The 72,089-nt window shown below is 38.4% G+C and overlaps 1 pseudogene; it reads right to left on the reverse strand.

Annotated features, from left to right (window-relative positions):
• Positions 1-22,793: 22,793 nt before the first annotated feature.
• LOC131926122 (small ribosomal subunit protein uS5-like) lies at positions 22,794-23,680 on the reverse strand (annotated as a pseudogene).
• Between the last annotated feature and the right edge of the window lie 48,409 nt (positions 23,681-72,089).

Genomic DNA, 72,089 nt, shown 5'->3' on the forward strand with positions numbered 1-72,089 from the left:
AAGGAAAAAAATACTGCTTAACAGGAAAACCTGATGACCTGGGTTTGCGCCACAGATCCTGTGTAAAATGCTGGATTTGGTAGTACATGTGGAATCCTAACATTCCTACAGGATGGGAGGTAGAGACAGAATTGTCGGGGAGTTGGCAGGCCAACTAGCCTGGAATATGTGGTGTAGCAGAGACAGGAGAAACATTGCTTCTAAAACAACGTGGGAGAAGAGAAACTGTCCCCTGAAAATTGTCCTCTGACCTACACAGGCACATGCACACCTACATTTACACATTCACACACATACACACACACACACACACATATACCATATACACACATATACACTAATGATAAATACAATTAAGACATCTTAAATCATAATTTAAAACTGAAAATCTTTTTGATTTGAGTTTTATTTACATAAAATATCTCACAACATTTGAGATTTTTGTAAGTTTTGCTAGGTGTAGTGAATAATATAACTTCATTGATGTGAAATTGAATTGTTAAATTTACTAGTCTGCTCAGACTGCAGAAAGGAAATGCATTTATTCACAATTCTGGAGGTCTGGTGACAGCTCTCCCACTGGCTGGGAACAGTTACCTTCTCACTGAGTTTATTTGTCCTCTGCCTTTTTCATTCTATGTGGCCACAATTTCGTTAGACCCTATGACTTTACTTATTGTATTTATTTATATATTGTATAATATAGTATTTACACTGAGTGACAAGGTCACAATTTATTAATCTTAGAGAGCAACATTTCTCTATTGCAGTCATATAAATCATAGTATTTCAACATAGTTCTAGTCCACCATAATATATGCATATAAACACAACTTCAGGCTATGCAAGGTACTGAGTTGGCTTCTGAAGTGTAAGCAAGGACCTGAATTCATTATATTTCTTGTGTGAAATAGCTTTTTAAACTGTATAGAGAATGTGATGATATTTGGTTAACAGCACAATACGTTGACCATCCATTCAATCTTTTACTAGTTCTAAGAAAATGGAACTCATCATGTTTTCAGCTTGGACACTTATTAGAAGATGTTTGATAGTCCTTCCTTCATTTAAGTGAAAACTTTTCTAATGTACACAATAGCTAATAAGCCGTTTATTAGTCATAACTATTCAATCAAATAAACATGCAACATTGGCACATTTCTGAAACCACTTTCGTGTGATTTTCATTCCTTGTCCTTATAAACCATGTTCCTTGGGACCCTTCCCCACTTTAACTGTAGTGAAAGGTGGAAAACACATCTCTTAGAAGGCAGCGGCCTTTAATCTCCAGGCTGCCACATACAGCTACTCTGGCTGTGACATGTCTAGTCAGGTTCCACTTATATAATAGGCGTTGTAGTTTTCATATGGATTTCCCACAAAAATGTTCCAGCAGAGGGCAGTCAAATGTCTCCTTCTACGGAAATCAGTGTAAGATAACAATTTTCTGATAGGTAGAAATAATGATTTGTAAGGGAAGACCATCGTTTTGTAATTTACAAAAAGATGTTGAACAGGCTAGCTCATTCTGGGTGTGCTTCCCGCAGCATGTGCATGTGTTAAGTCATCTGCAGTCATTCCTGGTTTAGTCACAGACTGAATGAAGATAAGTTACTAACACTTCTTCAACAGTTTCTAGTTCTGCCCACTCTCAGTATCCACAAGGGCAGGTTAAAGAGCCCACACATGGATAGAAATATCTTCAGGAAAGAGAGATGGTATGGAGTTCTTTCTTATAGAGAAATGAATTCTTTTGACAATATTATTTTAAAACATTTAATGTAAGACTTAAACATTACCTACAGTGAGTATTCAAGATTTGATTATATTAGATTAGATATCCAGACTGATATATTTAATTTTTCTCATAGAATATTGGGAAGTAAGGATCAATGTTTCTTAATAATACATTACTTTTAAGGTCATTCCCCCCTTATTGTGAGCAAAACGTGTCAGCTCCAGTCCTGTGAAAGGAGGGTTCTAAGACAAGACTGAAGAAGGAAAGCATGGGAATCCTTCAGACTATGTATAATGTAGGTCTTAAACCTGTGAAAGGAGAAACTGAAGGGAAGAATTGACAGGAATCTGAGAGAACATATCATATTTCTGTAAAAGCCTTGGTCGAACCAACATGACCATCTAAACCAAGGCTGTCCACAGAAGTCTCATATTGGACAGGAATAGCCAGTCTATACCAACTTTCCCAAGCTGTTATTAGTTGGAAAGAGCCTAAAGGAAGTACATTCTCCGACTTAACTCAATGGCAGATCCAAAGGCGTAACAGGTGGAGCTATCCATCTACCTTTTCCATAACACTTGAAGAAAGTTTTTACTGAGATGTGAATACATTTTCTGATCTTGCTTTATGTATTTTAAAGCATCATTATAACACACACACATACCTATTCACCCTTTAATACATGTAATAGTGTAACATCAGTATTTGCAGAATTGAAGGAAGAAGCATACAGAGCTTTAGCAGCAGTGAGATATTTCCAGTCCACATTTTCAATAAGAGATGGAGCAACAGAAAAATCAGTCATGATGGAGCTGACTGGGACAATGCTAATCAGATTTAGCAGGTACATGATGAACATTTTATGTGACAAGGGTAGGACAGGCATTTTTTTCAAGTGTACACAGAGAATTATCAAGAATATTTTTAGACCACAAAAAATTCTAATAAGTTTTAAAACATCGAAATAACGTAAGTTATTTTTTTATCACAATAGAGTGACGATAGAAATCAAGTAGGGAAGGAAAGCTGGGAAAATCCATGCAAATATGTGGAAATTAACAGCATACTCTTGAACAGTCAGAGAATGAATCAAAAGAGAAACATTTAGGCAAACACAAGTAAAAACACACTATAAAAATGTGAGTTGCAAAAAAATATAGTGCTAACTGCAAAATTATAGTCTGTAAATTCTCTCTTTAAAATGAAGAAATATCTCCAATCCATAACTGTACTTTGTAATTCATGAAAGTACAAAATGAGGGTCCAATTAAGCTTAAAGTTATCAGGAAGGAGAAAATAAAAATTGCTCCAAGGATAAAATAAAAAATAAAAAAACACTCAGAAAACTACAGAGAAAATGAATGAGGCTCAGAAATTGGTTTTGGGCTAGAAGACTCATCAAACACTAAGGATAGAGAACTCCTCCATGATGCTTTTACAGAAGAAGAATGGAATGAAAGAGCAGAGTGTATAATGTTGCACATCAGCAAACAGGATAACCTGGATGAAGCAAGTAAATTCCTAGCAACACATCACCAACCAAGAGTAGATTGTGAATTGAAAATATGAATAGACTTAGTAAAGTATCGGCTCAGTAATAAAAATGTCACAAAAACAAAAGCCCAAGACCCACTGACTTTTCTACTGAATTCCACCCAAGCATTCAAGGAAGAAATACCAATCTTCAAGTCTTCCAACAATCTGAGGAGAAAAGAACACATCCAATCTCATTCCACAAGGCTGACACCAAAGCTAGAGAAAGACGTAAAGAAAGAAATTGTACACCCTCTGCAACCTGCATGGCTTGGCTCTTGAAACTTCACTAGGGTAGAGAAGGAAGGAAGGAGAGACACCCGACAGACCTACAGAAAAGCTGGGGTCAGAGTTTGATGGAGTGGCAACAGCCATCACAACTAACCAGAAGCTCAGTGTATTTATCGTGTACAGCAAGTGGGGAGAATTTAGCTCAGTAGGAGGTTTCAATAGACAAGCAGTCTCAGGCTGTAAAAGTCCTAGAGGAGGAAGCTGCTGTTGCTAGTTTGGGTATACACTAGTCTACTTGAACCAGAGGAAAGCTTCTCCAGTTTTAGCCTCATGGGGTGGGGGCTTTGTTAGATTCTCATGGATCTGAGATATTGGTTCTTGACATGGCCATGGCCATCCCCATGTCATCAGTACACACTCTACAAAGACTTCATCTACTCTTTCCACACTCAGGGCTTCCTCACCTCCTCACAGGATCTATATTCTTGATAAATATTGGAGTGAAGTCCCAGTAAGATCCAGTCTACACAATTCAACAGCATAAGATTATACATTTTAAAAAGATGTTTAGGTCTTTTTGTTTTGTCTCTCTCTCTCTCTCTCTCTCTCTCTCTCTCTCTCTCTCTCTCTCTCTCTCTCTTTCTCTCTCTCTCTCTGTCTCTGTCTCTGTCTCTCTCTCACCATGTACATCAGTGCAAATGTCTGTGGAGGCATTAGATACCCAAGGAGCTGAAGTTATGGGAGGCTGAAAGCCACACAGCGTGGATGCTGGAAAAGAACTGAACTCTGGTTCACTGGAAGGGCAGCAAATGTTTTTAACCACTGAGCAATCTCTCCAGCCTCAAGGTTAAACTTTATAATCAAGTAATATTTATAACGAGCATATAAGAATTTTCTCACATAAAAAATTCAGTATTGTATGCCACACAAATAAAATGAAGAAGGAACACACACACACACACACACACACACACACACACACACACACACAAACACACACTGATTGATGAAGAAAAATATCAGAAAAAACTTGTTTTTATTTTCATTATAAAAACTCTCAACAAACTAGAGTTTGAAAGAAACTCTCTCAACACAATATCCATATATTCCAAAAATCCAGTTATCTTTGTATTTGGTGGTAAATGGCTGAAAGTTTTCATCCAATACAAGGGGTCAGGTTAGGGCCGACTTGTATTGGCTAGTTCTTACCCAGAGAATTGGGTGAGAACATAATACACAGAAGGATTCTGATAGCAGACTGACTCCCTTTTCCTTACTTCACTTGCTCTGTTTTGATCTCATCCTTGGCTCCCTCTCTCCTAGACTTCCTCCCTAGTAACTTTTCTGCTCCTTCCTTCTTCCTCTTCTCTTCTCTCCTGCCCCTCCCATCTCCTTGTCGCCTCTCCCCTTCAACATTTTCTCTCCGTCTGGCTTAGAGCAGATGAGTAAACAAAATGACATATATGCACAGAACAGAATATATTCGATTTTAAGAAGGAAAGAAACTGAGCTAGGAATTCTCAATGGGAGAATGTTTTTTAGCATACACAGGGCCCTGTGTTTGATCCTAGCCTTGTGAAAAAATAAGGAAAGAAATTCTGACAAAACGTACTGTAAGAGTGGTCCTTGAAGACTTAGGTTGATTGAAATAAACAATAAGAGCATAAGAACTAAATGACTTCACTTCTATGATGTACCCAAAGTAGTCAAACTCACTTATTTAAGGAAGTGGAATGTCTGCTGCCTGAAGCTTGAGGTTTATGCTTTAATAGCATAAAGTGTCCCTTTTAAGGATAAGGAAACGTCTGGAGTTGGATGTTCATGGTGGTTATATAACAACAAAATGTACTTAACACCACCAAAATGTACATTTAAACTGGTGAATTTTATTATATATATATCTTATTTTATTATATATTAATATTAGTTAATATATAGAATGTTAAACATATATTTATAACATATAATAATCTCTCAATACAAATCATGAGTAATTTAAGCAATGACGATCTGTGTCAAGAAAACTAGATTGGACTAAAAAATACCGATTTAGCCATTACCTTATCAAGGGGAAGAATGAACATTCAAATTTCTCTGAAGTATTCTGGATATAATTGTATTTCAATATTTATTTCAGATAAAGTTAAAAACATAGACAAAAAGCTTCTAAACTTAAAATGTGGAAATGTCCCATTGGTAAACTATTCCTGACATTTCCAAGGTATTTTGATGACAGAATCGAAGTGCTAAAATTTTGACCCTTTTCTAGACAAAAAATTGTTGTGGTATTTCTGTACATGCCCACTTAAGCTTGTAGCATATATAGTATTAAAGTTTTCTTATAGTATTTATTTAAACACTTCAGTGAATTGAAGGAAATAAACACAAGCTATACCATTGTTAGGTGATTGTGTGTCTTGGTCTTTGATGAAAAATTTACCAAACATCAAAAGATGTGAAATCAATATGTGGCTAAGGGAAACACAACATTATTGAAAAGTCACTAATCTCAGCAGTTGTCATTATTTAACAACCAGGTACAGCCACGTACCACATAACAGCATTTCATCAATGAGAGACCCCATTCCAACTGTTACTTGGCAGGATCATAATGCAGCTGAAACATTCCATCTTTGTCTTTGTTATTTTTCTATTGCTGTAAAGAAACACCATGGCCAAAGCAACTTATAAAAGAAAATATTTAATTGGTGGCTTACAGTTTCAGAGGGCTACAGTCCACTAACATCATGACAGGGAGCATTACAGCAGACAGGCAGGTGCCTGATACACATACAGGAAGCAGAGAGAGAGAGAGAGACAGAGAGAGAGAGGGAGATAGAGACAGATGCAGAGACAGAGGCAGAGAGACACAGAGACAGAGACAGTGAGAGAGACAGAGACAGAGGCAGAGAGACACAGAGACAGTGAAGAGAGGCAGAGAGACACAGAGACAGAGACAGTGAGAGAGACAGAGACAGAGGCAGAGGGAGAGAGAGCTAACAGAGAACGGCACCATCTTTTAAAAGTTCAAAGTTCAAAGTCTACCCCCCAGTGACACACTTGCTCCAACAAGGCCACATCTCCTAATCCTTCCCAGACATTTTCAATAACTGGGGACCAAGTATTCACACAAACATATGAGTCTATGGGGGCCATTCCCATTCAAACCACCACAAGCACTGGGTGATGCATGGCCATTGTCATGTTTAAACTTCATGTTATTCCTTTATGTCTGGTGGTACAAGTGTAAACAACCTCATAGTGTATTGTCAGTGATCGAAGTATAAAATTATATAATTATGCATTGAAATCATACTTGATAATAAAAATAGTTCTTATTTGGGTACTTACTATATTTCACTGTTTACTCCATATTCATATAATATATGTATAATTAAAATTTCAAGAGCCTCAGGAAGGTCTACCAGGAGACTTTACTGAAGAAGACATTGTTATCATAGAAGTTGACTTCCCTAAAGACCCTCAAATAAGGCAAGAAGAAGTCATCTAAAACTTTATGTGCTGATGGCTTGATCCTGAACTCAGCAATGTCCAGAAGTGAGCCTTTCAGAGTAACTGGAAAATGGGCATCTGGCTTCATCAGAGCATTAACCACTTGGGGAGTCTTAGCTTAATGGAGAATTGGTGTGTGGGGATGAGTTGCAGAAAACTGGTCACCAGGGGCATGCTTTTGAAAGATGAGTTTGTTTTCCTGCCTTACTTCCTCTTGCTTTCCCTTTGGTCCTCTGTGAAGCAAGCTGCTTTGCTCCAGTGCATCTCTCTCCATCACAATGTTCTGCTTCACCCAGGAGCCAGGCACCCTGGACAAATCCTCTGAACCATGGGCCCAGAGAAGTCTTCCTTCCATTTCCTTTTTTGTCTTTCTTTCTTCCTTCCTTCCTTCTTTTCTTCCTTCCTTTCTTTATTTTAATACAGGGTCTCACTCTGTGGCCTAGGCTGCCCTTAAATTAATGGAGACCCTCCTGCTTCAGTATCTTGACTCCTGGTATTACCAGTATGTATCATTATTCTGACTTTCTCAGATACTCTTCAAACAACAATCAGCTGATAACTGAATACTGATGATGTTGCTGACTGCCTGCAGGACTAAACTAATATATGTTTCTATCTGTAGTTTTGACAAAATCTTTAAATATACAAAAAACCAAAATGAAATCTATCATTTTTTAAAATAGAAAATGGTTTGTATAAGACATTTAGAATTTAAATTATTTCCATACAGTTATACAATGTGTTTATATTTGAAGTGATGAATTGTTACAGAGTTGAAAGTTAAAAAGATTGAATAATTTATTAAGTAAATAGTTATAGTAAATTTAGGTTAATTTATTGCTGGAAAAAAGTTTTAAACCGTATTTAGCGAATCTGGAGAGACTCAATGGTTAAGAGTACTGCTCTTACAGAGGACTTGAGTTCTATTTCCAGCATCTAGGTCAGTCAGCTCACAACCTGTAGCTCTGGCTCCAAGGGATCTGACATCCTCTTCTGGTCTCTGCAGGGTGCAGGCAAGTGTACACACACACACACACACACACACACACACACACAGACATACACACAGACACACACACACTCACACACACACACACACACACACACACACACACCACACTCACACACACACCCCACACACACTCACACACACACACATACACAGACAGGCAGATAAATAAATAAATAATAAAATACACCTATATCTACCTATCTATCTATCTATCTATCTATCTATCTATCTATCTATCCATATCAGTGTAGCACCCATGTATCAGAAGTACAGTCTTTAAAGTCTCAGTAACTGACAGTCCAATCCCTCATGTGCATGTCTCTCAGTCACTGATCCACATGGAGTAACTTCCAAACCTGTATACCCCATTCATAGAAAATGCTCAAATGGTGCACACATTTCCAGTTTTATACTCTGTTTTTAATGCTACTTTTCTACACTTAGAGGGTGTGCTTTACCATTGCATTTCAGTTGTCTGAGGTCGTCTGTATACTGATGTGCTGTACAAGCAAAGAGCCTGGGAGCAACAGGCTATGCCAGGGTGTTGCAGGTTTGTGGAAATTCTACCACTGATGTCTGAGTAACAAAAATGGCTGACAAGGCTTTTCTAAGAATGTTTCCCTTTGATAAGTGTTCTCATTGTGTTAATACCGAATAGTTTGAGAGTCTGTCAGACATGAGTTTTTTCTTTAATGTATATTGTGTTCAAATCATTAGATAATTTATACAGTTCTGTCACTTCTGCAAACTTCATGTCAATAAAGGGAAAATATTCTGAAAGTGTTATTTTCTTTCAATAAATAATTATCATTTTCTGATTTAAACGTTAGAAAATACAGGATGAATTGCGTATATACATGCACAAATAGGATTGATACCTCTTTGAGAAATTTCATTTAAATAACAATGACATCTTAAATTGTTTATGTAACAATGAGACTACTGAATGCATTAGAATCAGAGTCAAGTTAGCTCTGTGTCTATAAACTACACATCATCTCCCATAAAGTTAAAAAAACACAGCTGGTGAGACTGCAGGATGTTAAAGAGAATCACTCCCTCATTTGATTCAGAGGAAACAGAATCACATCCTTGTCAATCAATTGTATTTATATTGCTTGAATGTAAAATGCATGGTTGAAAGTGCTTGATGTATGTACCCATGCCCAGGATCCCATAAAAACCAAGTACACATTTTTTATACTTAAATTTTCTATTTATTTACTTCTTGATCCTGTGTCTCTCTGTGAGTTGATCACACTATATTCCTCCATGTCCCATTTTAGATAAAATGCTCCATCTGTACTGACCATTCTCCTATACCTCAATTCTTCTTTCTAGTAATCATAAAAATGAGCAAATAACTTGTGTTCTTCAGCCTCAGCTTCATCTAATAAAAGAGGAAAACCAGATATAGAAGTAATTTATAGGAATGTATGTAGGTATCCCTTGGGATGCACTCCCATTTAGATATAAGACTTCTACAACGTTAAGTTTGTGTGAAAATGTATCTATCAGAAGGGCCAGGGAGATGGTTCAGTTGGTAAAGGCAATTGTCACCTAGCCTGTTCGCTTGAGTTTGATCCCTAGGACCTACATAGCATTGGGAAAGAATCATCTCCTGCAGATTGTCTTTGACTTCTACGTATATGTTGTGGCCTGTGTGCATGTGTCCTAACAAGAATACAAAATTACATGTATTAGTTATTTACCACGTTATCATAGTAAACTACTCTGACAAAAGCAACTTTAAAGAGGGTTTATTTGGCTCCCATTTTGAGGGTACAGTTCACCATAGTGGGGATGTCATAGTGGCAGGAGCTTAAGGAGGCAACTGGCCACACAGCCCTCACAGTCAGGAAGCAGAGGGAAATGGATGCTGATGCATGACTTCCTTTTTCCTCTTTATTTAGTCCAAGACCCCAGCCCATGGAATAATGCCACCTGTGGTTAAGATTTATATTCCCACCTCATTTAACCTAATCTAGGTAACCCCTCATAGGCAAACCCAGAAGTCAACTTAATCTAGATAACCCCCCATAGGCACACCTGGAAGCTAATCTGACCTAGATAATTCCTCACAGGTCACACAGAAGCTTGTCTTCTAAGTGGTTATGGATCATGCCAGGTTGCTGTATGATAATAAGCACCATTATATAAAGAAGGTTGGCTTGGGAAAGGAGATGGATGGTGTGTGGAGAGGAGACAAGAGTGATGTAATGATGGAGAAAAAAGAAAGAAGATCAGCAAGAGAAAGAAGTGGGGAAAAAAGAAGGGGCGAGGTAGAGAGGGAGAAGGGAGGGGGAGAAAGGAAGAGGGAACAAGAAGAAGAAGAAGAAGAAGAAGAAGAAAGAGAGAGAGAGAGAGAGAGAGAGAGAGAGAGAGAGAGAGAGAGAGAGAGAGAGAGAGTTTCAGGTAATAATCAAAGGCAGAAAGCAGATCCCTACTAAAAGAAGCAAACTTGTTGGCAGCTTGGGAGAGTTAAACTGTGGAAACACGACAACCATCACCATTTAAGTAGAATACATGCATTGAACATACTGTGAAATTTGTTTTTCTGATATTTTTCCAAGGCTTGAGTTTCACTAATATATCTGCCAAAAACATATTTGGAGTTGGATTTTTGAACTATGGCAATATATAGAACTGACTACAAAGGTCACAGAAGGAGCCTCATTATGCTTGGGTTTCAATTACGTATATCTAGTTTAATGGTGTACAGGAAACTGAGAGCTAATTTTTGAAGAGTTAAAAAAAGAACATAGTCTTTAACATTGTTTTCCCACTTACTCAGATCTAGCAATATCTCTGAACTATTTAAAGCAACATAAGAATTTTGATTGTTTATTTATGTATATTAGTGGGTTCAGTTTAGACTTAATGTCTTCATTAACCCTACTATACCATCACTCTTACTCTAATAGATCCATCCTCTCTCAGCAAACTAGGAAAGCTTAAAGTCTCACAATTCTCTTCCTATATTATTAATAAAATCTTACATATATTTCCACAATCATGCAAATCTATAAGCAAGCCAGTTTAAAAAACATGGTTGCTTTAAGATACGTATATGGGCCATCTATGAAAGACAAAAATTTAAAAAGTGTGTGAGAGTAATGGTCTTGGAGCCAGACTGAAGGCCAAGAACTATCTCTGCTACAAATTAGTTATGAGACCTTGACTGCCCCATTTACACGCTCTGGGCTTCTGCTTTCTTATCTTTTATATGAGAAATTTTATCTCAATGACCTTTAAACCTCTTCCAACTCAAAACCTTTATGGGTGTTATAACGGTTGATTAGAAGTAAGTAGAGGTATTTATGGTCAGTTGTGATACTCAGCTGTAAAGTAAGTATCAACTGACATCAGCAATATAGCTTATTTGGCGACTTACTTTTAAGTCTCAATATACTATCACTCTCTTCGTATATTACTAAGTAGTTTTGGAAAGTTTCCCAAAATTTTTATGTTCATAAAGGTCTAAGCTTTGAAGGAAGGAGAAGAAACTCAGATCTATTTTTTCAAATTATGTTTTTTAGTTATTAGCAAATATATAATCATATATGTTGTAAGAAATAGTACAGATAGATCCTGTGTGCCCTTACCTGTTTTTTTGTTACTAGATTGTAACACTGTATTGTTAACATTTACGTGTATGTGTGTGTGTGTGTGTGTGTGTGTGTGTGTGTGTGTGTGTGATAGAGATGATAGATAGACAGATAGATAGACAGATAGATAGACAGATAGATAGAGCCTTGCTATAAAGAGTCCAGCTTAAAATCAATCACATGATCTTCCTGCGTCAACCTCCTAAATCTCCAAAGTGTTTGTTTCAGAGGTGTGCATCGCCATGATCAGCCAGATGATATCACCTTGTAGAAAATATGGTGAAATCACAACCAGGATTTTGACACTAATATACTCAAGGTATAAGTCAATGTCGCCACATAAAAATCCTTGATACTGCCTTTTATAGCCATATTGAAAGCTATAATGCCAATTGGCCTGGTTAAATATCCCCAAATGGGCAATAGTAGCGTGAATGTCGTGAGAGTAACCAACTAATTTCTTATTTGACTTAAGGCCTACTCTACAAGATGTAACTCATGCCTTCCATCATTAATTGTCAAAAATCCCCAAAAACATGGTTGACTAGGTTGGGGGCTCTAAGGGAGAATCTAATACTGTTATTCTTCTTAACAGATATAGTGTTAAATTTTCCCTCATTTCTCAACCCTCATCTGACAAGTTTCTTTTGGCAGTAGATGGTGATTAACACAGCTGGTCAATGTGCAGAGAATAAGAGACGGTAGAACAATCTGATATAATTGAGTCACCTACATCATTGTACTTATATTTGAGGATCAGTGGTTATTAAAGAAAGAGTGGAAAGATTATAAGAGCCAGAGATAATGGATATCTACAACAAATAAATATTTGTTGGAAAGACAAGACCATTGCACATATGAACCTCACAGTGGCTAGGGTTGCGTAAAGATCATGCTAGCCAAAATCCCAGCATGGATAAGCAAGGAGCTCATGAAACCTTCCTCTAGCTGAGGATCTTTGACAGTTGATTGCTTTGGAAGAGAGAGTCTGTTTTCTTCAGGGATGGGGAAGTACTAAGGTGACTCTGTCATTTAAAAACAAAACACAAAAAGTTAGGAGGGAAAAGTAGTGGAGTGGATAAGACATGAATTGGAGGGGAAAGACTGGAGAATGGAATGATCGAAACACATTATATTATATATTTATGTAATGAGATTCTCAAACAATGAAAAAAGTTTGTTTGAGCCATTCTTTTTAAAGTCTGTTGATGATAATTTCATATTTTCCCCAGTAAACCTTGCTTTTCCCTTCATTTATGAATAATGTTCTGTCTGGAGATAGTTTTAAAACTATTATTCCAGTGTGCATGAAACCCTTGATTTCTGATGAGAAATCTCTGCTGCCATCCACTATTCAAGTAGTTTTTTTTTCTTTAGACGTATGATTTCATTCCATAGGACTCTAGGTCTAATTTAAATCTTTTGACTTGGCCAAGAGGTCACCTCCATGGTCACAAGAGCAACACAATCAGTTACTGTTAAGTCTCATCTGCACCCTCAAGGTCCTGCAGAAGCAGTAATGAGTGCCTTAGCTCTCTGGATACAGAACTGGGAAGAAATGCCCTGTGTAACATTTGGTGTGAGGCCCATGCCAAGTGAAAGGCAATGAGGTTATGTGGAATGGGGTCGATTCTTGTCATTCTATGTGACATTACCTTCTGCCAGAGCTCCCAGAGAGAAGGAAGACTTCAACGGCATCAGAGACAACTGCCAAACACTGTGATTCAGTCATCAACGATGCCAAGAATGAAAACAAAACAAAAAAACAAAACCAACATCACAGCCTCTTCTATACCTGAAGACAGCTGTGGTCTCCAAAGTGTAAGGCTTTTGTCTTTTGTAAGGACACCAGACAGGACATCAGAAATGTGTGCATACAACAATAAGGATGCTAACAATTCTGTTCTTCCTCCGACATCACTCTAATGGGAATAAGGAAGATATCTGTCTCTTTAGTCAGCTTACAGTGGAAAACTAAGCCTTGCTTGTTGTTTTCTTGTTACCTGGGAGGAGGGTACAAGACCAAGCACTTCCTTAGTCTTTTCTGACACTATAAGAAGGAAGGATTAGGTGCTCCATGACAGCCACTTCAGGATTGAATATGGTCTTACTACTCATATTTGCTGCCATGGGTAAGGTGTTGGCATGTGTTTTCCCAGTATAAAATCAGCTGTTGTGTGGGAGGTTGCTGTTCTGCTGGGTTTCCCATTCTCTCCTCTTAGGCTCCAAATATCAGGCTTTGTTGCTGCTGCTTCATCTTCACTCAGGGATGTTTGTGGTTTTCCAGCTTTCTGTTCCCAACCTGGAATATATGGAGTGGGAAAACACAATACTCCCAAGCAAAAGCCCATGGAACTCATCCCTGCATTGCTGTCCTTCAGGTCCTGAAGTTTAACGAAGTCTGTGTTCTCTCTTTCATAGACTTTTCTTGTTCATTTGATATAAAATAGCTCCAGCTTTTCTGGAGGTGATAGGGAAAATGGGTCTGCTTCACTGCCCAGAAATGGAAGTCAAATGTCTTTCTGCATATGACTAAAGATCTAACTTAGAACTTCAAATAGTAACTTAACAGTGAGATGTCTGTGCCCCTATTCTAAGAAAAAACAAGAAGAAAGTATCTTCTTTTAAAATAATTAAGAATCTTCAATAAAATGTATTTACTATGCAGTTGTTCTAGAAACTGAGATGGGTACCACTATGTATCTTGTCATTATTTTTGAAATTCCTTTAGCGTTTTTCACTCCCAGATGGTACGGCCCCACAGGGTTAATGTTTACAGAGTCTTAACTCTGTAGCCCTCTGTGTGTGTGTGTGTGTGTGTGTGTGTGTGTGTGTGTGTGTGTGTGTTTTCTGCTTCACTTATCGACTAATGCATGTTTAGTTACTGCACTCTCAAGATTGAAAAATGTATTCCCTTATCTCTACTCGAACTAGTATTCTTTTATCTTGATTTTTTTTAAAGAAAATTTTGCTTAGTTGTAGAACCAATTGACTCTGATTAATAACAAAGCTTAAACAACCATAAGATAAAAAATAAGTGTTTCTGCTTTTGTTATATTTCAAACTGAATCATTATATGGTATCAGTTGTTTTTGTTTTGTTATTTGTTTTGTCTTCTTTTTTCCATGTGGTTTTCCAGATGACTGGAAGATTCATAAAATATACGTAAATTAGCTCAGTTAAACAAGGGGGACCTAATACCACCTCACTTACTTACAAATGGGAGAAGAAACTCAGAAACCTTAAGTAGATTGCTCAAGTTTATACCGTGACTAATTTCTGTTGGTGAACACTGAATATTGTCACTCTTACTGAGGCTCAGGTGAGACCAAAGACGAAGGAGCCAGTCCTCCACTAAGCTCCTGGACTGGTTAGGTTATTGTTGTTTGTTTGGTTTGATTTTGTTAACTTGGCAAACAGTGGTCATCAGGGAAGAGGGAACCTCAACTGAGAAAGTGTCCCCATCAGATCAGCCTGTAGACAAATCTCTGGTGGACATGTTATTGACTAATGATTGATATGGGAGAGCCCAACCCACTAAGGGTCATGCCACCCCTGGGCAGGTGATCTTGGGTTGTGTAGAAAGCAAGCTGAGCAAGACATGAGGATCAAGCCTGCAAGCAGTTTCTCTGTGGTTTCCACTTTAGTTCCTGCTTCCAATACCTGCCCTTGTAGTCTTTCCATTGGCTTCCCTCAGCAATAGACTGAGATTACAAAGTGTAAGCCAAATAAACCCTTTCCTCCCCAATTTGCTTCTGGCCATGATCTTTATCACAGCATCAGGAAGCAAACTAGAACAGCCACTATTGTGTCCAGAATAGAGTCCTATGTTGTAAGTAGATATGTGCCCAGGAACATGGTACCAGCAAGCAGTACTCTTCAATGAAGAACTTTTTCCCTCTTACCTGTGCATTCATGCTTTATTACTAAAACTTTCTATGGATATTTCCAGATGTATAAATGGACCCAGTGCAAAATAAAAATGTGAATCCTCTCTTCAAAAACCACGGCAGAAGGTACTGAAATTTAAAAGGTTTTGTTGTTGTTGTTTGCTTTTTGTCCAATGGCTCTTAGTGTCTCTACTTTCTTTTTTCCTGCTTTAATATTATTCTTTGTGGAGAGAAATTACACATTCAAATTGTCAGTGTAAATTTCTACATTCATTCTTATATTCATGATGGCTTTGATGCAGTATGATACTTGACTATTTAAAGATTTATTTATTTATTATGTATACAGTATTCTGCCTGCATGTGTCCCTGCAGGCCAGAAGAGGGCACCAGATCTCATTACAAGTGGTTGTGAGCCACCATGTGGTTGCAGGGAATTGAACTCAAGACCTTTGGAAGAGCAGTTGATGCTCTTAACCACTGAGCCATCTCTCCAGCCCCTGATACTTGACTATTTAGAATGGTCAAGCACACGAACATGCACGTGTGTGGGTTCTGTTCCTGCAGAACAGTGGCAAAGCCTGCTCAACCCTGGCACTAGGATTCACCTTCAGGTATGTGCTCATGCCCCCCACATGTTTCTGTCTCACTGCTGAGCGTGAGGAACAGAACTGCATCTTCCTCTCTGTCCCTTCTGCAGTATCATTTTTAGCTTCATTGGCTAGCTAATGCAGGGAAATAGCATGAGTGAGAGAGGATAGGATTGTGTTCCCTGAGTGTTATGTTTTCAGGACATCATTGCTTTGTTTTTGCACTTCAAGCAAATGGTTTGTTAAAATGGAAAGCTGGTGCCTGCTCTCTGAACCATTTCTGTTTGGAGTTTCAAGACAGAGTAATTTAATCAAAATCATCATTAATAAAAAGCTATTTTCAGATTTGCTGTTTCTTTTATGTAACAAATCAAGGTTAATATTCTAGACAAAGGTTTTTGGATCAACTCTGGGTTGAACATTTTGCATATAAATTGGAGGAAACACTTTATGAGAAAGGCTATTCTCTTTTTGGCTGTCTTGCTAGTTACAGCATAAGCTTGGGAAACCTGGAGTGTGGTTGTCTCCCTTGCATCCTGTCATGCTGCCCAGACACAAATATAAGAGGCTTGAAATGTTGCTAGAGTGCTATTCTTAGTAGAAAGCATTCTAAAATTTCTCTAGAAACAGGCACTGTCTTCCCTAATGATAGACTTTATGCTGTTTATTAAGTGTCTTTTCTACATGTGACTCAAATGATGTCACACACTAATTACAAGAGTCATTTCCCTTTTGCGTGTGCTCAGCAGATGCCTCTCAGGTCTGCATATTTTCCTGCATGAGTTTTAAGGATCAAAACTAGCTCAGGAGATAAAGAACATAAGTTACAGCATATGTGCTATGACATCAGACCTCACTCAGAAAGCTTTTATGAGTCTCCTCATTTTAAACTGATAGACTAGTATTCATCATGGTGGAGGTGGCTTGAGAATTTTCTGTTGCAAGATTGAGAAAAATGTGAACCTTCTATGATAATATATCTACTGTCCTGATAGGGCTTAAGACAACTATTGCTGGGGTAGGTGTGAGGGATAACCAGAACAAGAAAATTTTGTAAGATTAGAAAAATCCATAGATCTAATTGTAAGAATAAGCTTATAAAAACATTTTTTAATAAGAATATATGCAAGTGAAAAAGGAACTAGAATTGGAAGGTCAGTTGGAAGGAAATCAGGAAATCTCTTCATGTCTAAATAAAGCTGAGACCCAGGAATATCTTGCTGTTAGTTTTTAAGTATTATAGTATATTTATGTTAATATAATAATAATGCCTGGCACACAGACTATGCTCATGTGCTAACAGACTCTATTATTACCATAGTTGTCATGATTTTTATTTGAATGGAGAAAGTTGGATAATGTTTGACAAATATGTAAATCCTAAAATGGTTTCTTGTATCTTTTTTTTTCAGATGCGAATAGATACTTAGTGCATGCTATTCAACCTTAATGCCACTGAAGTCCATGTCACAGGCTCTTTCATTTTCATTTGGTGTTGTAGAAGAACACAAGCTCTCCTATCTACTCACGGTGAGCTCAGTGATTTGGAAGTCAAACCCCGAAGCTCCATTACCTATTCAGCTGCTGAATTGTGACACAGTTTCATTAGTCATATCAGGTTGTTTGGGAAATACATCTCATCAACCTATAAATTATGGAGCTGTTGTTATAAATTCATAACACAACTGTATGGAAGTGTGATATTAAGTTCATAGCTCTTTGCCTGAATTAAAATATGAATGAGCTACTCTGCATCCCAGACTGTGGTTCCCTCAAAGTCTGAAGTGGGAGGACAATGCTAGAAAAAAAAATTATGAGAACACAGTATTATTTGAAGTCTGAATCTAGGCTGTCACTTTGACAGATGCATGTTCTGGGCTTATTTTAATGCTTAGTTTGAGAGAAAAATGTAAGAATTCTAGTTCAGTTTTCTTATGGATTTTCAAATCTATAAATTTTTTTTTTACTCCCACAGGAAAGAGATCATGAGCTACTTTAAAAAGAGAGAAAGTTTTATGTCTGGTGTTGATTATCAATCCAGGAGTCTGTTTACAGTTCAGCTAGAACTTTGTGTCATTTTACCATGTTTTTAATTCACTCAAGAAAATCTGTGTACTGAGTTGTAGTTCATACGCAATTAACAGGCTTAATACCCACCTTCACAAAGCATGCAGTAAGCACAGTGGGCCATGATGCAGATACACAAAATGAAAACAGTGGTAGAGAGTCTACTGTGTTGTTGAGAATAACACTGTGGGCAAGTGCCACCAGTCTTCAGAAATCTGACCCATGCTCTAAACTGCTATAGAGAATTCACTATAAGGGAGAGCAGTTAGTACCATTTTGCAGAGAGTTGCAGCCTGTTATCCAGCTTTGATATCATTACTAACCCGAGGTTTCTCACTGTCTCTAAAGCTAGCCCACAATAAGATTTGCTTAGGGCACAGAAAGAATTATAAAGTGGTCCATACATTATGGTGTCCTTAAATTTATTGTCAGATGATGTCAATTTTTATTTATTGTCCTTGTCTGTTGTGATGGTTCTTAACAGGAGCACATAATATGGGGTATGCAATCAAACACATATAAAGTTGTTTTAATACATATCTGGCTGTCACAACTTACAAATTTTTAAAATACCACTTCAACATAAATGAACTGGACTTTCAGAGATGCAACAACCATATATTATATTTCTATCACAACCAGATCTTCTAACAATATTTAAACATACCTCCCAAGTGCTAGCCCACCCAGAAAGAGCTTTTGTTTATACTTTATGCATTATTCTCTGCATGTTTTCCTTCAATCTGCATGTGTATTGAGTATCTGTATCTATATTATTGCTCTAATTGTAATACCAGGAATACAGAACTGAACAAGACATGTGAGATCCACCTCTTGCCTTCTACTTGGAAGATGACAATGAACAAGTAGGTGTGAACTTTATCAATAATTAGAGGTGCAGGAAGAAAAGTGGGAGTAAAATAATACAGAAAGAGAAGGATTGGAGAGGAGGAGTGTGTCAGCACAGCGCCCTTCCTAAAGGTTTTTATCTGAATGAGGTGAAGAAGTAAGTCAAAGATAAGGGTATAAAAAGACAAAACGTCAGGGTGGGAGGCTCGAGTGCAGCTGGTCACTCAGGACAGACCTGAGGAGCTGTTTGGGACTTTCAAGGGCCAACAGTAATACAAAAAGAATTTCAGAGGGGCTCAGGTTTTATTGGAAAGAACTTTAAAACTGCCAAGAAGACTTTGGTTTTGCTCTATTCAAGGTAAGAAAAGACAAGATCTAGCTTGGCTATAATAGGAAAACTCTGATGTGTTTCTGGCAAGTCAAGCCGGAAAAAGGGAGAACCAGAGAGGAAGTTCTTGTGCTAGACTGACAAGATGGGAAACGGAAGTTTGAGCAGCAGTATAGCTGTCATGTGAGAGAGGTGACATGCATGAGAAAGGAAGACATACATGATTGGTTAATAGGTTATGAAGGAAGTGAAGGCTGATGCCAATATTTTTGGAAGCATAAGGTTCCAATTTCTGTGTACATGGGCTGTTGATAGAGGGTGAGTTAAGTTTGTACTTAGAAGCCAAAAAATCTTTGGACTGGGAACAGTGATTTGGGGACAGCCATCAGACACAAAAGTGTCGACCTTGAGCCTAGAGTGGAAGAAGCAGAGACCTGAAATAGGACACAGTCTTTAGTGTGTATATGGCGCCCGGTGCATGGGCCAAATAACATCAACAGTGTTTGTGCTTGCAGAAAAGGACAGAGGTTAGAGGGCTGTCTTTGGGGTATGCCAAAACATGAAGATAATGGAGATGGAGTAGAATTATTTATAGTCCTAGGAGAAGGAACACGTGAAGAAAATTGCTGAGGCCGAGATAAAAATCCAACATGTTTCAGGAAGATAGAAATTTATAAGACATATAACATGCTGCTTATAGAGCATATGAGAATAGCTGATTGACCAAAACACTTCACAATAGAAAGATTATGTAACCTGTCTTTGAAAATTCCCTTTCCCCTACTTTTTATGTAGCTGATTACACTCACACATTTCATTTCCCAGTGGTGGGGGAGAAAGGAGAGTGGAAGGGAGGGAAAGAATGTTAAGAATAACCTTCACAGAGGGAGGAAGGATTTTTATGAGCCAGAGAGGTCAAGGACATCACAAGAAAACCACCAGAAACACTAACCTGGGCTCATAAGAGCTCAGAGTCTGAATAGCCAGGGAGTCTGCATGGGACCAACCTAAGTCCTCTACATATTTGTGACAGCTGTGTAGCTTGGTCTGGTTGTGGGACTTCTAACAGTGGGAACAGCGGCTGTCCCTAATGCTTTCACTGGCTTTTGGGAACCTATTGTCCATAGTAGCTTGCCTTGCCCAGCCTTAATACAAGGAGAGGTGCTTAGTCTTAATGCAACTTGATATGCCATGCTTTGTTGATACCTATGGGAGGCCTGTCCCTTTCTGAATAGAAACAGAGGAGTGGATTGGGGAGAGGGGAGGAGGAGGGTTTGGATGGAGGGGAGGGAGGGGAAACTGCAGTCTGGATGTAAAGTAAATATAATTTAAAAATAACCTTCACATGTCTTTTACATGTAAAATAAGCATGTATTGAGCTCTAGAACAAGATCTAGGCTAATTGATGACACCGTCAGATGTTGTTCTGTTGTGTAGCTGTGTCATTGGCTCTGAACTCCCTATAACAGAGCATGTGCTAACCAGTGGGAAGGGTTCTGACCACTACACTCCTTGCAGCATCCATTAGTCTGAGGACAGAGGAGAGCCAACATTTAGACATCTGCCATTGTTTTCCTGAGAAAACAAACTGTTGATACCATTCTGTAAGGCAGTTGTTTTTCATAAATGTTTGAGAGTTTCTGGAAGTACAATACAGATGTATTTTGAATTAGGAAATAAAAATATTTGAGATGCATTATTACCTCCCTAAAATAATCTTTAATAAGAAAAGTAGCACTAACGTGTGGATTAAGGATAATACAGTTACCAGTGGACAGTATGACTGTCTACTTAAAAGAATCATGCAACAGATTAAAATAAACTTTTGGACAGTTGTTTTCTTAAGTCTTCCTATTTAGGAGAGAACAGAACTGAGATTAAAATGTTCTTTTTTTTAACTTCAATGTAAAGCTACAAACAGGCGGCTGTATCAGTTATATTAGAAAACTACAGGATACAAGAAAAAGCAAGACTAACAGAGCCAGATCATTTAAAAATTGTCTCGTTCTAACAGCTTTACCTTTTCAGGCGCTGCCATCGGCATTTCTCCAAGTGGAGGAAGATGACTGTGCCATACCAAGAGGATTTATTTTCTATCATTAGTATCAGTGGAAGTTTATAGAGCTGATATGATGAACGAAAAAGTGGATAGTTTGGGTGTGGTCCAATGCTTCTCGAGTCTCATGTTCAGAGAGATTGCCAAGAAGGCCTGGTTCATTCGAATTCTAGCTCCTTAAGGCTAGAACGAGATTATGAATTTTGAACCAAGCCCCAAGTGATGTCAGGGCTGTTGACTGACACGTGAATCTTTGAATAGGGAAATACAGAGGGATTTTTACTGGGCTGACCTGGAGTTGTGTTTGATTATATTTCAGAGCTGACTCTATATCCCTTATTAGCATCATTTGAATCTTCATCATTTCTTATAGATGAAGCTCATGTTCTTGAGGGGTATCCGGGGCATGCTCTTAGAAGAAGTGATGGGTTTACAGTGTTGGTTCCTGCTCATTAGGCATGTTTCTTTACTGCTAAGAGGATTGCTCTGGGCACAGGGGAATGAATGTTTTGTGGCTATCAGACAATGAAATAAGTAGACTATTATAAAATCATAAATGTGATCTGATTAACATTATGTTTTAAAACAAAACTCTGTCTTTATTAATGTGTGTGTGTGCATTCACGTATTTGTGTGTGTGTGTGTGTGTGTGTGTGTGTGTGTGTGTGTGTGTGTGTGTGTGATGAGATTAAAAATCAGGTCAAAGGCTTTTACCCTTTCCTATGACCACAGCACTGTCCTAAACCAAGCAAGCTTCTTGAAACATCTGGGCCATTGTGTGAAAAGGAAGTATATTCATTAGATAGAAACAAATACAAGACTGACTAAAGTATAAAACAAACACTGCAATCAGTTATCTGAATGAATAACTTGCAACTTCCAACTACTCCAGCCTCTGAGGAGCAACTCCACACTGCCTGCCCATTAGTAGCATTGCACACAAACTTTGAAAAATCTAAAGCCTTGTCCATAAAATGCCTGTAATCTTTATTATTAAATATTAATTATTATTATTATTATTAATTTCTAAGATGATTTGTCAATTCCCTTTCTTTGGCATTTTTCAAAAAAATTTAAGGTTATTTTAATGTATAACTAAGGTTAAAAATAAATGTTTCCAGAGCTGGAAGAAGAGGAAATTTATAGACATCTCTTTTTGTAGAAAAGCGTATAAGCCACATACCAAGTTACTGAAAAATAGTAAGTATTCAGAAACATTTATTTAAATAAATTATATTTAACTATGACCAATGGATGTTTATTTCTCTACAAAAGATACAGGAGTATGATTGAAGACAGCTCTAATATTTCACATTGATTTCTTTGCTTCATCTTTAAGAAACAATTGTGATTTTTTTTTTAACAGATTTGATTCACTTTATTTTTCTTGTATAAAAACCCTTATGTGGGGGGCCACAGCTGGAGCCTGGGTCCTCTGAACAGACACTCTGGTGTGGGTTTTCACAAGATGGTCAGTGAATTCCTGGTAAGGAGACTTGGTGAACACAGTCTCTTTCCAGAGGTTGGGGGTCGGTAGCTGTAGGTCTTGGAGATGGCATCAAAGGTGGCCTTGGCAAACTTGCCCAAACGTGGCAGTACAGCCCCTGGCTGATGTGTAGCAGTCATCAATACCGCCATCATCAGTAGCTTCTTAGGCACAGGAGCAGAGACGATGCCAGTGCCTCTGGGGGAGGGGATGAGATGCACCAACACAGAGTCACAGAGGCCTGTCACTTTGCACGAACAGTGTGGGGCTTGCCAATCTTGTTCCCCCAGTAGCCTCTCCACACAGGGACAATGGACAGCTTGGCCAAGATGATGGCCCCTCAGATGGCAGTGGCTACTTCCTTGGAGCACTTAACACCAAGACCAACATGACCATTGTAGTCCCCAATAGCGACAAAAGCCTTGAACCTGGTTCACAGGCCAGCCCAAGTCTGCTTCTGCACTGGCATGATCTTTAGAACCTCATCCTTTAGGGATGTGCCCAGGAAAAAGTCAATGATCTCGGATTCCTTAATGGGAAGGGAGAACAGGTGGATCTCCTCCAGGGACTTGATCTTCATGTCCTTAACCAGGCGGCCCAGCTTGGTGACGGGGATCCACTCCTTGTCTTCAGCTTTACCTCCACGAGCCCTGAGGCCTTGACCACGACCGAGGCCCTGAAGACCGCTGCCCAAATCCTCCGTCAAAGCTGCTGTGGCCTCCTAGTCCTGGGCCCCCTGGTCCTCCGGGCCCTCCCGCTGCACCGGCGTCGTCTGCCATTTGATGTTTTCTTGAAGAAGTACAATTATGATTTTCACTAAATTGGTAAACATTTCCATAGTACCTGTCTTAGTCAATGTTCTATTATTATAAAGAGTTGCAATAAACACATCACCTCTTATAAAGGAAAGCATTTAGTTGGGACTGACTTAGAGTTTCAGAGGTTTTATCTATTATCATCATAGAGGGAAGCATGGAAGTGAGCAGGCAGACATGGTGCTGGACAGGTAGCTGACAATTCTGCATCTGAATCAGCAGGTGAGAGAGAGAGAGAGAGAGAGAGAGAGAGAGAGAGAGAGAGAGAGAGAGAGAGAGAGAGAGAGACTGGGCTAGGCTTGACCATTTGAAAGCCCAAGGCCCACTCCCAGTGACACACTTCCTCCAACAAGGCCACACCTCCTAATCCTTTCACATAATGTCACTCCCTATGAACCTATGGGGGCCATTTTCCTTCAAACCGTACCTAACAATGTGCTAACATCTCTCTATCTGGAGTTGTCAAACAAAATGGAGTTTAGACAAATTACTACCTTCTTGTAATATTAATAATCAATCCCATTTCTCCCTCTTCCCTTTTTCTCTCTCTCCTTTTCTCTGCCCCTCTTCCTCCTCTCTCCCCTCAATCAACTCTACAGGCAGTGACTAGTCAAAATTCCCAATACATTCTCTTGCCTATTTCTCTTTGCTGAATCTGGGAATTCCTGCTCTCACATCTTCAAAGTCAAAAACATGGGCATCCTACTAATTTTCAAGGTTGTCCTGAAATGCTGTTTCATAAAGCCTCCCTTCCTTTCCTGGGTAAATTTAATTTTCCTTTCCTACATGAGACATTTAATAATGATGGAGAGATAATTATGGATTACCTTTAATAACATTCATTATCTAGCAGTCATTTATATATATATATATTATTATTCCCTTAACCTATAAGCAATTTGAAAGGTAGGACATGAAATTAGAGATTTTTTTCATGTCTAAGTATTATATATCTAATAATAATTAATCCAATAAAATTCCTTTACATCATCCCTCTCCACATTTCAAGTCATTTATTTAATAGATGTTACTCAAATTATGATGGGGTTATGACCCAATAAGCCCCTTATACATTGAAAATATCAATAAATCAAAACTTGTTTTAATCTATTGAGCATCATAGTTTAGTCATGGGTATCTAATATGTGCTTACCAGACCTATGTGGCTTTAGGTTTTGGCAAATCATGTAACACAAGGCCTGCTTTACTCCAGTGTAGAATAGGTCAGGTAGGTGTACTCTAGACTACCATTTGTTTACCCTGCATGGCTGACTGGGAGCTGAAGTTCACTGCAGATGCCCAGAGTTCAGAGGAATCAGGTATTGAGCATCTTGCCTTGAGAGAAACTCAGAATTCAGATCTGAACAGAGATTCCTCTAAGAGTTTTTCCCCAAGGCAAAAGTAAGGAATTGTGGTTAACAACAGCCTAACCAGCATCATACAGACATGTACACGCAATGCAAACAGCACATACAGAGTTTTTCATTGTGTTTCATTGAACTGAAACTAATATTCAGTATTATGTGTTTGTTCTTACGCATTTTAAATTCAGAAGGATTCTCCCTGGTTTGCTTATCATATTCTAGGCCATCAAGATTTTCCTCCTATGGACAACACAGTTTGCTTTATAAGAAGCATGGACTGGTGCTCAGAAAAAATAGTCCATATTTTTAAAAAAGTCCAGGCAAGAACTAGGTTAGGAAAAGGAGAAGGTTATGTGTGAGCTTCAACAACCTTGAGAAACAGACCTCCATACATTCTACAATACAAGATGTGACCAACATTTGTCATAGGATTCTAATAGGTAAATAACAAATGACAAGACAAAACATTTCACCAGACTATGAATCTTAGACGAACCACCTCCTTGTTCTTCAGATCTCACACTGTGGCAAAGCAGTCCAGACACTCAAGAAAATAAAAAAGAATTCAGTGAATAATTCTTTCTAGGAGGTAGAGAAGAGATTGAAGAAAAGTATTTTAAGATCCTATATTGATCAAACTAGGATTCTGGTGCTAGGCTTGTGGATAAAGACCTCAGAATTCAAGACAAGTGTAAAATGCAAGTTTTATAGGTGAGCACCACTGTGGAAAACCATACATTCCTGAACTTCTCAGAGTGAAATAATTTTCCAAATCAAGGTTAGCCTTCAAAAGTAAACAGAAATGAACTGGGTTACTTTTCTGGATATATATCGCTAACGGCAGAGGAAAGAGCTCTTGAGACAGGAATGCAAACTCCTCTGGCTGTTTTCTTAAACACTGAGGTCTTCACATCTATCTATCTATCTATCTATCTATCTATCTATCTATCTATCTATCTATCTATCTATTTATTTATTGTGTGTGTGTGTGTGTGTGTGTGTGTGTGTGTGTGTGTGTGTGTGTGTATGTGTGTGTGTGTGTGTTTCTGCAGATGCCCATGTGCCACAAGGAGTGTTAAAAACTTCCAGGAATCCATTCTCTCACTCTACCTTGCTGAGGCAGCGTATCTCTTGTTTCTTCTGTTCTGCACATCTCAGGCCAGCTGGCATTGGGTTCTGGACAGTTCTTCCCTCTGGTCTTCCATGTCCTCCCATCTCATTATAGGAATGCTGGGTTTACATATACATGCTACTGCATGTGACTCATGTTGTCAGGCTTGTTCAGCAACACCTGCTTTAATGTGTTTTGTTTTTAATTTTTGAGATTATAATGTAATTATATCATCTCCCCTTTCCTCCTTCCAAATCTTCCCATTCTCTTCCATGCTCTCTTTCATATCCATGTCCTCTCTTTTAATTAATTTTTATTGCATTCATATATATATATATATATATATATATATATATATATATATATATATATAAATATATTCCTAAACACAATCTGCTCAGTCTGTATATTATTACTTTTATGTACAACTTTAGGCTGACCATATGATATTAAATAGTCAATTGCTGTGCTTTGGCCTGGGTAAGACTTATTTCTTCCACTCCCGGCATTCTTTAGTTGTCTGTAGTTCTTTGTGTAGAGCTAAAGCCTCATGATATTTCCACTGTCCACATTCGCAAGTCTACTGTTGTTGTTTGTGTTCAGTTCATGTTTAGGCAGTCATGGTGGTGAGACTTTATGGGTAGAGCTCTTGGCATCAATTTGGAGACGCAATCTTACATAAAACTCTCTGATCTCCTGGCTCTTACAATCTTCCCACCCCCTCTTCCTCATTGTTCCCTGAGCCTTATGTGCAGGAGTGCTTTGTAGACATATGCTTTGTGACTGAGCTCTACAACTCTGCCTTTTGATTGGTGGTTATTTTCTGTAATGGTCTCTATCTGTTGCAAAGAGAAGTTTCCTTGATGAGGGATGTGAACAAATACTTAAAATGTATTATTTATTTTGTTTTAGTAAAGTGGTGGTTGTAGAGTCTTAAAGATCCACAATTTCATTGACTCCCAATAGTTGGCTACATTTCCAGTACCAGGCACCATTTCCCCCTTGTTGAGTGGACATATGCACCATAGCAACTCCCAGCATAACACAATAAGCTAAGCATGCAGCAGTGGGATGCTTACCTTGAAAGCAGCCAATAGCTCTCTAATTGGACTTAAAAGCTTCTCAGCAGCACTTTCACCTGCAGGGCTGTCTTACAGACTTACCGTGGCTTTTGTCATTTCTCGTGTAGAAACGTTACCCTAAGACTTCAAACCAAACAACAAACAAATAAACAATCCAGTGCTTGGGATTTGAAGCATACTTTTGAGGAAGTTATACATTATGTAAAAGAGAAGAAAAGCTATAGGTAGCATTGCACCTAATGTTGAAATAAATATTTTTCCTAAGAATTAGGACAAGACAAGAATCTCTACTTCTAGTCCTTATTTGGTATTATACTGGAAGCGCTAGTGCAAGAAAGCAAGAAAAATAAATAATAGGCATCCTATTTGCCTGCTGATTTACATCAAAAGTAGGATGTATCATACAGAAAAAACACTATTAGTAACATATGAGTTTAGAACAGTTGCAGGATTTATTATCCATGTACATGTTTCTCAATTTCTGGTAGTGTTACATCTGGATAAATCCATTAGAAATTGAAAATATAATTAAATTGAAAATGCATTTAATGTCCTCCACCTTCCACTATTATAGCTTAGCCTGAGCCCCCTTTTACATGCTTTGGAAATATTGATATTGGCTTTAGTTGTGCCAGACCATCTAAAAAGTCTATTTCATAGTAGCATGTTGAAGAGCTCTTATAATTTCTTGAATAGCTATATTGAAGAAGTGATAGCAAGACAGCACACAAGAAAAATAGAACTTTTTATCTTCATGGTTATTGACTGACTGAAAGCTGAGGCATGCTGCTACCACCCAAGAGTGAAAGATAATCATACTAAAAGTATATTGTTAAGATGAGAAAAACAGTACACATAAAAAGTCAAAATATGAGCCGGGCAGTGGTGGCGCACACCTTTAATCCCAGCACTCGGGAGGCAGAGCCAGGCGGATCTCTGTGAGTTCGAGGCCAGCCTGGGCTACCAAGTGAGTTCCAGGAAAGGCGCAAAGCTACACAAAGAAACCTTGTCTTGAAAAACCACACACACACACAAAAAAGTCAAAATATGATATCTATTGCTTGTGCATCTTTTTAAAAGTCATTATAAAGTGAAGAAATCATAAGTTCAACTATTTTAAGTTTATAATCATCTTTATACAGAAACAAACTGCTAAACTATGTGGTGGTAAATTCATGCTCTCTCAATACTCATATAACCAAGGCAGGAGGATTGAGAGCTGAAGGTCAGTTTTGGTTATGTATGAGTGCTTGCCTCAAATCAAATCAAATCAAATAACAATATGAATTGGTTGTTTATATACTAGCAACAAACAATGGACAAGTGAAATTATAAAATAATTCCATGGGGACTGAATTATGGGCCATTCTGATGAAATCTGTTATTGACAACTATGAGTATTTTCTCTAATGGACATTTTGAGGCAAGTGAAAATTTGTGTTCAGGTCAGCCAATTAGGTAATAGTATATCAATATTGATGTTCTGTTCTTGATAGCTTGGCCATGATTATGTGGAGGACTAAATTTTTTATGAAATGCACACTAAAATATTTAAATATTAAGGTTCATCTGAAATAGGCATAATGCATAATACACAAATGCATGAGAAAGAATAAAGCAAGTTTTGGCAACATAAAAATTAGTGAATCTTACTAGATCTCTCTGCACTGTTCTTATGTCTTCTCTAAAAGTAATCCTGAAATTATTTGGAAATTAAATATTAGAAAACAGAACACGAGGAAGGCTGATTCACCTGGAGTCATGCTAAGGAGATAGGAGGAATAGTTATCTCCTAAATGAGATAGATAATGGCCATGTAGTGGTTTGAAAAAAAATAGCCCCCAAAGGGAGTGGCACTATTTGGAGATCTGACCTTGTTGGAATAGGTGTGGTCTTGTTGGAGGAAGTGTCTCACAGTGGGATGGGCTTTGAGGTCTCTTTTCTCAAGCTTCACTCAGGGTGACAGTCAGTCGACTCCCTGCTGCCTGCAAGATGTAGCACTCTCAGCTCCAGCACCACATCTGCCTGTACACTGCCATGCTCCTTGTCATGATCATAATAGACTGAACCTCTGAAACTGTAAATGAGCCATGCCAATGAAATGTTTTCTTCGTTGCTGTGGTCATGATGTTTCTTCATAGCAATAAAAACCCTAACTAAGACCAACCATCAAGCTCTTTTGCTATGGTGAAAGTAGAGAACTGACCCCTTCAACTCACCCTCTGACCTTTATGTATGGGTTGCATGCAGACATAAAATAAATTAAATAAATAAATGTTAAAAAGAAAAGAAATGAAGTGTGGCCAATACAATAGAAAGCATTGAGTATGAACTGCTTGAGAAATTTTGCTGAGGATGAATGATAGCTCGGTGGTCAGGTCAAGGTGTAAGAAAAGTTAGGCTAGTGGGATAACAGTCCAGTGCTGAGTTGTCTGGGTCTCCACAGCATGGCCAACATTCACTCTTCCCCATTTTCTCTTCTCTATGACTCGTACAGCTATGTCTGTGTAAGTTAAGTGCGCCCAGTAAATTATTCTTTTAGCTCTCATGTGTCAGACCAGAATTTTCAATGGATAGCCATATGATTTTAAATATCAAACATTAAAAACTGTACCAGAAGAATTTTTACAAAAACTTCATAGAACTCCCAACAGGAGTGAGGCAGTCAGTCACCATCAGACTGTATTATTTGACACTCAGAGAAAGGGGAAAAAATGGATCTGTTATGAGCGTGTGCTCCAACTCCATTGTAAAAATAGAGGGAGGAATGAAAGTAAAATGGAATCTCTCATGGAAAGGACCCTGATACTTAACAGGTGGCAGTATCCCTTAAATGCTTTCAGAGCATTCATGGGAACATGGTCTATGGGGTCTAATATTCCTTCCTTTTGCTGTGCAAGGAAGTTAATCAGAGATGTGAAGAGTGATGGGAATTCTTGCTCATGAGTACTGCAATCAAGATTTCAATTAAAGGTATATGACTAGGAGAGATGTACTCTATATGATAATTTCCTCAATTTAAGGCAGATTATTGCCTTTCATAACACATGTTTACCTTTCATATTTTAGAATATTTCTCACTGGATGGCAGATATTTCAAGTTTCTTTCATAACAAGATTCTGGAGAATTTGTAGTTCCATCAACAACCACATCAAACAACTACTCTTTGAAGTCTTTTCTTTGTCTTCAGTGGATGAAATTCTATGATTGGTTATGATTGTATATTTCAATATTGTAGGATGACTGGTGTCTAGGAGAACCTCACTATACTCCACTGCCACAGGGCTCAGAATTCATACTTGGGCTCCTATCGATGGAATAATGACAAAGTAAGATAAAATGAAAATTCTTTGTAGTCTCCACACTGTGTGTGTGTGTGTGTGCATTGTGTGTGTTATCAACAGGATTAGGAAATGGTTCTTAAGGCTCAAAGTAACAAGGAAATCAAACACAGAATTGAAATGAGAGCTAACTAAGATGGCAGATCTGAAAAATAACTATCGAAATTAAAGGGCATCTTGTAAATATTGGATACACTTACTATAAAAAGGGGAAAAACATTTATCAATAACAGCATGGAGACTGCCAATTGTTGGTGGATATTTGATCACACTGTGACTCTCCAAGACTGTTAATACAGTTAACCTTAAAACAAAGGGCAGAGTTGGTGACTAGCTGATCAGAATTAGCCATAGAGAAATCAGGAATATGGATAGAGAAGATACACAGGAAACAGAAGGGAGGGACTTGGAGATTCCATGCTCTCTTTGATCTGGGAAATATAGAGAGAAGGTAAGCTGATCACTTCTCTGCTGCTTCTGTGATCTATCATGTTTTCACCCTAATATTTGACTCTTGAGTTTTTATTGGTAATAGGACAACTTAGATAAACATGGGCCAATATTCATTTTATTCTGTATTTTTGTTTTTACAGAATGTTTATCCTGTAAAATTAGCTTAAATTGTCCACTTATGTTTATGTAAGTTATGTAAAACTGTGACCTGGTAAAAGATGTGTGGTAATGCAAAGCAAGACAAAAATACAGGAGAGAAACCCAAACACAATGCAAGGAGTGTTAAGTAATTTGAAGGATAAAAATTTCAAAACCCTATTGGTAGGTAGTAAAGATAATCTAGACAGTAGATGTCTGTTAAAAACCAAATTAGAATGGCAATATATAGTCAATGTGATATTAACTGAAATTTCACACTGGAAATAAGAAGGAAATGTGATTTCCTATGTTTGTCTGGTCAGACCTTTCTTAGTAAATGGAAGTCTTCTGACTATCGTTGTGATAGCCAGCAGCAAGAAAATTTCAGAATTTCAAACAAGCAAGCTAGAAACCAAAAAATTTGACTTCCAGTAATAATATAGAAAAAAAAATTCAGTTTACAAAGCTTGGCCAAATTGAAATAACCCCAGACAAGAATCTGTAGGGTATAAAGGAAGAAGAAAAATTGTTTAGAATGTAGTAATGGGATGCAATTAGGGAAAAGAAAATGCAGGCTGAATATGAGAAGCAAGTTCCTAACAGTCTATTAGACTGTGCATTAGTGTCCTAGGGGAAGAAAGGGAAGCCTCATTGCCTCAGTCATTTAGAGCCAGACTGATCCCCAGAGGGTGTGGCAACTGAGAAGGAATGAAAAATAGAAAGCCAGGCAAGTCAGTCCAAGTTAATTTTATAGCACAATAAAATTCTGCTCGAGGTGTTAGAAGGGGCCTGAGTCTCTGCAATAGGCATATGTGATCACTTCAAAATGAAGAGTTCACACCTATCCACGTTTCCAGACAGATTGGTTCTCTAGCACTCTGGGCTAGGACAAAACAAAACCATAACATGAGGCATTCTACAAATAACCACCCAGAAAGAAACAGCACAGACTTGGGTCACCCAACTCCTTTCTTTCTTTTTCTTTTTTAAGTTTATTTACTTATTTTACATCCAGACTGAAGTTTCCCCTCCCTTCTCTCTCCTCCTAGTCCCTCCCCCAACCTCCCCTCTGCCTGATCTCCTCCTCTGTTCCTATTCACAAAAGGACAGGCCTCCTATGGATATCAATAACACATGGTATATCAAGTTGCAGTAAGACTAAGCACCTCTCCTTGTACTAAGGCTGGGAAAGGCAATGTAATATGAGGAATAGAATCCTCAAAACCAGTAAAAGAGTCAGAGGCAGCCCCTGCTTCCACTGTTAGGAGTCACACAAGAAGACTAAGCTACACAACTGTAGCATATATGCAGAGGGCCTAGGTCAGTCCCATCTACGCTCCCCGGTTGTCAGTTCAGTCTCTGTGAGCCTCTAGGAGCCTAGGTTAGTTGAAAAACTTGTGGATTTTCTTGTGGTGTCCTTGACCCCTCTGGCTCCGAAAATCCTTCCTCCCTCTCTTCAGCAGGATTCCCTGAGCTCAGCCTAATGTTTGGCTGTGGATCTCTGCATCTGTTTCCATCAATTGCTAGAAGAAGCCTTTCTGATGACATTTGGGCTAGGCACCAATCTATGAGTCTAACAGAATATGGTTAGGCATCATGACATTGACATTTTTCTCTCTCCAGTCATGTTTGGTTGTATCCTAGGTCTCTGGGCCATCCAGCCTCTAGGTCCTGGAGCTCCAGGCAGTTTCAGGGGTGGACTCACTCTTGTGGCATGGGCCTGAGGTTGGAACAGTCATTAGTTGGGCACTCCCACAATCTCTGCACCACCCTTAACCCAGCACATCCCAAAGGCAGGACAGAGTGTCAGCAGAAAGTTCCATGGCTAAGTTGGTGTCCCAGTCCCTCCATCTGAAGTTTTGCCTGGTCACCTGGCTCCTCTCATGTGCTGCACTTCTGCTTGTCACAGATGTTGCTCCACAGCTCCATGGGAAGAGACTGTGTCACAGGAAATGCTGTTTCCATTTGGGACCTACTTCCCAGATAGAAAACACTTAAAAGTGCTTTCAGAACTAGTGTGTTCTGTTCACGTGGGCTATTTCAGGGACTCTTAGTGTTTTTTAATTTATGCACCTTCTCACCACAGAGACTAGATTTTGTGTGCTCACCTCCCTTCTAAGACTTCTCAGATACTTCAAGTTCTGACCAGCATTAATATAAAATAGACTCTAAGGGAGATTAATGCAAGACATCAGCATCGTATATCACAAAGATGAAAAATACCGTGCTGACCATAAACATGTGGTGTGACAGTTAATCATTTAAAATTTTTATTTTATACTTATTTAAAGAAATTTTACCCCATATTTTTATAGATTATCCCAATGTCAGTGTGGGTTTTAAACTGATGAAGTAAGTTACTGAACAGAACCCAAACAACGGTATAGCTTTTCTTCATCAGAGGAGCTGGGTGTTGGCTTAAATCTTTCCTTCTTCCTCTGAATCATAGGTGTGTGTCTTCCTGATGGAACCTGAGGGAACCAGCCCCAGCTGCCCAGGTACTTGGGTAAAGGAGTCTTTACTTTCTGCCTACAGCATATAAGGCAGAGGATCTCAATTCCTGATCCTTAGAGTAGAAACATCAGCATGCCCAGGAAGTTGTAAAAAATGAACAACTATATCCACTTTTAAACTCAGGGTTGTTACTATCAACATGTAGTTTTGCTACACAATACCTTCTTCTATGCCATGTGTAGTGGTATTTGCTCTACCCATGAACTTGGGCTATAGGTCCTGAAGGATGTACGTGACCTCTTAAAAGAAAAGGGAACAGGGTCATGTGGGTCTTTTTTTTTTTTTTTTTATTCTGGTGTGATCAGACACCTGACAGCCTGGGAATTGAACTTGGGTCCTCTGGAACATCAGTCAGTGCTCTTAACTGTAGCATGAATCTCTAAGGGTCTTATTAATAAAATCAAACCTAGATCCAGGTATTGGGGTGAATGCTGGAAAACCAGAGAAGCAGAACATGCCACAGCCACCTCATATTGCCAGTTCCTCAGCTGATCCTGTTTCCTCAGACTGGAAGCCTCTGAGTCCTCATCTGAATGAATCTCAGCTGAACTGCTTCTCAAAAGCCTGAAAGCTTAACCAGACTAGTTCCTGGTTTTTATGCCTTATATACCTCTCTGCTTTCTGCCATCACTTCCTGGGATTAAAGGCTCACTTCCTGGGATTAAAGGCATGAATCACCATGCCTGGCTGTTTCCAGTATGGCCTTAAACTCACAGAGATCCAAATGGATCTCTGCCTCCCAAGTGATAGGATTAAAGGCATGTGTGCCACCATTTTCTGGCCTCTATATTTACTGGCTGTTCTGTTCTCTGACCCCAGATAAGTTTATTAGGGTACACAAATTTTGGGGAACATAATACCACTACACTTAATCACTGAGCCATCTCTCTTTCTCACATGATCCCTCTCTCTTTCCTTTTAAGAGGTCACATACAAGGGCAAGAAGCACCACCTCTTTCAGGCCCTATAGCCCAAGGTCATGGGCAGAGCAAATACCACCACTACATTATTGGATTAGTTACTTTCCTGCTGCTCTGATTAAACCCCACAGCAAAGGGTGACTTACAGAAGAAAGAGTTTATTTTTGCTTACAGTTTCAGAGGGATTGGAGCCGATCACGTTGGGAACTATGGCAGCAACTAGCAAGTACAGTGGCAGGAACAGGAAGCAGAGAATTCACGTCTTCACCCATAGAATTATAGGTGGCATGAGACTTTCAATATCAAAGTCCCTCCCCAGTGACATACTTCCCCCAGTAGGACAGTACAACCTAAACCTCCTCAAACTGTCACCAACTGGGGACCAAGTGTTCCAGTATCTCTGAGCCTATGGAGGACACTCTCCTTCAAACCGCCATAGCCATCCAAGACCATTAAGCATACAACATTGATTTAAAACATTCTTGTGGAGATGGTTGAGTTTCCTCACAGTCTGCTGACCCCAGCTCTGTAAAATCTGTTGCCAGCACTTTCTTGCTTGGCACATAATAAGCAAAAGTAAGATACTACGCATTTCCTATGGTACATGCCTTCCTGCACTCCAACAAATCACTTTGTTTCTGCTTTCCAAGTAAATATATATTTATGTTTATGATCTTGAGGATGGGTACTTGTTTGTATATGATTTAAGTGTGTGCCCCATTCTATGACCTCTGAGGAACCTTTTTAAAAACAGCAATTTTCATTTTAGTGCAGAATCGTAATTCAGTCCTTGAAGACATTTTAAATGGCAATTAAATGTAACACAGCACAAATATAATTTAATTAAATGTCAATATAAACAGTTAGGAAACCTTGCTTGTGTGCAAATAATTGCATCTGCATTATAACTGTCACCTGGCTGATAATGACAGGGAGATGTGAAAAAAATGTATTTTCTGGAAATATCTCAAATCCCTAGTTTTTATAATTTCTTCAGGCCTTGTTTACCCATATGGAAGATTTCAACTATTCCTGAGTTAAACTAAAGTTACTGAGAAGATCACTGGGGTCTTTTGTAGAGACCTTTCTTTTCTACTCCACATGGCAAATACTCCATCTGATGAAAGGGCGTGATCTTGAGGGAGAGCTTTTTTTCTTACGCTTTAGCCCGGGTTGTCTGGAATTCACTATGTAGACCCAGGTGGCCTCTGATTTCTAGTGATCTTCCAGCTTGAGCCTGCAGAGTGGTGGAATTACAGGCATTAGACACAATACCTGGATGAGAAGATCTGTCTTACAGGGTGACAAGCCTTGCTGGACATCAGAACTTTTTATTGCTTCTTCTAAGAGGGGCTGTGTCTTGCCCCAATCACTTATAAAACTACTTCTTTGTATAATGACCTTTGAGTACTTTCTTGAGAGTCTTTAGGAGGTATCTTAGTTACATTTCTATTGCTGTAAAAAAAGCCACCATGATGAGGGCAATTTATAGAAGGAAGAGTTTATTTGGCCCTTACAGTTCCAGAAAGAGAGTCCATGGCTATCACACCAGGGAAGCAAGGCAGCTGTCAGGCATGGTGGCTGGACCTGGAAGCTGAAAGCTGAATGCTCATATCTTATAACACTGAGGGAACAAACTCAAAAATGCCATGAGTCTTCTGAAACCCTCCAAACCCACCCACAGTGACAAACTATCTTCAACAAGGTCATACCTCCTAAGCCTCACCAAAGAGCTAACAAGTGAGGACTAAATAGTCAAATACCCTAACTATGGTGACATCTTATTCAAACGACCATAGAAGGAAAGAGCTTTCAATTCTTTCAGGTCTTCTCATGCACTTCAACAAATATCATTAACTGTAAAATGAATTCCTGTTTCAGAGATATGTATTTTACAGCTGATACAAACAATTATAGGGCATTGTATAGTCTTTTTGTGCTGTTTGTTTTTCCTTGGCTAAAGCCAGGTATGGCATATATTCTCATAATCTATCATCATATCATGAACCATAATCTAGGTTTCACATCCCTGTTAGGGACAATCCCCAACTTCAAGGGACTAATGCAACACACCATGTGTCTAATTGGTAACATGAATCCACACTCACTCTCATTGAAAAAAACAATGATTAAAATCAAGTGGTTGGAAAATAAATTTATTTGGGAAACTAGAAAGCCAAGGAAGGTGGAGGTTATCACAAAGACTATCTAGGCTGCAGGCATAAGAGTTCAATAAGGAGTTTGGGGGAGACTCATCAGATGGGTGGGTACCATGGAAGTCACAAATCTCAGGCAATCTGCTTCTCTGATTCAAGGCTGCTGTTATTATGTATAGGTCACCAAATGCTCTGGGTTTCACAAATCTAACAAGGGTATCGACTAGAAATCCTTATAACTCATGTTATTTTAGCTTATTTTTCCTAAGAATAGTTAATTGTTCAGTTAATTACCAGGATACAAACTTTACCCAGAAAACAGGGGAAAAGAACAGATAACTATTTTTTTTCCAGAAGACCAGGGAGTTAGAGAAAAGTAATTTCCTCGGAGGACATTCAGAAATAATATTTGCTGTTAGATGGCTTTAGTCCAAAGTGTTTTCTATAGCAAAGCCAATGGGAAACTAGGAATAAATTACTTGATGCTATATAATGCCCAAATTAATAACTTTTAACGTCAATTAAAAACAAGTCTACAGATGTAGCTAAGTGTATAGCATTTGATTTTCATGTACAAAGGCCTGGGTTCAATCCTTAGCATTATCAAAAAGGGAAGTAAATAAATAAATAAATAGAATAATTAATTAATGAAAAGCCAGTGGAGCTGGAAGGTTTACTTGAGTCTTCCCTTGGTAACATGACTGCTACATCCCTTATTCCTGAGAGGCTCTTTAAGGGATACCAACATTGCTACAAAACTCATGTACCTACTCCTAACTCTGTAAATCTGTACTCCCTTTTCCCAAAGAACAAGCAATTACTGAACATGTAGCAAGTATCATTTTTAGTGTCAGGCTCTAGAGAGAAAGGTGTGTTAGATAGGTGTGGCTTCTAATCTAAGTCTGAAGACTTGCATAGAAGTGTCTGTCAGGGATGCTGAGGAGCTGCTGTAGGATCCAAACAGCTCAGTGTCCCAGCTGCAGAGGACATGAACTGTGCCAAAGCAAATGGTCCAACTGTGAGCTGCATCACAATAGCTTTTGATTTGTATGTATGTTTGACCATGTTAGAGTGCATAATTACACCAGAGTTCTGTGAAGGGCAGACAACTTTCAGGATAAAAAGAAATCTGTGGTTATGTAGGAGCTCTTCTAAATTCTGTGCTAATCTTGGAAGAAGCAAATTTTAAGGTCACTAGAAGAATTTTTCAGGATTCTGCGCACTTTAAAGGAATTAAATGGAGAGAATAGAATAGCTATATAAATTTACCAGAAGAGAGCTTTTAAGAGACACAAATAATCTCCTTCAAGCCATTCTAGGTTTCAAAAGGCAAGTGAATCGTTAATTGAATATTTAATTAGCATTTATTGCTTAGCATATTCGTTTGGCATGACTCACATTTACTACTACAATGGAGCCGTTCTTTGCCTACCACTTGTACACTTTATAACATATTCAGCCCCGTGTATAATCAACACATGGTTCATTTATACTCATTTTGTAATAGTGGAATATAATTTCCACTTTTCAAAGGATTATAAGAGTTTATGGTTCTATCATTACTTCCACCGGATTCACTAAGAATTTACAGAGGAAACTAAGTGTAAGGTACTTTTCAAAGGACACTGTGAGAGGCATAAAGACAAAACAAGTATCAACGTCTATACTTAGAGAATGTGGTACTTGAAGAAGAGTCTGGACATGATTATCTGTCAATCTGTATCTTCTGTTGAGGTAAAAATTGGAGATACAGGGAGGAATAGAGATGTATCCTTCCTTTCTACAGAAAGAATTAGATTAGAAAAAAGAAAGTAGTTGCTTTTGCAAAAGTGTGAGAAAATTTCTTGAAAAAATAAAGGAAGAAAAAGTTCTTTAGGCTCATGTTTTGGAGAGCTCAGTCTATGACTATTTGGCAAATGTGTTTGAATGAAACATTGTAAAGGAAGGAATATGTGGTTGAGGACAGTTGTTATATCACAGCAGAAAGGGAGCAGATAGTAAGCCAGGAAGTGGCCAGGGTTAATACCTTCCTATGCTCTGCTTCCATGACTTCTTCCAGCTGGATTCTACTTCCCACAGTCTCTGCCACCTCCCCAAATAGCATTACCAAATGGAGACCGAGCATTCAAACACATGACCCTGTGGGGGATAATTTGTATTGAAACTACAACAAAATCCAGAAAACATAAGGGATATTGGAAAAGAATAGAAGAATGCTCAAGGCCCATGGTCAAAAGAGATGAGGAAAGTTTGCAGAAATAGAAATGGGTTCAACATGCATTTAAACATGAATATACAAGGTGTGGGGAATAGTGAAAGAGGAAGGCCTGGCAGTCACTAACATCACATGTTATGGCACGTAGTGAAGAATTGTGGGTAGTTTTCAGCAGACCTTAACATGGGGATGATATGAGTATCCTTTTGTTTTAGAATAATTATGCTGGGAAGGGAAAGAAAGAGATTTGAAGAGCTTAAGCCATATTTGTTTACTTAATAATGGACATAAAAGGGGAGGACAATGGAGAGGACTGTGAAGTCTTTTTAGTAGCTTGTGAACCCTGTCCTCCTCTTGTACATGACCCCCTACATTCCTAGCCCAGATGTTGTCCTCATTACTTCTCTGTATAAGTGTGTTTCATTATTCCTTCATTATAACAAAACCATCCTTTTACTCTGCCATACTTTGCAGCTCAAATCATGGAGGAAACTGGTATACCTACCACATTGGTAAGTTCTGTAGCACTGTATTTCAGCTACTTGTCTGGATATTCAAAATGAGGTCTGAAATTTAAAATAATCAAATACTAATCCATATTTTTGTATATTCCGACCAGAGTGCTAAGCAACTGACACTCATTACATCATTAAATGGCCATGTTGAGTCACAAGTAAGTATAGTGGGGACTACTATATCACTATTGTAATCTGGAAACTGCTTTCTCTTAAGTTGAGACCACAGTTCATTTTCTTTACCAGCGTCAGTGGTCTCCAATATCCAATAGTTTAACTAAACATTAATACAGTTAATTAATGTCTCTGTTGATATCCTGCAGACACTAAAATATACATACACTCAACTGACTTTAAATAAGCAGATTAACTCTGATGACTTATGCGGAAGTCTTCAGTTATTTAAACCCTTAAAAACAAAGATTAGGCTTTCCTGAAGGAAAAAAAAAAGAAGAATTATGACTCAAGATTTTAACTTAGAAATATTGCCCAAGTTTCCAGTTATACAAACTTTGAATTCAAAAGGCCAACAACAGCTTTATACCTGTGTTTCCAGCCTGTGGCTCTTCTCCATAGAGTTAGCTTGCAAGCCTAGTCCCTGGGCAAATACATGAGCAGATTCTTTCAAATTAAATCTCTCTCTCTCTCTCTCTCTCTCTCTCTCTCTCTCTCTCTCTCTCTCACACACACACACACACACACACACACACACACACACTCACACACTCACACACACACACACACACTCACATATACAAACACTTTTTTTGTGATTTGTTCAGTTTCTCTAGAGAACCCTGACAATTGCTCAGTTGTTGGCTTGGTTTTGTTGCTGACTAGAAGAGTAGAAATGAAAGATGGAGGAGACATTCCACCTAATCCAAGCGAGAATGACATGAGAGGCAAACAATGAAAACTTTAGGAATTAATTTACCTTGCCTGTGGCTCCAATTCTTTGCTGTTCCTTGGTCTTATTATTTTTGTTATGGGGCCTATCTCATGTCCTCTAATTAGATGTAACCTTTCACAGGAAATAGCAATCATTTTTAGGTCCTAATTATGCTATCTACTGTTGGGTGTTGACTGTCATTAGCTCTATGAACAATAAAAGAAGTAGCTATGGTTTAATATTAATATAAAAAAATAAATAGCTTTTTCACCTCTGGCATTCATGCTTATGTTCATGAGGCAATAAATGGTGGCTATTAATTGCTGTCATTTCCATGAAGAACATTCTTAGTATTTTATTTGTAAGGGAAGATGTTCAAACCATCCTGATTCTAAAGCACAGAGGTATATTTTTGCCCTTATGATTTCCACCCAGTGCGGCTTTCAGAAACCATGGCAAATCTTTTATATTCATTGAAACATTGTGGGTAATGAGCCTGAAAGTTTTTAGCCATTCCCTCTAATTAGAGCCTCCCCAGGGAGGCGGTGGTGACAGTGGGAAGGAAATAAACTATTTGGGCCATGTATTGATTAATATTTCTACAAGAGGAATAGATAAGAAAATAATTTTTAAATTATTACATTAATTCAGTGGAAACCAATGAATTGACCAATACTTCAGTCAAAGACAACTCAATGCTGTTCTTTATAAATGCCTTAGAAGAGGTTTTAGTTAGGTAGAAACTCAGACTGGGATGGTAGGAAGCGAAGACTTGCAACAAAATAGCCTAAGAAATACATTCGGTCTCACAGAGAGGGAGCAAGATACCGAGAAAAATGCTGGGACCCCTTGCCAGTGCTTGGAGTTCACATTGGGCTGAGGGAAGTTAGTAGCTGGTCCCTAAAAGTCATCTGCAGGTGGTTGTAGGAATGGTTCCAGGGAAGGGTACCCAGAGCAGTTGTAGGATTAACCCCAATTATCTGTAGGGGTGTTGACTTTTCTCATTTGTCCCTTATCTGACTCAGTAGACAGATGTCACAGGACTTTTCCACTTAGCAAGTATCCAAAAGAAAGACACAGCGAAAGTGAAGAAACCATTCTTGAGTCAGCAGCCATTCTGTTTGGTTCTTTCAGTCACTATGTGAGAGTTCCAAGTTGTACAATGTGTATCAGTTATAAAAAGCATAATGAGAAGACATGGATTTTGAGTTCTATCCTGATCTTAACATGAGTAAGAACACTGATTTCACCCATATTTCAGAAAAGTAGGAGGCAAAACACAATTTACAAACTTGTTAGCCACTACTATTGAGGAAGCACAAAGTCTTTGAACTGGAAGATTTTGTGGTATTGGGATCAGAAGTGAGCCATGTTCTCTTACCTTCCCCACCATTTTGGGGGAAAATATAACTTTTCTTAGAAAGCATATATAAGTCTGCATATACTAGAGCAAGAGCTTTGTAAAATCACGTCAATGGGTGGGGGACAGCACTTGTATAAGGCCTTAACTAGCCATCTTCATTTTGGTTAAAAATCTTTACTTCAGAGGATTTTTACTAAAACTCAGTATTCTATTCTCTTGTGCCATTTTTCCTCCTAAGATTCACAAGAATTTTCTTGGGAACATTTTGGATTAGTCTGACAAATCCTTAAGGTAGTGATCTTAGTCCCATGTTCAGTCACTACTTAATTATATTATGAAGTATAGTCTCTCAGTTTTCCAGCATGCCTCAGCCTATGGCGTTGATACTGAAAGAGAATAATATGGTTGTTCCTACTTCAGTCGACTGCATAAAAACACCTCCAGCACCATTTCCGAATACTGTTTATACAGTGTGTGTATGTGCCTCCACAGTGGAAGTGGATATTGGCCACTGGCTGTTGGAGTGTCACTGATGTCTCTTCATGGTTTCCACACTTGGTTTTACTTACAAAAAAAAAAAAAAGGTAAACTGTATCTCTGTATTTATATACATATTTATAATTATAAAATTATAATATATTATTTTCTCCACAAAGGAGAAGTGTTTTAGTGAGGAAGCACCTCTTGATGAACTTGCATAGGTGAGGTTTTCTCCAGTTCTCCCCACAGATACTGTATCCATTTCTTTCCCATTGCTGGGGCAACATACTTGACAGAGCAACTTCAGGAAAGAAGAACTTAGTTTTGTCTGATGGTTAAGAGGGGATACAGATGCTGGTCACACTGCCTCCTCAGTCAGCAGTCTCATGGTTAAGAAGGGATACAAATACTGGTCACACTGCCTCTTCAGTCAGCAGGCAGGGAGACATAAGGGCTGGTCTTCAGCTGGCTTTCTTCTCCCCATCCCCCTTTTCAGTCTGGGACCCTAGCGGGTAGGACACTGTCATGCATATTCAGGGTATGTGGTCTCTGCTTAGTTAATCCTTGATGGAATCTCCCTCTCAGACATACCCAAGAGGTGTGTCTCCTGGGCCGTTCTAAATCCAGTCAAGTTGACAATGAAAATTAACCGCCACAGATTCCAAAATTCATGGCACCTCTTACATGAAATAGTTCAGTATTTGTATATCACTCACATACCCTCCTCTAAACTCTAAGTCGTCTCTAGATTATCTGTAATATCAAACACATGGTAAATGTTATGCAAATACTTGTGCTGTATTTTTAAAGGGACAATGACAGAAGGAAGTAAGATCACACTTGTTATGTGACAAAACATTTTCTGGGGAGATGATGCACATACCATATGTCTACACACACCAGGTAGGAATCCACAACATACCAAAGCACAGATACCACCAAAGTCCAAGTTGATGAACCACGAGTTTTATTGGGGTTACTTACAGGAATATGGGTAAGGAGTTACTTATAGGAGCAGAAATTACTGAAAAACAGAGCTGCATCACCAAGGCCCACCGTAGCATGGGTGACAGCTCATGAATCTGGGAATCTGGAGCATACTGCATAGCCTGCAGGCAGCTCAACAGGTTATAGAGGGTATTTCCTAAGTGCCTCAGTTGGTCTAAACCACTTCCAGGCTGTTCCTCTGGTTTTTGCTTCTTTGAGGCAACTGGTCTGGTCTCAGAGTTGATTTTCAGCTTGGCATGTCTGAGAGTCTTCCCTGTATCTTAACTCCACTTGTCTGAGAGAAGTTCAGCTTTTATTGCTTACTCTGCCAGGGAGGGGGGTCTAGTCAATCTAGTCAGTTTCAGGGACTTCCTAAAGCTGTTTTGAGTTGTTTACTTCCTTGTTTAAAAAGCTTTCCTGCAGGATGGAATGTTTCAATTTCAGAGGAAGCTGTTATACAACAATGTTCACTAAGGGGATATTATTTTTAAATATCTTTGATCCATAATTGGTTAAATCTCTGGAAGCCACCCAAAACAATAGATTGATCACAGTACTTTGCAAAAATAAATTTTGCTTCATAGACATTGAAAGAATCCCCCACCAAACAAATAAACAAACAAACAAACAAATAAATAAATAACCAACTGGGTAATTCTCATTTGTAAAACAAAGTTAATATTCTTACAGTACATAAATTTTTGTTAGAGGCAGGCCTTCATACCATAACCACTTAGAAACCATGTAATATCATCATTATCATGAGTTTTGTCTTTGGTATCATGTATAGTAGATCCTGCAAATGGTTTGTCCTTTCTATGCAGCTGATCAAAGTTAGATCTTGCACTGAAGTCTTGCTCTGTTTCTTTGGAATCTTAGGTTCTATTAATAATTTCCTTTCTTATTCTCCTAGTTTACAAATATTTCTTTCATGGAGATAAGAGTCCTAACAGAGGATTTGTGCCAGGCCAATAAGATCTAAGGCAAAGTTTTTAAAATAAAGCTTATTTCCCTTAAAAACAGGAATATACAGACCTGGCATAACCCCTTGCTTCTTCCCTGTTTCTGTCTTTGAATGTGGGTTGATGCAGTGGACATCTTTTGAAGACCTGAGGGTCAAAGTCTGAACCTTCTTGGTGATAAACAAGCATAGAAAGTTCCATCACACCTAAAAACATTATTTATCTTTGATACAAATTTTGGTGTATGCTTTCTGTCTGCCAAATAACAGAGACTGACATTGTATTTACTAATTTGGATTGTTCTAATAACTTAGATTCATGATTTTTAGCTATATATCTTTCTTCTCAGTGTATAATAGAAATAGCATATAGGAAATGGGAAACAGAGTCTTAAGGGGAAAATAAACTAAGACTGGAAGAACTTATATGATTTTCCTGAAATTTTTAATAAATGTAACACTTTAAAAATTTCAAATTCCCTGGCTATTTTGTTCTTATTGCCCACCTTTTTAGCATTATTTAAATTTTTCAAGTAATTATACATTACTTTAAAAAAATCTATTTTTTTGTGGGGGTATCTTTGTGGATTTCTGTGGGCCTTTCTAGCACTGACCTACTCTGGTGATAGGGTGGCCAAACACCCTAATTGTCATGCTAGAAACCCCATCCAATGACTGAGGGAACCAGATGCAGAGATCTATGGCCAGGCCCCAGGTGGAGCTCCAGGAGTCCAATTGGCAAGAAAGAGGGAGGTTTGTATGAGCGAGAATTGTTGAGACCAAGGTTGGAAAAAGCACAGGGACAAATAGCCAAACGAATGGAAACACATGAACTATGAACCAATAGCTGAGGAGCTCCCAACTGGAGCAGGCCCTCTGGATAAGTGAGACAGTTGATTAGTTTGATCTGTTTGGGAGGCATCCAGGCAGTGGGACTGGGTCCTGTGCTCATTGCATGAGTTGGCTGTTTGAAACCTAGGGCTTATACAGGGACACTTGGCTCAGCCTGGGAGGAGGGGACTGGACCTGCCTGGACTGCATCTACCAGGTTGAACTCAATCCTCAGGGGAGTCTTTGCCCTGGAGGAGATGGGAATGGGGGGTGGGGGTGGCGGGAGGGGGGAGAACAAGGGAATCTGTGGCTGATATGTAAAATTAAATTAAATTATAAAATAAAATAAAAAACCTACTGTTTTTAAACCCAGAAGGGAGTATATTTTAACTGAAGAGACTCTTGTAGTTTTTAGTGTCTGGGAATATTTTAGTTACCATTCCATTGCCTTGACAAACACCATGATCAAGGCATTTATTTGTGGCATTTATTTACTTACAGTTTCAGAGGGTGAGTCCATGGTTAACATGATGGGGAGTATGGCGACAGGCAGGCATGGTGCTGGAGCAGTAGCTGAGAGCTCATATCTGATCCAAAAGCATAAGTCAGGGTGGGGGGAATTGGCATGGCATAGGGAATTGAAACCTGAAAGTCCATTCCCAGTGGCACACTTCCTCCAACAAGCTCACACCTCTTAATCCTTCTCAAACATTTCTACCAACTAGGGACCAAAAATTCAAACATATGAGCCTATGAGAACCATTCTCATTCCGACTACCAGAATATTTTGGGTTGTCAAACTGAAGGAATACTTCTTGTGTCTAGTATGTCAGGGTAAACGATGTTTCCAAACATCTTCTAATGTAAAGGATCTAATGCAAGACACAGGATTCCACCAACTCACCAAAAAATCATCAGCTCAACGTCAAGTGCTGAGTGCATGTAAAGAATTTGGTGCCCACTGTTAGGGAACTTCTTTAAGAGGACTGAACCAATTAAGGCTGTTTATCATTAGTCATATATGATAGACAGATTCCGGTTTTGGTAAAACTAGTGCTGAAGTTCAGGTATACTGAAAGCTGGGTTTTATGTGTGTGTTTGTTTTTTGTGTTTTTGTTTTTAAACTAGGAATGCTTTCCATGTGCAGGATTTGATTATAAAACTGCATAGAGGACAGTTGACTTACAACTATATACAATGAAAGTCTGTGTAACAAAAGCTGAGACCATCCCAAGGTTGTAACATTTCTACTCTGTTGACTAGTGATAACAGTGATTGTCATTACTGGAAAGACTTAAAATCACTAGGAATAAAAGCTGAGTTGAATTACTATCATCTTTTACTGAAATAAATGCCATATAGATCAAATAGTAACGTACAAAATCTTGCCATAAACCAAAAAGTAGAGTGAGAAAAATCTCACACATTAGAAGGTTACAATAACATTAGTGTAGTTTCTATAAACAATACATAAAATGAACCATGTATAAAAGTGAGCAAATGAAGTTGATAGAAAAATATAAATATGAACAATAAATGTTGTTCTGTTCTATTCACTAATAATTCAATTATTATTCACCAATTATCACTAATAATCAAAGAAATTTAAATAAAAGACAATTTCATATATATATGAAATTATATATAATTATAAATCATTTTAATTTTATATATAATTATATATCATTTTACCCAGGAAATTGCCAGGATGCATGAATGGTGCAGGAACTGGCAGTGGGAGTACTCACACCCTGTTAGGAGGAACAGGTTCCATTCTTCAAAGAGCACTTTATGACAGATGTGATAATTATTAAGGGTACACAATCTTAGACAAGTAAGTACAGCCCTAGAAAATAGTCTAAAGTAACACACAGTGATTTAGAAACAAAGGTGCTCATTCTTGGCTGATTTCAAAAATAGAAAAATACTCTATTTCAGCTTTTCTAAAAACAAAATTATGGCGCAGCTTTTTAATGGGGAAATGGGTTACATTTACTATTCATTATTTTATGAGCCTAAAGTCACTGTCAATGTTTTGTATAAAAGAGACTACAGTAAGGATTACATAAAATTATGCAGAGAAAAAAAATGTATTTCTTCCCCTACCTAGCACAGAATATGATTATCAATTATATTAAGGTGATTTCCCTTTTTCCAGATTGGTAATCTTGGTCCAACAAAAGTTTTTGCCATGATTCACGGCTCATGGCCATAGCTTGAGTGCTAATTTGTTTTGATTGAGATACATTTGTGCTCTGAAAGAAGGAATATAATCCCTCTTCTCTTCTTTATGAACTGCTTTTGTTACTGATATTGAATACTCATTAAACATAGACAACTTGCTTTTAATTAGAATCTAGAATTCTTCGGATTAAGTAGTAGAGAAAGGGAAAAATACAGACTTACTTTAAAAATTAAGTTGGAATCCTGCAACCTGAGCTAACATTTAACTGCAATTCTACTTTAGATGTTTTTTCATTACCATTAATTTAAGGCATAACTGGGTGCTTGCTTTATATTCATAAGAAATAATATAGTTTAATATTATCAAGTCCACTAAAACCCTTTCAGAAAAATTTTCTTTGTGCTACTGACCCCAGGATAAGGTATTCTTCAACAAGAGATGCAGATAAGTTGCTTAGGAAAATATCTTTCTTTCCAGAGCAAATAACACCACTTCCCTTTGCATGGTCTTAGTTAGGGTTTCTATTGCTGTGAGAAAACACTCTGACCCAAAGCAACTTGTTGTGGAGGATAAAGGGTTTATTTCAGTTTACAGTTGCAATCAATCACTGAGTAAGGTAAGGAACTCAAGTCAGGAACCAAAGCACAAACCACGAAGAAATGCTGCTTAATGGCTGGCTTGCTTTTCCATCCTTGTTCAGTCTGCTTTCTTTTGTATACAGGACTACCTGTCCAGGGGTGGCATCACCCGCAGTAGGATGAGACCTTCCACATTAATCATCAGTCAAGAAAATGTCCCACAGGCTTGCCTTTAGGCCGATCTGATGGGGGAATTTTCTCAACTGAGGTTTCCTCTTCTCCAATGACTCAACCATCTTTTGAGCTCACAAACAAACCAACAAAAAAAACAAACAAAAAACAAACAAAACAAAAACCTTACCAACACAATTGACCCCTTGCCGACTTGACACACAAATACATCATCACTGTTAAATAATACACTTTCCTTTCTTGTTTGTGGCCAAGATCTGATATTACTATCAATATTATAATATAAAACATTTCAACTTTTAAAAGCCTCACAGTCTTCAACAATATAAACATATATAAATTCAGTCTCTTTAGAGTATCTAAAAGCTCTTTGAAAACTTGAAGTGTCTCAACTGTGGGCTCCTGTAAGTTAGTTACATGCATTCTGACTCCAAGAGGAACGAGCCAGAGCAGTGATTCAAGGCAGAAACTGAAGCAGAGCCCATGGAGGAACACTTCCTTCTGGATTGTCCTCCGGACTTGCTCTGAATGCTTTCTTATATGCCCCACCCACAACAGGTTGGGCCTTCCTACATCTATCACCAATCAGAAAATGTCCTACAGGTTTGATTAAAGACCAATCTGATGGGGGGCATTTTCTTATCGAGGTTCTCTCTTTACAGATGACTGCAGATTGTCAAGTCCATGGAAGACTAGCAAACACCCTGCAAACTCAGGTATGGCAGGGTAAGTTGAGGGTGGCCCAGCTGGTGCCCAGCCATTCCATGAAACTCAATTCCATGCCTGTTTCTTTTCTGAGGATACCTTTGTCACCAAGAAAGATTTCATTAGAAAGGGTTCGGGTTCCCAAACGTCTTGACGGCAGACATAAATTTTTTTAAACAGGTAGCCAACTTGGGGAGGGGGTGCAGGGAGAGACTAGGATTTAATAGCTTACATAAGAAACACGAATGTCTACTTCACTTTTTCTTTATTCAGACTATTTTAGAATTTTTGAACATTAGTTCTTTCTAATTTTCATGTTACATATGACAAAGCAGAAACTTTCTCACTTTCACAGAGCCCTGAAAGTCCCTCATTTCAGCTCACAGGTGAAACTTGAACAGTTCATGCAGATTCCTTCTTAGAACTACAAACCATCTCTTCCTTTTAAGGTGAAAAAAAAAAATCCAAAGACATATGTGTTTCTACTGTAAACAGCTATCCCCTCCTTCTAGAATTCCCTTGAAAGCAAGATTGGGATTTATGTAGGTGGCTTTCAGATCTGTTCTCAGGCTCTTACAGCCCGTCTGCTCACTCAGGATTGCCTTCTTGGCGGCAGTGGCACAGACGGGTACCGACTTCCCGGAGATTTCTCCTTCCTCTTTGAGTATGCAAGTGACATTTTCCCATTCATCCAAAGAATGAAGTAAACCTGATTGGATTTGTTCTCCATCTGGGAGCAGGAAATTAACTTTGAAAATGATTTAAATCTCTTGCCTGGGGGAGGACTTTCACCATCCAAAGTTCAATAGTTCAATTTGACAGAGGCCTCTGACAGAATTCTAATATATAGATGTGTTTTAAAAAGGATGAAGATGTGGCTGCTTTAAATTTTATTCACTGAATATTTACATTAAGCCAAATTCTGAGACTAGTCAGATAGAAAAAGTTGGTGAATAAACATTGTAAGTAGACACTTACTAGTTTAAAAGAAAAAAGAATTGCATGCCTTTTCTATGTTGAGATGAAAATATTTAGGATTGGAACTTATCCCATGTTAATATTTTTCTTATATTGGTGATTGCTTTAGTTTTCTTTCTGTTGGTAGATAAAACTGTGACCAAAAATAACTTTGGAAAGAAAGGATTTATTTCATCTGATACTTTAAGGATCATCATCTAAGTAAGCAATGACAGGAATTCAAGGCGGAAGCATGAAGCATGGAGGAATTCTGCTTACAGGCTTGCTTTCAGGCTCATCTTCCGCTAATATATATACATATACATACATATATGAACATATATGCTTTTATATATATGAGCCACAAGGAATGCCCACAAATGGTACTGCCCACAGTGGTCTAAGCCCTCCTACATGAATCAGAAATCAAGATAACGTCCCACAGACACACTCACATGCAATGATGGAGGAAATTCTTTAGTTAAGGTTCCCTTTTCTGGGCATGTCAAGTTAAGACTCAAGATTAATCATCACAGCCAGAAATGAAGAAACTACATGACCAGGAATTAGGACTGGATGTTTAAAGTTAGAGGACAACAAAGGGGTAGGAATGAACCTCAGGTGGTAGGTTCATGAGCGCACATGAAGCTCTGTACTTGATTCCAAGCACCACATAAACTGGACATAGTGATGGGTACCATTACTCAGGAGGGAGCTGGAAACAGGGGGATCAGAGGTTCTGGACATTCCCAGCCAAACATCAAGTTTAGGGCCAGCCTAGAACACTGGAGACTCTGTCTCAAAATATAAAATAAAAAAATATGATTAATAAAGTTATTTTGAGATTCTTTTGATGTATATATACAATTTTATTGAAAGATAAGCCGGGCGGTGGTGGCGCACGCCTTTAATCCCAGCACTCGGGAGGCAGAGCCAGGCAGATCTCTGTGAGTTCGAGGCCAGCCTGGACTACCAAGTGAGTTCCAGGAAAGGCGCAAAGCTACACAGAGAAACCCTGTCTCGAAAAACCAAAAAAAAAAAAAAAAAAAAAGGAAAGATAAGTGTCCAAGACAACAATTTACTATACTAAATATCTTTTTTAATTTTTTTATATACAAATATATGGTAGTTTTAGGAATTATTTCTTCTCACTTTGTTTATCTGCATATGTCTATAGTTAACATTGGTGTTGACAATAATCTCTGTGAAGTAACACCGCGGAGGCATGAACGTATCACGCTTGCCTTCACATACACTTATATTGGTATGCACCACATTCCTTATCCATATCTTCTATTTGTCTGGGATCCTTTTCCCATGTTCCTGAATAAAATCACTATTTTTGTCTTTCATGTACTTATACTACTGTTTTCTTCTCAGATGAAAGACATCTTTAAAATCTGGCTAGCAGGTAATAGTAGCATTATGCCAATCTGGATTATGGTATAAAATGACTCAAATCTGCCTCCCTTTCCATACACTTTTTTTTTCTGATTTATCTTTAATGAGAGTTGGCTGCCACTCTGATTTATGACATTTTCACACTGAGACATAGGTACATGGAGCAGGTACTATCTGGGGCTGTCTTAGTCATTTTTTGTTGTTAATAACAGAATACTACAGACTAGTTTAAATGATAAAGACACAGGATTGTTCAGCCCAAGTCTCTGTTTCAAGATGGAGGGGCCACATCTGCTAATTGGCAGAGTCCTAAGACAGGACAGGACATCTGAGGTGAAACACAGAGAGCATTCAACTCCTCTAAGATTGTCCCTATAGCAGACCTGCCCTCCTGATAACCCAACAATTACTAATCAATCAATTGTATAAGTGGGTTAATCCATTCCTGATGGCAGGTCACTAACTGCCTCTTCAAGGACCTACAGGTTAGTACTGTAAGTATTAAATTTAAACACGAGTTTCAGAGGGAAAACATATTTAAACCACAGCAGAAATGCTATCAGATCTATGTTACAGGAAAAATGAAAGTGGAATTTTGGATATCCCCTAAATCTTCTGTTTGTGGGTGGCACATACTATTCTCCTTTATATTTAATTGTCCATACAAAATCATGTAGCCAGACTCAATATCAGTGGAGTAGGGAATATAATTCTCCCACAAGGAATGTCTTGTCAGGTAAGAATCCCAGGTATTCCAAGTATATGAGCCTGTGACTCTATGTCAATGTGCAGGGCACAATACATATTTGTGCACAGAAACCAATCCCAGATCACTGGGGTTGCTCAGTAAAGACTTCTAGAATGAATTATTGAAAGAACATGACATGGCACGGTTCGCTCAGATATCCTGATCTTTTTGTGTTCGGTTTTACTTTTGTAAACTGACTATCATTATCCACTAAATGTCAGGATCTGCAACTTTCGATTTTGCAGAATCAATCCTTGATTCTGCGTTTTTTCCAAGAATCATGAATACACATCCAATGAACATTTCTTTTATGTGTTAGCACTGGTGTTAGGAAGTAATTATAACGAGATGAATTAGTCATTTAAAAAGCCCAGGGCTAATACTGCCATAGCAAATTTAATAGAAATACATGGTGATGAGAGAGGTGTGTGAACTAGTGATATTTGAAAAGGCTTATTCAAGAAAGGGATGCTTAAGTAGGTCATGAACAATGAGGTTTTGAAACATGAGAAAGTTCTGTAGAAGAAACTTCACACTATCATGGAGATTTATGGTGAGTTTGAAGCCATCTAATAGGTAGGAGGGCAGAGAGACTTTTCATAACCACAAACTACTCCTTAATTACTAGGTCAGTCAGGAATTCCTGGTCTTTGATTCTGGGCTTAAAGGGCAAGAGAAAAGAGCGTGGAGGAGTAGAAATGAGGTTGTTGCTCTATAAATAGATAAGACTTCAGGTTAACAAGTTCTATCTCACATAATTGTTAGATAAGGTTTGTCTTTGAAGTACACTGAGCTGATTTTCTCTTAAATCCTCCCATTTGAGGTTTGTCAGGTACCAATTACTTAGTTATAAAACAAATTAGCCTCCATTTCTTTATCTATACAAATAAATGCATAATAGCTATTTTGTGCACCATGTAGGAAGTACTTGGCAGCATGTAATAGAAAGGAGCTTAACTTTAATCAAGTAAAAATGGCAAAGATAAGCCATGGTTCATATGGAGATGCTGTTTAAGCCAAGGTCACTGCATTCTCATGGCTTTCCTGCATGATTGCTGGTCCTCTAACTCTAGCATCCATGTATCAGGAATTAGACAAAAGAGAAGAGGAAAGAAGCAAGTACACAGTAGCAAACCTCACTTCAGAAACAGCCAGCCAATTCTGAACTGAATGTATTATTAAAGCCGTATTATTTTTAGACAGCTATGCCTACCTTAAAAGAAGTCTGGAAGGACATTAAATCCAGTTGTTACCTTCTTGTCTTAAATAAAATGAGAGTCATTTATAATTTTGGAGAAGAACTGCCACATCTACATACCTCACAGATTCCTGAGGGAATTAGTAAGTTTTATACATATAACAGGTTTTGAGAAATGTCAAATAACCCCAAGTATTCTTTTGTCAAAATGAAGAAATCTTTACAATTATGTTTAACTAATTAGTTATGTCTGGCATATTCCATTAACACATACAAAATACTATAAAAGCATTTTCAGGTCAGCACTTTGTAAAATGAATGTTAGTGCTTAGTAAAATGAATGTTTGCTAATTCATCCATGACAATCCTGAGTAGAAAACAAGCTTTTTTAGTTTTTTTTTTTCCTTTTAACTCAGAGGACTTTTGGTAAAAGCACAAGGATGACTATTATCTGTTTGGTTCCAGGGCCTTTTATGATTAGGTAGCTTGATCTAAATTAACCCAAGCATCAACATGGTATAAGAGGTAGACAATGTCTTTTTGTGAAAACACTTTTATATTCATGTCAATTGGAAATAGCCAAGACAGTGTCCAGGGATGCCTGACTACAATTGAGACCATTGTTATTTTGCCTGGTTATGTCAGCAGAGAGCTGTTTGCTAGACTAAGATCACAATAATATTGTGTTGCATTTATTAAGATTTTCTTATAATAGTTTGTATCACAAGCCTTCATAATACTGCCTTATTTTCATCTTAGCACAAATATATAAGGTTATTGATCAATTGTGTTAGTCAATAATAATAATAATAATAGCGGACACAAAAACAAATGTTTGGAAGCACAGGATCCATGAATGCTTTGACTTATTTCTTCAACCTTAACACGTTTTCAGTTCTTCCTGACATTTCTGACAAGATCAGAAGTCATATTAATAAACTGATACCACATAATGGCATGTCAATACTTTGAAATTATTTGTAATTCATTGAAACATTTTCCTTATGACCAATAAAAGGAGGTGATAACCCTTTTATGCCAGGCAATTAACAGGTGTGTTTGCAAGAGCAGTACAAAGAGTTCTTTTCTATGTCCTGCCTGCCTCCCCCTCCTTTTTTCCACTTCTCTTCTTTCCTCTCCTCCCTCCCCATCCCCTTCCTTCTCCCCACATCCTCATTGTCCTCTTTCCTTCCTCCCCTCTTTAATCTCCTCTCTCCTCCTCCTCTAGCTCTCTCTCTCCTTCTCCCCACTTCTGTCCCCTTTCTCATCCCCCACATCTCCTCCCATCCTCTGCCTCCTTCTCTCTTCCTCTCTTGTCCTTCATCCTTCTTCCTCCTCCAACTCCACCCTCTTCTCCATCTCCTCTCTCCTTTTCCTTCACCCTCCTCTTCCTCCTCTTCCATTCCTCTTTTCCCCCCTCCTTTCCTCCCTCTTATTCCTCTTCCTGTGTCATCTTTCTCTTCCTTTTCCTCATCCTTTGGGATAGAGTTTAAACACAGAGTCTCCTGGCAGGCCCTTGCTCAATGAACAATACCCACAGCCCTTGCTACAGCTTCTGAAAGCGTTTACAAAGTTGAATCTGGAAATACTCACCTGTCAAGTTTGGATGTAGAATCAAATAAAAATATTCATAACCTTTTGAAAATACTAAACTTTCCTTCCTGTTTCCAGTTACCTGTGAGGCTAGGTTTTCATCACATACTTCAATCAAAATATATAATCATAAAGTAAATATAAAAGCAATTTGGAGAACAGGTGTCTCTAAAATTAGATTTACAAAGGCAATGCAGCCTTTCGCATTATATTTTGTGTTTTGGGAAATATTGTTGTTTACAAATATGTTTTGGTATTAATAATTAATTGATTGCTTTTGTTTCCAAATGGTTTAACACATTAATTAAAAAAAATGAGCCAGGCAGGCCTGGTGATATAGGTTTATAGTCCTAAGTACATGAAAAGCTAAGGCAGGAGGATTGCAAGTTCAAAAATTTTTTTGGGATATAGGGGGAGAGAGAAAGGGAAAGAGAGAGAGAGAGAGAGAGAGAGAGAGAGAGAGAGAGAGAGAGAGAGAGAGAAACCCAAGGCATATCCTGGTTAACTTAGTAAGACTCTTACTCAAAATAAAAAGTAAAAGAAGGGTTGGTTATATACCATCATAACAGAGCACTTACCCAGCAATGCAAGGCCCTAGGTTCCACCTATAATACCACAACATAAACAATGTAAAATTAAGTTTAAATTTCTATTTTAATTTTAATATGGTAATTAATTGATACATTCATATAAATAAGTGCTTTTTAGTATATTCAATGAATTATAAGACTGTATAGGTTTCTTGAGACCAAATGTTTGTGAAAAAAATTACAAAAATATCACTAAAATACTTATTATTACACCATTGTTCATACAATTGAGGCTTTCATTAATCTGTTGTTTGTGCCATTTATATCCCACAGTTTTAATTTTTCTTCAATATATGTTTTCATCATTCAGATAAGCAGATAGCCTCCTTAAGCTCCCAATACATTTAAAATCGTCACAGCCTACAAGGTCAATATATTCTCACTATACTTAAATTTGTTTTCTTCAAAAATCACATGGTGATTGATATTGCAATCACATCTACATTGATATTGCAGTTTACATGGGTTCCTGCAAAAGGTTAATGTGTTAAAGCCTTGGTTACTACCTGTTGGTACAATTGATAGATGACTAGATCAGTAATGGGCTTTTATGAGTTGGTGTCTGGTTGGAGAAGCTAGTCATAAGGAACATGTCTTTGGAGAGTTATGTCTTTCCCAGGAAGCTTTCTGTGTCTGCTTCCTGTGTACTACATAAGGTAAGCAAAGTTGCCCCCTAACACCCTTCCAGTATGATGGACTACCTCATTATTTCTCAGAAACAACAGAGGTATATAATCAAGGAATGAGACCTTTGAGATCCAAAATAAATTATCATTCTTTAACTTGGTTTATCAGGTGTCTGTCCCAGTAACTGAGAACTGACTAGCACAGAAAACTGGAATCAGTGAGGTCAATGGTACAGTCATTGCTAATGACGTAAAATGTTCATAAACATTTGAGATTGTTTTATGAGAGGAATTTGGGGGAAACAATTTAGGATGTTGTGTGGTGATATTTTGTTGTACTCTAATAAAACTTGCCTGAAGATCAGAAGACAGAGCCAGCCACAAAGTCAGCCACAGAGGTCAGGCAGTGGTGGCACACACTTAATTCCAGTGCTTGGGATCACACATCCTAAATCTCAGCACTAGGAAGGTTGAAACAGGAAGTGATATGGCTGGGCAGAGAAAGGAATACAAGGCAGGAGGAGACAGGAATTCAATCTCTTGCAGAGGCTCTGTCAGGCTGAGGAGTTGGTAAGGTAAGAGGTGGCAGCTGTGGCTTGCTGTACTTCTCTGATCTTTCAGCTTTCACCCTGATATCTAGCTCTGGGTTTTTATTATAAGTCCATTTAGGATTTGTGCAACAACTGGGGTCCAACTTTTGGGGCACAAATTCACAAAAAAAGATGTAGGAATACAAACTGAGAATATTACATGCACCTGATTTCAGAATGGGATGAGGATGCAAATGGTATTTGGGTTAAAGCTGACTTGTATTACATTGCAACAAAAAACATATCTATATTTCCTTCATACCCTAAGACTTGAAGGGAAGCTGTTTTAAAAGGAAATGGCTCAATAAATTGGCAAATGAATTTTCAAGGTATCCCATCATTCAGGCAGTCATGTGAATCTTATTGGATGCTTCTTGCCAGATTTGCAGTAAGAAATATCAGGACAAAATGATATAAAAATCTTTCAGTTTGGCCAAGAAGAAAAATGCATGTATAAAGTTAGGGATAATTGATGTGTGGTTTTAAAAGACTGGCACCATTAAAAAGAATTCAAGTACTTTACACTAAAAATATTAAAGATTCCCAAGAGTACCTCAGGAGGCAGAAAATCTACTCACTATAGGCTCAATGGCATAAAAGTATAGACTCATTGGAGTTATTTTTCCCTTGAGAAGAAAGCATTGTTGAAGCATGCTGATCATCTAGGACCAACTAAGGGAGGATTTTCTTAGGTTTAAAGTAGCCATGATCCCAGAGAATTCAACTAATGTTTTAGCTGGCAGTAAACTTTGGTATTTTCCATGTGATGCTGTCTTGGTAGGTATGCAAAACATAAAAGGTGTATAACTGGGGTCTTCCACCTAGATCTTTAATAAAAACTTCAAGGTTTAGGCAATGTGTGACAGGATTGTAGTCCCTGCAGGTAGCCCTTGAGAGGTCAGTGTCTGAAGCTGTGAAAATGAAGCCTGCACTATAGTGGATACAAGAATATTAGATGAAGCAGAGGAATGAACATCTGCAGCATAAAGCCCCAGGCAGTGAGCAAAGCCCATTCAGGAAAGAGACACATGTGGTATGAAGCTAACAAGCTGGAGTAAGGCTGAACAAGCCCTTTGGAACTCACAGAATGTCATCACACATTTCAGATGGTAGATACGTAGCTGCGGGATTACGATAGGTAATCTTGGTTGTCAACTTGACACATCTGGAAAAAGAGACCCTCAATTGAAGAATCGCCTCCATCAGATTGGCCTTTGGAATGCCTTTGAGACACTTTCTTGATTGCTAAATGATGTAGGAGGGGCCTGATCCACTGTGGAAAGTCCCATCCCTAGACATGTGGGCCTGGGCTCTATAAAGAAGCCGAATATGAGCCTGGGGCAAGCCAGCCATCAGTAGTCCTCCACGGTTTCTGCTGCAAGCTTTTGCCTTGAATTCCTGCCTTGGATTCCCTAGATGGTGATCTGTAAAGTGCAAGATGAAATAAAGCCTTTCCTCCCCGAGTTGTTTTTGGTCATGATGCTTATCACAGCAACAGAAACCAACATAGAACAAGAATGTGATTTTTTTGCTTTCCTCTTTGCTGTAGGAACATGTATCTTGTTCCACCACTGTGGAACATTGGAATTATTTAATTTTTCTTTTCAATGATACAAGGGCTTACAAGCAAGAGTTGACGCTAGTGTTTTGATTTATTTTCTTAAAGTCACATACCTCCCTGTCTATTCTGTAATTTACTATATAGACTATGCTAGCCCAGAACTCACAGAGATCCACTGGTATCTGCCTCCTGACTCTTGGGATTGCAGGTATGTGGCCACCACACCTGGCTGCCTGGAGTCTATGAATTAGACTTTTTAAACAGTGTTGGAACTTTGAAGACTAGTAGAGGTAAAATTAACATATTTTATATTATGATTCTTTCAGGGACCAAGAATAAAGTTTTACAGTGTGGATAGAAAATGTGACTCTAAAGTGTTCACACATTAAAGACTTTCTGCCCAGTTAGTGAAAGCAGCAATGATTATGTCATGAGACCTGTGACTTAAACAATCCATTAATTCATCAATAGATCTACAGTTGAATGTATTATGATGAAGTAGTCAAATCTTTAAAAGACAGGAAACGACTGGAATAAATGGCTTAGTGGGGCCATGCCTTTGGAGCCCGTATCTGTCTCTGACTTCATTCTCATTCTCTCTCTGCTTCCTGGTTGCCATAAAAGGAGCAGTTGCATTACTACCTGCAAATGCTGCCCTGATGCTCTCTCACTGTGGACCCATAATAATGGAGCCTTGTGACTGTAGATAGAAGCATTTGAAACTGTGAGACATATGAATCTCTCCTTTCGGTTACTGTGTCAGGCAATCTGTCACTGTGATGAAAAGCTGGATAACATTCATTCTCCTGTTTTAAATCCTTATATTATCTACGGTGACAGCGCTGATACCACGGCCAAAAATTAAACTTGATTTGCATTTTAACTTTCTAATCTTCGGCCAGCTATTTATAGCCTCAGTGTGTTGTGGAGACAAAGAAATAACCAGCTTCAAATATCCTCTGCTTTTCATGGACAAAGTCACAGAATCTACTTTACATCTTAAATTTGATTATTATGTGGATACTTTCATCTGTGTAGATATTAAAGATGGATAGCTTGCCTTAGTAACGCTCAAACATTCTTTTTGCCCTGTAACTTCCTGTCCCCTGGGAGTTAGTTAGAAATGCAGACACTTGTGCTTCACAAATACTTAATCAAAATCTGAATTTTAACAAGTTCCCTAGGAGGCTTATGGCATCATGTTTGTAGCGATGCCATGGAGTTGTCTCAGCTCTAATGATCTCAGCATGCTGCCTTATAATTGGCAAATGGTCACTATATAAATAGAGCTCCCACCACATGTGTTATGTTTCAAGATATTATCAAAAATATCCCATCCGTCCTGTTTCTTGGTTTCTCTTCTATGTTATCGTTCCCTAGTTAATTGAAATTACCACCTTTCAAATATTAGAATGGTTCTATGTGTTTTCAAAGTCCATTTTAAAAAATCATTTTTTTCTTTTATTCTTTTTTGGAACCTAAGATCCATCATTTCAGTTTCTATTAGGTTTTTTGTCTCCTTGAAAAGACTGATCTGTAAATTTCATGCTCTGTGGAATGATCAGGTGGAGTTGGTACATATTTTCCCTTTCTGTCAATATGGGGACTCATTTTTATGTATTACTGAATTAGCTAAGTGTTCAAACACTGAGCCTCTGGATTCTGTGAATCATCCCCAATTCTTTGGCTATAAAGTTCAACAAAATTTACTATTGTGTAGTTCAAGAGCTTGGCAGAGTAATTGGATATTTTGGAGGAGGAAGAATAAATATAAAATGTATTAATAACTTTATAGGAATTTAAACAAGTCCTTCTAAGGCAGCTAACTCACCTCGGCTGCACTTTAAGAATTGTCTGGGAAAGATTTAGGAAACCCAAGGGTTAGGTCCTTGATCAGCTCCTCCATAGACATTAGTTTCCTTAGATCAGTATTGTTTCCAAGTGTCAGTATTTTTTAAAAAACACTTTGTATTAGTTTCCTTTCTATTGCTGTGATAAGACACCTTGACCAAGGCAACTTACAAAAGAAAATGTTTAATTAGGCTCACAGTTTCAGAGGGTTAGAGTCCATGATGACATCGTGAAGACATCATGGCAGGAACAGCCAAGAATTCACACCTTGATTGACAAGCAGGAGGCAGAGGGCACACTGGAAATGATGTGAGCCTTGTGAAACCTAAAAGCCCATAACCACAACACACCTTCTCCAACAAGGTCCCATCTCCTAATCTTTCTGACATAATTTCAAATAGTGACCAAGTATTTAGATATATGAGCCTATAGGGGCCTTCTCATTCAAACCACCACATACTTAGTTTTTTTTTTGTTGTTGTTGTTATGTTTTTCTTTTTCTCTTTCCATTTCCATGTGTTTGAGTGGTGCATGTGTATGCGTGTGTATGCCTATCTGTATAGGTGAGGACAAGGGGGGCCCAGAGTTCATGTCAAAGATCAAGAAGCCGGGCGGTGGTGGTGCATGCCTTTAATCCCAGCACTTGGGAGGCAGAGCCAGGCCGATCTCTGTGAGTTCGAGGCCAGCCTGGTCTACAAAACGAGTTCTAGGAAAGGCACAAAGCTACACAGAGAAACCCTGTCTCGAAAAACAAACAAACAAACAAAACAAAACAAACAAAAAAAGTGTTCTTGATATTTTTCCTCTATATCCACACAGGCAAGGTCTCTGAATCAATCATAGAGCTCACTGATATGGCTACTTTATCTAACTACCTTGCTCTAGGAAATCCCTTGTCTCTGCCTTCCCGAGTCAGAATTGCAGACTGATTGCAGTGCCACCCAGAATTTACATGGGTTCTGGGGATCTGAACTCCAGTTGTCATGACATGGCAGTGTTTTAAGCACTATCTCCCCAGCCCAGAAATACTCATTTAAAATATTCACTATGGTAAGTGAGCCAAGCTAGAGATTGAGCGTCACTGTTCTTCAAAATGGTGAATCAAAAATAAACATGCCTTGACCAGCCTTGGTTCAAGCAGGGTCCTCTCCACTAAGCTCTTCCTAGGCACCAGTGTTGATAGTGTTTAATACATCATCCACATCTGTAAGGATTAGTTGAATATCTGTAAGAATTAGTTAAATGTTTGTTTTTAACCTTAATAAAGGTTTGTTATATCTTAATACAGATTCCAAAGATGAAGCAAACTGATGAGGCTACACTGTGAAATAAATTACGTGAAACTAAATAAATATCAAATACAAAGTTAGACATATGTATGTATGTATATATGTATGTATGAACATATGTATGTATAAAAAGAATGCAAGCATCAAAGTAGATAACAAGTTCCCCAAACTTTAATCCTAGACAGAATATGATGCATGATCCCAATTGAGCCAAACCACAAACTGGCCTAGTATAATAACCTGCAGGAATAGGACATTTCATTTCTTTCTTAAAGTTTTATGTCATTTTGGCATCCTATCTCATAAATGTTTCATAGCACTATATTTCATATATCATAATATATATGCATTCAAGGCACCAATGTAAATCTCCAAATGTAATAGCTGTTTCAAAGTTCTTATGTTTAAATTTTATCAGAAAATTTCCATGAGAAGTTTCAGTTAGGTCAGAAGAATAATAGATTAAACTTTTCAGGTCAATGTCATGTATTTTCTTTGTTCTTGATGACTATTTTAGCCTTGGGGCTAAGGGCTTTTTATTTTAAAAATAATAAGAAATTTAATAAAGGATTGTGACATTCAAAAGCAGCTCAGAATTCACCTGAGAGATTGACAGACCCACAGGGACCTTTGTTGAGGTGCTGAGAACCAACTCTGCTGAAATTAATGGCTGATTTTCTGAGGAAGAAAGTGGTTTGATTTAGGCTGCACGTCAACAATTTTCCATATCTGGGGTCTGAACTTTGTCTTATACATATCTTTGTGTTTGCCTCCTCTATCTTCTTGGCAAGTAAGATAGCAGATACTTATTTTTGGTGCTAAAATATTACAGCAGAATTCATAATAATCTGATGGCCATTTTGCACATTTTTGCAGAGATAATTAATATAAATGACAACAACAACAGGCCAAATGACCATGTTTTTTAAAAACTGTATTAAAAAGAAAATCTCAGGCTGAGGAAATGGCTTAGTGGGTGTCCTAGTTTACTCTCTATTGCTGCAAGAAAGACCATGACCCAAAGCAAGTTGGAGAAGAAATGGTTTATTACATTTTACAGGTTAGAGTCCATCATGGATGGAGACCAGGGTGGAGACTTAGAGGGGGCAACTGAAGCAGAGGTGATGGAGGAATGCACTTGCTCTCTGTGGCTTGCTCAGCTTACTTTTTTTATACCACACAGGACCACCTGACAGGGATGAAACTGCATCAGTAGGCTGGGCCCTCCGACTTCAGTCAATCAAGAAATGCTCCCATACTTACCTACTGCCAGTTTGATAGAGACATTTTCTCAATTGTACCTCCCTCTTCTCAAATGACTCAAACTTCTGTCCAGTTGATAAAAAACTAACCAGCTCAGTGGGTAAACTTCTTACTATGCAAGTATGTGTCTCTGAGTTCAAATCTCCAGAAATCAAAATCTAGGCAGGGAAGCCCAAATCTATAATCCCATTGCTCCTTCAGAGAGTTGGGAAGCCAGCAGTGGAGATTCTGTGGAAGTATGTGGGCCAAGTTGCCTGGCCTAGAAACCCTTTCTCAAACAAAGCAGAAGCCAAGGACCAACAGTTGAGGTTGTCTTCTGACCTCCATACATGTCATGTCACACACACACACACACACACACACACACACACACACACACACACACACGACTGAAAAGTCAAATACAATATAAAATAATTTGAGACATTTCCACTCAAACAAATAGAATTCCCCTGTGGCCACCTGGTAATATATGTTTAGTTAATTTTTATGCTTGTGTTGGACATAATAATGCTAAGAGCTCAAAAGTTGGGGCTGAAGACATTGTTCAGTGGTTTAAGAGCATGTACTTCACCCTTGGAAGACCCCAAGTTCAATTCCCAGCACCATGTCCAATGGCTCAAAATTGCTTGTAACTCTAGCTCCAGGTCAGAGCCTCTGTGGGCACATGCATTCATGTGTATAGAGACTTAGACATAACCAAAAATAATAAAAGATAAATAAATAAAATAAAAAGGACTTAAAAGTTTACTGTAGCATGAGTCTTAAAAGTTCTTATTAATAAAATCAAACCTGAGACCAGTTATTGGGGTCAATGCTGATAGATCAGAGAGACAGAACAAGCCACAGCTATCTCACCTTGCCAATTCCTTAGCTGGTCCTGTTTCCTCAGACTGGAAGCCTCTGAGTCCTCATCCAGAATGGCTCTCAGCTGAACTGCTGCTAGAAGCCTGAATGCTTAACCAGGCAAATGCTTAACCAGGCCAAATGCCTCTAGTTTCTGGTCTCCACGCCTTATATATCTTTCTGCTTTCTACCACCACTCCCTGGGATGAAAGGCTCGCTTTCTGGGATTAAAGGTGTGTGTCACCATGCCTAGCATTTCCAATGTGGCCTTGAACTCACAGAGATCCAGAGAGATTTCTGTCTCTGGAATGCTAGGATTAAAGGCGTGTGCTAACATTTTCTAGCCTAAGTATCTTGTGGCTTTTCTGTTCTCTGACCCCAGATAAGTTTATTAAGGTACACAATATTTTGGGGAACACAATACCACCACATTTCCTCTCTTTTTGTCTAAAATTAAAAAAGGCTTATAACTAATACAAGAAAAACTATCCAATAAGTATATACAATATATACAGCCAAAAGTTACATTAATGATGTCTAGTCCATTAACATTTGACAGATTCAGATAAAAACCCCATTATATATATTAACAATGTCCAGTCCAGTAACATCTGATAAACTCAGACCAAAATTTTTTCATTACTTATCTTATTTAAAATAAGTAGCTCCTTTTTAAAAGTAGATTCCATAATCTCCCTTTTTATCTTATCATAACCATATTCTCTCTTTTCTTTTCATAATACATTCAGTAGTCTACCTTTTGTCATTTTTATATCTTCCCTTTTTTCTTCAGTGTAGATTCAGAGATCTACCTATTTATACTATCTTTATCTTTTTTCTCAGAGTAGATTCAATGATCTATCTCCTATCTTATTCTCTTTTTCTTTTTGCTTTCTAGGGGTGAAGGTATCTTTAGGGAATCTTGAAAAGAAAATTTTTGGGTTAATTGTCAAACCCTGTATCATTTGTCCAGTCTCTGCATAATAGGAAAGTTCAGGGCTTGTCACAAGTCCTTGCTCGAGTAGTTTGTCAGGCTGGATCATCTCAGCTAGTCATCTCAAAATTGTCCTTAACAGTTTGTAGTCCAAAGCAGATCTTTCCGTGGTGTTAATCAGCCTAATGGCTTTACCATAGTCCATGTGGAATCATCTTTGTGGAGTCCTGTCTTTTTGAAGATTTCAAAGTCACTGTTAGGCGTGGTCATGGTTCCCTGCAGACTTTTTTTTTTTTTTGCCTCCTCTGTGGTTTGGAGTAATCACAGTCTGATAAATGTCTGTCTCTTGAAACCATGAACATTCTTCCCTAGAACAGAAAATCTTCACAGCAATTTCTCCCCACCATTTCTCTTGCCAAACTTTTCCAAACTGACCTTTGTCGATGCTTTCTTGTAACACGATGGTCCTGGCAATTCTTCTCTGAACCAGCAGCAGTAAACCCTTTGTCCCAGGTAGCAGCATCACCGCAGTCACCAACACGATGAGAAGGAGCTGGCAACGTGGAGCAGTAGCCACTGCCTCCATGGTCCCACTGCTGTTTGTGGCTCGGTCGGGGCTGGAGCTTCTCCCAAGCCTCCTAGGCTGGCCTCAAACTCGGGATCCTCCTGCCTCTGCCTCCTTCAGTAAATCCTACAGGCGTACCACCACAACCGGCTGAGTGTAGCTCAGGCCGGAGCTGGGGCCCACAAGTCCAAAGGCAAGAGGCTTTTTCGTGAATTCGTAATACAAACGTTGGGCGCCAGATATTAGTGAAATTATTAAGGCCACTCCACGTAGTTAAAAGGAGATTTATTTAATGGCGTAACTTACAAGTTAAGGGATAGGTAGGTCGCGGGGTCTGGGGAAGGTGTATCGCAGTCCAGCGGTGTTCTCTAGAGCTCTGCTTGGCCAACTTCACCGTCCAAGGTCCCGGAACCGAGTCAGTGCTCCACCCATCCAGATCTCAGGTCTCCAGGCCCTCCCTTGGACCTGCCTTGTAGGCGTGACAGTTGCCGAAGTCTCAATGGGGGTTGGAACTTCCAGATCAAAGCTGGAATGGCTACCCACTACAGTTTACTGTGGTATGGAGGCTTAACCTTGAAATTCTAGCTCTTTGGGAGGCACAAGAATTGCCATAAAGTCAAGGCCAGCTTGGTCTACACAGCGAGCTCCAAGCCAAGCCAAGGCTACATAGGAAGTCAACACACAGCCACAACCACAAGGATATAACGAGGAATTTGAGAAACGTGTCCAGTTACATCAAGTTTAAAATAAAACCAGGGATTACCATAGCCTGAGAGACAAATTCAGAGAAGGAATTATCTACACAAAACCCACAAATCTTATCTGGAACACAGATTTAAGTTACCCTAAATTCCATGTTTCATTGTGGAAGCAGTTTCATGAAGTTTTTCTAGTTTTATAGAAGAAAGAAAGTTATAAGTTAAGGCAAGTTTAAAGTACGCTAGTGTTACATCGGAGGGGTGGTGAGAAGGGGGAAGCTTTTCTACAGGTCCAAGGTGCTATTGAGCTTTGATGTTGGTGGGAGCTAGTGGTCTGCTAACTTAATAGATTTTAAAATGTCTTTATCTATTAGTCACAAGATGGTAGTTAAACAGAGAGGTGGACAAGGAATCACTGTGCTGGAGGGCTAGAACTAGCCTAAGATAGGGCAACCAGCCTCTGAGCTTATAGCATTGAAATCTCTCCAGGTCACTGAAATTACGCAGACACAACTTCTTTCTGGGTGTTCTCATTCATAGTTCCCTCTGTTGGTCAAGCATCACATTTTGTGCATGTGGGACTACATATCTTTTATTAAATATTATATTTTCTCTTAGAGGTAGGAAGGCACATCCTTACGAGCTGATGTAGAGGAGGTTGTGTAGTGAGGAGGACAGCAGTCTTCAAGAGAAAGAAATAACTGTTAAAGACCATGAAGAAAGAAACTCCCGGATCAGGTCATAACTATTAGCTATCATAATCCAGATCTGAATTTTTTTACACACCCTGTATCTGACATAACATTTACAATTGTGGTATTTCACTTAATATGATAAGCAGTCCATCTATTTATGGTTTCATTTTACTTTAGGGTTGTATAAGGCTCCATTGTGTATATTGGCCACATTTTTCTTCTCTGATCCTCTGGATCCTTGGTCACTTCCCCAAATTGGCTATTGTGACTAGAGCAAAACCAAACATAAGTATATATCTTTACTATATGCTTAAGTATTGTCCACTAGTGGCACAGATGAATCAAATGATAGGTCTATGTTTAGTTTTTGTAGGGACCTTTATACTGATTTCTAAGTGACTCAAGTAACTTACATTCCCATTAACATTATATAACGACACCCTTCCCACCCCCTACCCACCCCCACCCTGCCTTGCAACACTCACCAGCTTTGGTGGTTACATCTTAGTAACATCCTTTCTAATTGAGGTGAGACTGGATCTCAATACACTTGGATTTGTATTTCCTTGATGGCTATAAATGGTGGTATTTTTCACCTATTTATTGGTCATCTGAGCTCCTTTTGAGAAGTGTCTATTTAGACTATTTGTCCATTCATTGTTCGGGTTATTCATTTTTTTGACATTTATTTATTTATTTTTATTCTTTACATGATTTCGACTTTAGTCCCTTGTCAGGTAAACATCTGGCACAGATGTTCTCTCATTTTGTGTCTTCATTCTGCTGTTTCTTTTGCCATGCAGAAGCTTCTTTTAATTTCATGGATTCCCTTTTGTCAACTATTATTTTCCAAAATACTAGTGTTCTGCTTGGAAAGCTGTTTCCTATGTCTATATCTTAAAGTGTTTTCTAGAGCAGTTTCAGTGCTCTAGAAATTTCCTAGAGCAGTTTCAGTGTTTCAGGTCTGGCATTCAGGTCTTTGATCTGTTCTGAATTGTCTCTCTGAAAGAGATTTCACACAGTTCTATGGGATGAGACTGAGCACATAGTTATGGGTCAAAGGTCGGCAGGACCACATCTTGACCAAAACTGTTTAGATGTGCTTATCCTATACATCCTATTTAAACTTTTATACCACTTCAGGACCCTGAAGATGGACTTGGGGTCTTTTCTGCATCTCTCTGTCCTGTTCTTAATGCAGCCACGTTGAAAACAATCTCCTTATTTGTTTTCACTATTAAGCTGGCTCTTTGTATTGGCTTCTTGAGGACAGGGCACATGTTATAATGCCCCAAGCTCAATAACAGATATTTAAGAGACTGTCTTTTCTTCAGTGGTTGTTTTCATCAGTTCTATCAAAATCTCAAGGGCTGTGGCTCTGTGGGACTGCTCCCAGGTCCTTGGCTTCATGGATCTGTGTATCTGTTCCTATGCTGGTGCCATGTTGCTTTGTCCCCATCTGTGATGTATTTGAAGCTAGGAATTAGACTCTTTCCAGTGTTACTTGTATTGATCTATATGGCTTGATTTACTTGATATCCTTTGTTTCCATTTAAATTTTAGTACTGCTTTTTCTGTTTCTATAAAGAGCTATTGTATTTTCCACGGCTATTGCACTGAATATTTCTCACTTGTCTTAGAGCTTTTCTGGTTTACTAAGTTATTATATTTGAGTCTTCCCTATTTCTCCTTTGTTTATCTATTTTCTAATGAGATTTGTTTGTTCTCAAGCTCTTGTGATTATGTGCATTTTCCTTCTCTGTGGTAGGACACGCCCATAGAGTCAAGGAAATTGGCTCAAACCAGTTGCCAAGGCATGCACATAACATGCTTCCTTATGAGCCAACCTGGAGTCTGCCTGAAGGCCTAGCAACAGGTGCTGTCAGAGTTCCTGGTTGCTGTCAGAGTTCCTGATCATGCCTAGCCAATGAGGGATGACCATGCAATGCCATCAGAATGGGACACAGCTTGGGTGCAGGGAGGAAGGCATATAAGGCCTTCTCCATTATTGAATAAATGAGTTTGCTGTTTGCCTTCAACTGACTTCTGGTGTCTGCTGTGGATATTGCTCTGTATAAATAAAATGCTGATTGGCCAGTAGCCAGGCAGGAAGTATAGGCGAGACAAGAAGAGAAGAGAATTCTGGGAACAGGAAGGCTTAGTCAAGAGACACTGCCAGCTGTTGCCATGAGAGGATGTTAAGATACCTTTAAGCCACCACCCACGTGGCAACTTATAGATTAATAGAAATGGGTTAATTTAAGATACAAGAACAGATAGCAAGAAGCCTGCCATGGCCATACAGTTTATAAGTAATACAAGTCTCTGTGTGTTTACTTGGTTGGGTCTGAATGGCTGTGGGACTGGCAGGTGGAGAGATTTGTCCTGATCATGGACCAGGCAGGACCAGGAAAACTATAGCTACAGGTGTCTGTGTCATCAACATCTTACCTTCTTACTCCCTCCCCTGAGGGAGCCATTAGTACCCAGCAACATTGGGAGCCATTAGGATCTAGCAACACTCCTCTGTTTATAGATTCTGTATAGGTATATTCTGTGGTACTGGCTTAATGGTCATATGTTGCTTTAGTTTGTGGAAGGTCTTAATTTCTTCTTTAGTTTTAAAGTGTAGCCTCAGTGGAGACAATAACTGTGGCTTCTGGTTTTTTCCTTTCTTTTTTTTTTATTAGTTTATAAATGTTGTGCAACATGTTTTGATCAAATTCATCCCCCATCAACTCCCCCCAGATCCACCCTTATTTGCTAACTTCCCAATTTGCATCTTATTTTTTTCTTTAACCTATCAAGTCCAAATTATGCTACTTAATTTGTGCTGCCCATATATTCTTGGATGCATGGCCTTACACTGGAAGTGGAAGTATAGTCAACTTACTAGGGGCCATTCTCAAAGAAAACCGACTCTCTATCCCAGTAGCTATCAATTGCCAGTAGCTCCTCCACTAGGGGTAGGCCTGTGTGCTTACCCTGACCCATTTCCTGCACTGGGATTTGGGCTGGCTTAAGCTTCCACAGATTTTATGCAAGTTGTTATAACCACTGAATTCATATGGACAACTGCTCTGCTGTGTCTGCAAAATAATCTTATTTTACTAAATGGAAATAGTATTAAACCAACTCCCAATGACTTATCATTATATCCATTGATGATGCATCTTTTAACCTTCATCAGAGAAGCCTTTTTCCCCAGAAGACAGTGATTAATACAGAGACCTACAACTGGCCAAAAAACAGGGAATAGGAGCATGTAGAATGTCAAGCCCTAAATGGGACACCTATTTCACATCCACTTCTCTCTAGGTTCAGGGATCATTACAGAAGATGGTGGGAAGGAGTATAAAATCCAGAGGTGGTAATGACTCCAAGTCAGTTATTTTCTCTCAGAGCTTGAAATACACCATTCCAAGTTCCCTTGGCTTTATTGTTGCTGAGAAGTCTGCTCTACTACTAATAGAGTCTCTTCAAGTGACTTGACATTTCTCTTATGTGGTTTTCATCATTCTTTCTTTGTTCTATACTTTAGTGTGTAGTATACAAAGTGAAAAGGTACTTTTGTAGTCATCTCTGTGTGAGTTTATAAATCTTCCCTGTATCTGGATTTCTACATTTTCTCCATGTTGTGGGAAAGTTCTTATTATTGTCTTGCTGAATAAGTTTTCTATGCCTTTAGTCTGAAAATTTTAAAGCTTTTGTTTTTTAAATACCAGAGATTTGTAAATATGGATTCTGACTCATAATCTAGAGGCTTTTAAAGTTGTTACATAATTTTATTTTTTTCTTTATTACCATTTGAAGTAATAAATAATCAGCCTTTTATCCATACACTCGTTCCCTATCCTATTCCTATAACATCTGTTAGTGAGAGACCTGGTTTTTATTTTCATTTTTGTAGTGAGCTTTAGTTTTCTACATTTTTGTTTGCCCTTTTTCCTTATTCTCTCTTTGTTGAACTTCTCATCTAAATCCTATATTGTCTTTCTTATTTTACTCAGTTATTTATATCCACTTTGAGACAATTGATCATTTTTAAAATTAAACCTATTATTTTCTTGGGTTCGGAATTCTGTTATTGAAATTTGTGAGAACTTACACTAGTCACAATGCCTTGGAATTCTGTTATTGAAACTTGTGAGAACTTACACAAGTCATAATGCCTTCTTTCATTCTTTTGTGTTTCTATATGTATTTTGTGTCTGTTGTGGGATTTCTTCTACTTCATATGCAGAGATTCTCTGTGAACAATATCATTTGAGGACTTAGTACTCAATACACCTTAGGAATGAGAAGACAGTATAGTAACAATGTCGATACCTAAACAAAGCAGTTACATAAATAGAGTCAGAAGCCTTGCACTACACTCCCAGTAACAATAGAAATAAAGGGGCAGGAATCATGTTGAGCAAACCAAAAGGGTAAAAGCTAACGAAGTTAAAAAGTAGTATTATTAGAGTGGTAATAATAAGAGGATGGGAGAGAGGAGAAAGAAAGAAGCAGAAAAATAGAAAAGAAAAAATATGAATGTAGATATGGAAAAAATGAAGGAACACACAATAAAAAATGTAAAACAGAACAAAGAAAAAATTAAATTTTTCTCTTTTCTAGGGATCTAGACATATCATTTCCTTGGGCCTCTGATTCTGGAGTACACCAGGTATGAAGGTGGAATGCAGTGACTTACCAAGTTTCCGAAACACTCAACATTTCAAAGAGACTAGGTACTATGAAGACTGTGTCCTGCCCTGCCTTGTCTGTGAATGCAAGGTGAGCCATGACAGGGTGAGGCATGACCATGTACCCTGCTGGGCTGCAGTCACTGTCAGTGAACTCTGTTTATGGTCATTAGAGGTTAAACTTGAGACCAAACTAGTACATATCTATTCACACCTAAGAAGCCTGAGGGGATATGTGTAAGCAGTAACAGCACATATCTTCCAAATGCATCTGTGCATATGGCAAGAAAAAGCTCTACACCAGGGGGCTGTGATGACCCATAGGCTCCAGGGCTTTGAAGGGGGAGGGGAAGCGGGCAGTTCCTGCTCTACTCATCACTCTACTCCTTAGGAATCCAAACACATATGGTGTGACTTCTCTCTCAGAACTCAGATCAGAGACTTTAAAAGGAAACTCCTTCCCTTTCTTCTGTGAAGCACACCATGGTTTGTGCCTCATGGATTTATGTCTGTGAATGTGTGCCTAACAGTTACATGGACCTATACCTGTCGTAGAGAGGGAAGAGGAGATATCTTTGCAACTTGGAGATAAAGAAATGCCAGTAAGCTCAGACAATAAGATCCCTTTGAATGTATCCCCTTCATATGGTTCCTGTAATTAAGCTAAAAAACTCAGGGGACCCCATTTAACTCAGCTTGCCTTGACAAAACTCCCGTTTTACACTATAATATTTACAAAGCATCTCTTTCTGTGTTTGTGGAGCCCTTTGCCTGCTATTCCAATCAGCTCTTCTCCCACCTTGCTACCAGTACTTACTATTAGAGTTCTCTTTTTTTCTTACAGTTCTAAAATCTAGTATTTCTGTCACCGAATGGTTGATGACTGTTGCAACCCACTGATTTCCATGAAACCCCACCTCTCCCTGCAGCCACACACCTATTGTTTGGAGTCGGTCTACTGGATATATAGAAAAGTACCAGTATCTTCAGTCTCCCATCTTCTTCATCACCTACGTGTTAGTGTATTGCTCATCAAATAATAAAAGATTTTTCTATCCTATTACAATTATATGCTATTACAATTCTATCCTACTATAATCTTGTTTTGGAGATTTCATTTTTAATTCTATTTCCCCAACACTGATTCCTAGTAATCTTTCTCCTATAGCACCTGATGCCCAATTTATCAGTTTCTGATGTCCAACTATAAGTGTTTGGGGACTCTGTTGGATATAAATTTTAAAATGTAGCCTTAGAAGATTCTACTTTCTCAACTGAATTTCATTGTTCTCAACGTAC

The sequence above is a fragment of the Peromyscus eremicus genome, chromosome 16_21 (assembly GCF_949786415.1).
Source record: "Peromyscus eremicus chromosome 16_21, PerEre_H2_v1, whole genome shotgun sequence".
NCBI lineage: Eukaryota > Metazoa > Chordata > Mammalia > Rodentia > Cricetidae > Peromyscus > Peromyscus eremicus.